Raw genomic sequence first — 72,089 nt, forward strand, 5'->3', positions numbered from 1 at the left:
GGCCGTTCGTAAACACATAATTAGGCTCGATTATTAAATGATACAAACTCATATAAAACTCAACCGACTCGAATAATGTTCGTTAACAAACTCATGTGAAGCTCAACTCGTATATATTTATACATTTATATATATATATATATATAATAACCAAACATTATATATGTATTATTAATTATGTATATAGAATTATAGTGACTTATAGTTATAGACTTTCTAGTTTCTTCTACATATACTATAATTTTAATTTATAATATTAATATATCATAATGATATATTTATCTTATTCTTATCAAATATTGAATTGTCATATAAAAAGTTATGCTTATAGGCTATAGGCTATAGGTTATAGTTATAACTTATTAACTTATAACTTATGATTCTATCATTCTATGACTGACAATTGAAGATTTTACAATATTGTTATTAATCTATTATAATATCATTATTAAAGACTTATCACTTATGATTCTTAGATTCTATTATTATATATTCTATGAAGTTACATCGAACTTATGATTCTATCATTCTATGAAGTATTATTGAAGATTTTACAATATTGTTATTAATCTATCATAATAATATTATTAAAGACTTATCACTTATGATTCTTAGAATCTATTATTATATATTATATGAAGTTACATCGTACTTATGATTCTATCATTCTATAAAGTACTAATAATAACTTATCAGTTATCACTAGTTATTAATCTTATTACTTTATATATGATTAATCAATAATCACTAAACTCTAGTAATATTGTATTCATAAGATTATATAAACTATAGTAATATACATGTTTAGTGTTAATATCTATTATTATTAATTAATAAGCTCATACTACTAGAATACTAGACTAGTGTGTATTGAGTATTGTGTAGTGACTCTAGTGACTAGTAGTAGTTTAGTATTAGTTGTTACATAATACATATGTATAATGTATTATAAGTCATAGCTACAAGCATAAATAATTTTATTTTTATTTTATAACTACAAGCATAAATAATAGTATTATTATATTATACTAATTAATATAACTATAATATTATATTTTTTGATATGTAACTATAATATTATATAATGAGTACTAAATTATAATGTTTGATAAAATATAATGTTAGACAATTTTATATAATTAAAGACTATAAATAAATATAGTTTTTTTTTTACAACACTACTTGCTAGTTTTAAAAATTATAGTACGTAGCAATTAACATGTATTATAATTTATAGACTATAGTATTTTTTTAAATAGAATAATATTTAAATTAGTATAGACTTATAGTATTTAATTTTGTACTTAAGCTAAATTGGTCTTGTGACTGTGAGGGCTTGAGGCTGCTGGATCAACCTAAATATATTATAGAAACCGTTGATTCCATTACCCTAGGGTTACAAACTTAAGTCTTTAGACTCTTTGCGCCGTTTCACTCTTAACTCTCAAATCTTGACTCTCAGACTCACACTTCAACTCACTCCTTCCCGAATCCCTTCTCTCATTGCATGGAATGATGGAATCAAAGGTTCAATCCTTGATTCTTGAATGCTTGCAGCCAGGGGTAAGGATTCTCGAGGGGCCTCGAGCGATACCGGCTGGCGGCTGTAACTATGAGAAACCCAGCAGTATCAGATGCAGCCGGCGGCCGTATTTTCGGGGAGCCATGGCTGTAATCTCAGTCGTTGAGATCGTAGCCGGTCCTTGACAAATGGGTCATTAAATGTATGCATTTATGACTCACAACCAACTGAATCCCTGATTCTTTGGTTAGGGATTTTGTGGTTTGTGATTCTCAGGTTCGTCGATTCGTCCGTTTATGAGTCAATTACCTTTGTTATTTTCTTGTTTCTAAGCATTTGGTTAGGATTTTGGAACTTGGCAGATTTGATTGATCTTATCTAGTTATAATTTTATCTGATTATTTTTGAGGATTCATTATGTTCTATCCTAACTCTTTTATACATTGTAGTATTGTTAGTTGTTACATTGTAGATCTAGATCTAATCATCTCAGTACACTGTATGCCAAACATGTTGTGTGATCAATGGTGTGACATTGTTCTGCCATGCATCACCAGTCATATATGCATGCTTTTGTAGTTTTGTGACTGTCTAATGTCCATCACTTTGATTGATAAGTTTATGATTTATTTATTTTTTATTTTATAATGACAAAATATTCCCTGTTAAAGCTTTAGGCTATTTTGCTATTGTTTACAATTACAAATATATGTTTCGAGCTTTATATTTCATATATGAGAATTGTGAAAAAAAAAAAAAACATTCTGAAGAGCTTGCCTACAGATATGTGCTTGAAGCAAAATTTATAGCCCATTGTGAGTTTAACTTATTCCCCTCCTACCTGGTGCTATGTTATATTTATTTACTATAGATTTTTAATTTTTCATTTGCTTCTCTAAGTTGTCTCAGTTTATTTGTGTATATTGTTGACTGGAGTGTGGAGATTTGGTTTTGGCTGTATGTTCTTGCTCCTAGTATTTAAATATGTTTTTTTTAAATGTTTTGGTTGATTAATCTTCTAGTTCTTGCTTAATGTTTTATGTTCTTCCTCGAAGTATTTAATTATGCTTTATTGTTCATGTTTGGTTATTGTCTTAAGTATTGAAAGATGTTTTATTTAACATGTCTTGGTTGATTAATTTTATCCAATTTTTTCTATGTTTATATTCTTGTTTCAAGTATTTAAATATGCTTTCTTGAACTTGTTTTGGTTGATTATAAATTATAATATCTGGTTCTTGCTTCAGTTATTTAATTATGCTTTATTTAACATATCTTGGTTGATTAATCTTATCAAATATGTTCTATATTTATGTTCTTGCTTTAAGTAGATGTTCTATTTAACACGTTTTGGTTGATTATAAATCATCATTTCTTTTAAATCTTTATATTCTTGATGAAAGTATGAAATATTGCTTTTATTAACCTGCTTTGGTTGATAAATACGGTGCTTTCTTTAGCATGTTTTGGTTGATAAATCTTATCCAAACTGTTCTATTTTTATGTTCTTGCTTCAAGTATGAAATTGTGTTATGTTTAATATGTTTTGGTTTATAAACTTATCCAATCTTTTTTACGTTTATGTTTGTGCTTCAAGTATGAAATAGTGGTGTGTTTAACATGTTTTGGTTTATAATTTTATCCAATATGTTCTATGTTTATTTTATGTTGTTGAGGTGCCTTGCTTCTGGATGAACATCGAGCCACCAAGGCAAGACTGTATACTGAAACTGTTGCAAATTGTTTAACTTTAACATCTTCTACTTAACTACTATCAACAGTATTAGCCTTGCCTTGTGGAGGCACGCCTCACATTAAGCCATCAAGGCAAGGCTACATGAAAAAACTGTTGGAGTCTAGCTTTTTTGACTTTGACATCTTTTAGTATTCTTACTTTTGGAGGCACCTTGAGCCATTAAGACAATGTTGTTTTTATTTTTGTTAATTAGTATAACTTGTATGGTCAATGTTTATATACTTATTTTATGTTTTTAATTTTATGTTTGAAAAATCTTAAACCCTAGTAAATGGATGATCCTTTGAATGAATTTGATCCGGTGAAGGAGTATGAAAATGAAAACTCTATTGGGATTAGTTTAGTAGAGCCCATAGCTGATGATGATGGAGACACTGCAAATACCAAAGCCCCTAATATTGTTTCTACTAAGGGTCCAACAGAAGTTCAAATAGTAGAATATGATAGAAAGAAGAAAGATGACTTTTGTTGTATGGAATGGTTTTGTCGAAATTGAACGAGATGGGGCTAAACAGCCTCAATGTAATTGGTGTACAACTTTTTTTAAAGCATCTTGATCAAGTTCTACGACTAAACTACACTACATAGGCATTTGCTAACTTGTTTGCCACAGAAAGTCTTAGCAGTTGAGTCTAAGGAGGCAGATGGTGACTTCAATATCTCAAACTTTACCTATGATCGTAGTAAGGTCCGAGAGCTTGCATCTCATATGATATTTTACCATGAATATCCATTTTTTTTAATGGAGCATGTGGTATTTAATAAGTTAATAAGTGCAAACACTCCATATTGAAAAAAAAAAATGTCTCGGGCTGCTGCAAAGACGGAATGCATGAGAATTTATGAGATTGAAATGATAAAGTTAAAGGTTTTGCTTAAACTTGTTAACAAAGCTCATATCAGAACTGACATATGGACTTCTAGTAAAAAAATTTCATAAATGGTAGTGACATGTCATTTTATAGATATTGATTAGCATCTTCAGAGGCGTGTGTTGAATTTTTGTAATGTGCCACCTCCACATGTTGACCTTCTTATTGTTAACGCTTTAGAAAAATGTTTACAAGATTGGAAAATTGAGAATAAAATTATTTCAATTACTGTTGAGATGTAAGTTTTAATAATGTTGCCATTAGGATCTTGAAAGATGATTTTAGATTGAAGAAAACATTGTCTGTTGAAGGAAAGTTGTTTCATGTACGCTGTTGTGCGCATATAACTAATTTACTTGTACAGTATGGACTTGGGTAGATTAGGCAAATTGTTGATTTGTGAGAGATGATATAAAATATCTGGTAGCATCAGAGAGTAGGTTAAAACGGTTTAGTGAAATTGCAAAACAGTTGCAATTACCCTCAAAGAAACTGATTTAGATGTTCCTACAAGATGGAACAACACATATTTAATATTGGATGCTGCAGTTCAGTTCAAAGAAGCTTTTCCTAGATATGGTGATATAGATAGTAGTTTTGAATGAGTCTTAATTGTTAAAGGGTGGGGCAAGTTGAACATATTTTTCAACTAATAGCTATTTTCAATGAAGCACAATATTGTATCTGGAAGTGATTACCTAATAACAAACTTATTTCCTTATGAAGTATAGAGAATGAAGGACATCTTAGGTAAGAAGAGTAGAGATGGGAATGAGTACCTGAAATCAATGATAAGAAAAATGAGTACTAAGTTTGAGAAATATTGGGGGAGTGTAATTTATTGTTGGCAATTTCTGCAGTGTTAGACTCTAGATTCAAGATGGTCCTGATCCCATTTTTTTTTCTTTAATTTATCCAGAGCTGAAAGCTATTAAGAATATTGAGCATGTCTCTCAAGTGTTGCATGAGTTATATGATGAGTATGTTTAGGAATACAATTCGACTCTTGAGGTATAAAGAGAGCAGGAAAACACTCGAACTCTTGCTTCCAGTTGTTCCGTAAGTGTCAAGAGAAGTATACAAAGTGGCCAAGAGTAGATATATATATATATATATATATGTGTGTGTGTGTGTGTGTTTGTGTGTGTGTGTGTGTGTGTGTGTGTGTGAAGATGGCACAAATGCAAGTTTTGATGCCTTGGAATGGTGGAAATCAAATAGTCTCAAATTTCAAACTTTTTTCCAAATTGGCCCGAGATATATTGGCTACACCAATTACCACAGTTAGCTCAGAATCAACATTCAGCGCAAGAGGCAGAGTCATTGACCCTCATCGAGCTTCATTATCAACTGAAACTGTACAGATATTGGTATGTGGGTCTGATTGGGTTAGAGCATTATATGAGTTTAAAAGATCATCAACTAATTCTGTAAGTGTTACATTTATTTGATTTTTAAGTTGCTATTTTACTATTTTATACACCAATTATTTACTGAAATATTAACTAAGATTTTTTTTTGTCAATAGAAGGATGTTCCATCAGAAACTTAGATTCTCTTGCCATAGCCAAAGAGACCCAGTTTGTATTATTTCCATAGTTTACTTTTAAATATTTGGACATTTTGGTTGTTCTATTTTATTTTGTTTGGGATGATATGGGTTATGACAGTTTAGGTAATTTTTAAGTTCTAACTCCTCACTATCCAGATTTCCTAAATTTTGTAAATCGTAAATATTAAATTTTGCATTGCTACCAAACATCCATTGACAATATTACTAAGTTAAAAGTACTTGAGTAATGATACAAGAGATTAAAAATGAGATTAATATGTTTTTAGTGTATCAGTGTATGCAGGTTGTTGTTATGGTGATTTTGTTCAAGTTTGGGAACTTACTGACTTCTGTCATGGTGATTTTAGATTTTGTAGAAGTTTGGTAACTTGTTGTCAATGTGATTTTGTTGAAATTTGGTAACTGCAGTTGTCTGACTGATTTTGTTGAAGTTTGGTAGCTTGTTGACTTGTTGTGAGCTTGTGTCATACTGATTTTGTTTTAGTTTGATAACTTGCTGAGTTGATAACTTCTTGTGTCATATTGATTTTGTTTTGGTTTGGTAACTTTGCTGATTTTTTTTTGATTTTGACCAAAATTGGTAACTTGTGTTATGTTAATTTCTGTAAGAGAATTTGATTTGGTAACTTGTCTATGTTTATTATTTTATCTGCATGCTAAGTTGCTATTTTATCTTATCTAGTTTGTAACTTGCCTATTGTTATACCTGATGGTTTATTTTATTTTACTAAGTTAAAAGTACTTGAGTAATCATGTAAAGGATTAAAAAAAAAACTTAATTTTTTTAGTGTATTAGTGTATGCCTACTGCTGCCTACTGGTTTATCTTCTTCTGTCATGCTAGGTTGCTATGTTTATCTTATCTAGTTTGGTAACTTGCTAATTTTGTTTTGATTTTGGCCAAAATTGGTAACTTGTGTCATGTTATATTTATCTTATCTGGTTTGGTAACTTGTCTATGTAAGAGAATCTTGTTTGGTTTGGTAATTTTTGTATAAGAGAATCTGGTTTGAAACTTGCGGCTTGCCTACTACCATACATGATTCTCTGATGGTTTATTTTATTTCTTAGATTGCTTGTGAAATTGTGCTCGAGATATAACATTGATGGTTGAGGCAAATTAAGTTTTGCATTCCTGTCAAACATCCCTTGATAGTATTACTAAGTTAAAATTACTTGAGTAATCATGCAATGGATTAAAAATAAGCTTAATTGTTTTAGTGTATTAGTGTATGCAAAACAAGTTGGTGTCAAGGTTTCTGGCTCCATTCATGAAGACTAAGAACTTTATTGAGTTTACTCCATATTTTTTGTTTTGAAGTTTAATGTACTTAGTTCCATGATTTTTTGTTGTAAAGTATTTTTTGATTAACTTGTTCCATTAGGATGTCAATGTCATTTAATATACCTTAGCCTTACTGTAGAGTCTTGAAGGCTTCATGATGTAATTTTTTATTTAATTTGTTATTTGACCTTTTCTATTATTTAAATTTTTTATTATTTATTTTTCTAAAACAAAGATATTTTCAATCTCGAGTTGAGCTTAAGCTCAGCTTGTTAACAAACCAACGAGCTAAGCTCGAGTTTGCTTTATCTATAAACGAGCCAAGCTCGATCTAAAACTTAGGCCTGGCTAATAAACGAGCTAAGCCTAAGCTTGCTTATCTTGTGAACGAGCCGAGCTCGCACATCCCATGCTTGCTCGAGCTTGGCTTGTTTACAACCCTAGCTATGAATGAAGATATTCAAAAGTAGTTTACAAAATGAAAATGGAGGAAGTATTGAAGCAAATGGCCCCCTTGAAGTCCCTAAGTTTTGATGGGTATGAGGCTTGTTTCTACCAAGCCTATTGGAATATTGTAAGAGAGGAGGTTTGTAAAACTTTAATAAGTTTCCTAAATGGGCTAGGAGGGGGTTAGAAAATGGCATAAACTATGCTTATATTGTCCTTATCCCAAAAGTGAAGAATCCATATGCAACTAATGAGTTTAGACCCATCAGCTTATGCAATGTAATGTATAAGCTGGCTCCAAAGGTCCTAGCTAATAGATTGAAGAGACTGCTCCCATAAATTACCTCCAACAACCAAAGTGCCTTCATACTTGGAAGGCTAATAACTGATAATGTGATGATAGCTTATGAGACTTTGCACACGATGAAGACAAGACAAAGGGGGAGGGTTGGAAGCATGACATTGAAGCTGGATATGGTTAAAGCATATGATAGAATTGAGTGGACTTACTTGGAGAATATGATTAGAAGGTTGGGCTTTGTTGATAGGTGGATAAATTTAATAATGCAGTGTGTCACTTCAGTAACATATTCAATTTTGGCTAATGGGCAACCTGGGGTTGTTATTAAGCCAACTAGAGGGATAAGACAAGGGGACCCCATCTCCCCTTACCTATTTATCTTGTGTGTAGAAGTAATTAGTTCTTTGATTAATTTTGTTGAGAGAAGTAATGAGATAAGGGGCGTGACAGTATCAAAGAGTGGAACAAGGGTCAACCATCTGCTTTCTAAGTCTTTCATTCCCACGTACTGAGTTCCCTTCCAGGCCATTACATCCTTTTCTCTACATGGATAATCATCCCACATTTGAAGCACAGTTTTGATAGCTTTTCATATTTCAACAGGATCCATATTTTGTTTCCCATTATATTTGACGTTCTTCCTCTAGCCACCATTTTCTGCAAGTCTATCTCAAATTTTACCCTCAGAAATTTACCCCATCCAATTGCATTCTCACTCACATCCACTTCTCTAACCACCCCTACTGTTGCTCCTATCTGGAAGCCAATATCGCGTGTCATACATGCTAGAGGAAGGTTATTCAATTGAACCCAAGACTCATCTCTGTCAAATTTCATCATCGAAAGAGATGTAAAACTTTCGAAAGGTTTAAGAACTAGAAGGTGATTATCAAATAATCATGGCATACCTTCTAGAACTCTACCCTTATCCCTCTGGTTTTCAAAAGTTATCACAAATAAATTCGGATTGATCTCATGAAAAGCAAAGGATCCTCCCACTCGCCAGATCTTTGCCATTGTTGATTGAATTATATCCTTACTAATCTTCCTTTTAGAATGCAGTTTCCCTACCAGACTTCTTCCCCCCTCTTCCAAAACTTTCCCCATGTGCTCTGTTCCCAATTCGATAACATCATTCTCTTCTTCTATAAGCCTCAGTTTATCTCATCTTTCCCTTAAATCCTCCATTACTTCCGCCCTAGGTCTGCAAGCAGACTCATGGAATCTATCTTCTTCCTTACTCAACGAGCAATCTGAGACTCACACTCCACATGCGCTTTCTCCTCAGAGAAGCCTAGAGGAGAATCTTTCTATGTCCATTTAGATTTCTTTGGTGATTACACTTGGAAGTTTGGATGGCCGTTTTGTTTTGAATTTCTCTTCGAGGCTGTGTAGTTCATGGTTTTGGATAATTCCATTAGATCTAGGTATACAAAACATGTATTCTACCTATTTGTGGATATGCTCCAAAGGACTTGGATAATTTTTGTTCAAGTGACCCACATGTAGCTCTTCACAATAAGACCCCTTTTACTACATCCACATATTAAATGCTTTTGACCCACTTTAAAATTTATTGGCTATAGGAACTTTGTACAGTAAGGAAAAAGTGTGGCATGTTCTTTGCATTAATGGAAGAAGCTGTAGTTTATAGTAAGAATGCACATATGTGGTATCTCTTTCTTACTTTGGTTATTGTGGTTGTCATGTTGTGTATAACAATGGGCTTAAGGGTAGAAACATTAGACATTTTGGCTTTGGTAGCTTCATGGGTAATATGATAATTAAATAACATCAAAATCATGAGCATAAAGGGTACTTAATGGCGAGGAAAATAAATTTTATTGATGGTAGGATTACGAACTTTGTACAAGTTCTCATTATTGTTAGTTTGTGCACAACAAGGAAATTGTTATAGAAACATAGATGCTATAAGTATTATGGAATTCACTAAAGGTGGATGGATGGTAATATGACCCAGAATTTAAATTCTAAAACTCGTGATTATGGTGAAGTTGGGAGTACTATATATATTGTTAAATTTGTATTAAAACTCATAAGATCTATGACGTGTTCATTTCATTTCTTACAGATCCTACCAAGGAGAGTAATGTTGGATATAATCATGGGTTGTGCACGTGTCACGTACTCTTTTTGAAAAAGAGTAGGGTATATAATTAAAAAATTAATTTTTTCATGTTGATCCCATGTTTACTCATTTTTTTAAAAGGAGTGTGCGGCGCTTACGTACTCTATAATTATAAATATTATTTCTCAACTACATCTTGTAATTATGTAGTGCACTTATTTTTTGTATCAAAGTGTGTTTTCCAGTTATATACTTATGTTATTTAAAATGTTATCAATTATTAAGCCAAAGTAGATTGGGCTAAAGGTTATGGCCCACTAACATCCGTTTAGGAAGTTTCCATTTGTTTTTGTTATGGATACTTAATCAGTTAATTGATGGGAAATATAAAGAAGGAAGTTGATTGGTTTTGTGTTTTTGAGAAATTCTATTCACCATCCCTACACCACACAACACGCATGTTTTTTTAATTTTTTTTTTTATTTTTTCCTTACCAAATGTGTGATGTATGAATGATGAGTAGGAGAATTTATTTAGTTTAGCAAGAATAAAAAAATAAATAAAAAAACATGTGTAGTGTGTGGTGTATGAATGATGAGTAGAAAGTCTCTGTGTTTTTAAAGGAGTGGCTTCTTGGACAATCAATTATTTTGTGAACTTAGTATAATTATTCATGTAAGAATTGTGTGTTGATTAGTTGGGTACCTTACAATACCACTTGATGTTAAAGTTGCCAATTGAGAATATAGTTGGCAAAGTCAAGAGCGATTACCTTGCCTCTATGCTACAATTTAGCGTTAAAATATGCAAGGGAAATGCTTACAATTGAGATTTAGATGTGAGATTAGTGAATGGAGAGCTAATGGTGGATATCTCAAGGGTCTTGTATTATCAAACTATAACATTTAAAGAAATATTATCAAAGGTGAGTAGTCAATATACTGGCTCATTATGCCATTTTATTCATGATAAGAGTGTATATTTAATAGTTCCTCATCTTTCTAAAGTGCCACTATAACTATGCTCATATTGACTCTCGAGCAAGACACGAAGATCACACTTGGACAAGCTCTTGAGCAAGGCATTAAGACCTTGCTCGGACTGGTCCTAAGCAAGGCACTAAACCCTAGCTCAGGCTAATCTCTGACAAGGAACTAAAACCTTATTTTGACCGATCCCAAGCAAGGCACTAAGAACTTTCTTGAATTGACTATTGAGCAAGGCATTAAGATCTTGCTCGAATTGATGACCGATCAAGGCCCTAAGACCTTGCTTGGACTGATATCCATCCAACATACTAAGACCTAGCTCAGACTAAGCGTGAATAAGGCATTAAAAACTTGCTCGGATTGATCCAAGAGAAGACATTAAGACCTTGCTCATACTGAATCCTAACATTATGTGACTTGATAACCGATCAAGGCACTAATATCTTGCTCGAATTGAATCCCGACCAAGGCTTAATATCTTTCTTGGATTGAGCCGCAATAAGACACTAAGACCTTGCTCTCATTGAATTTTGAGCAAGGCACTGAGACCTTGTTTGAACTAAACCTCTACATGGCACTAGACATTGCGTGCCTTGATAATCAAGTAACCTTGCTCGAACCGATACTGAGCAAGGCACTATGATCTAGCTCAGGTTGATCCTAAAAAAGGTACTGAAACCTTGCTCGGATTGACTCATGAAAAAGGCACTAAGATCTTGCTCAAATTGACTCTCAAGCAGGGCATTAGGTCACTCCCACTTTCTTGCATAAAGTACTTCTAGAGGACACTAGAAAGAGCCATAGATGGATCCCTAAAAATAACATGAAGCTTAAAAGATCCTGAAATCCCTTCTCTTGGAGATGTTTGTTGCAAGGTACTAGATGAAGGATTAATAGGAGTCACAAGAAAAGTACAGTTGAGTGGTGGCGGGTTACCATAACTTACTTAGCAATAAAGAATTCTATTGGCTTAAGTGAGGAAGGTGCAACTTGCTCACCTAGGGAGTTCCCATTGGCTCAGTAATGGGGTTTCTATCTACCTGGCATAAGGGACTCCAACTTACACGACAAAGGAAATTTCCACTTAATTGGCAAAGGGCACATCTACTCCCTTGGTGGGAAGGGTCCCAGCTTGTCTAAAAGGAGAAGCATCAATTTGGTTAGAATGAAGACTGCTCTTTCAATAGAACAATCTTGGTTGTATTCACTCAAAATCCAATTGCCCAAGAGAAAGCTTTGAAAGAGAACTAGCTTTTAATATTCAAAGCCTACAAATAGCCAAAGAGATGTTGTTAGCTTGCTCAAGATATGAGATGATCAGTACGACAAGTAAGATTCCAAACTCAAGCTTAGTTTTAATACAAAGGAAGTTATCCACTCTCTCTTTAGGGCATGTTTAGGGGGTGAGATGAGAATTTTGTGTTTTGTTTTAGTGTTTAAAATATTATGTTTTAATATTATTATTATTTTGGGATTTGAAAAATGTGTATTGAGATTTAAAAAAGTTGAATTGTTTATTATATTTTGTATGGAGATTTGAAAAATGTGTAATGATGAGATGAGATAAGATGAGAATTTTGTGTTTTGTCTTGTGCCCCAAACCTGCCCTAGTCTCTCCCTATAAAACAACTAGAACCAGCTAAAGAAGCTGCCAAAAGAACGTCTAACCTTGCTCTAATGGGTAGATTGGTGGCAGCTAGGCCTATTAACTGCTTGGCTATGCAAGCTAGCACCAAAGTTGTATGGAACTTCGTCCCTACTTTCCTTATTGAGGACCTGGAGATCATTCTACTCCTTTTCACCTTTCTATCAATTTACGGGAAAAACTGCATTCTGAACCATATGCCATGGAACTTTAAAGGATAGTTGATGATCTTAAAATCATGGCTGCCTGGTTTTACACTTTAAGAAACCAAGCTCAACCACATTGTATTCTACGTCCAAACAAATGGTCTCCCCTTAGAGCTAATGACTTCATATAATGCTAAAAAAATGATAGGGTGATTGGAGATTTAATTGAAGTATAACAAGACTCTATTTTTGGTATAGCATGGAGAAGATTCATCCGAATATGTCTGGGCATCCATATCTTACAACCTCTGAAATTGGGCTTCCTCCTATCTAGACCACCCAAGGAGCATACCCGTATATCATTCAAATATGAGAGGTTATCTGACTACTGCTATGCATGTGGTAGACTTTGTCACTCCCAACTACTTTGTATCTACCTCAAGTTCATTCATTCTACTCTCCCATACGGCCCTTGGCTACCTGCAGACAACCTTGGCCCCAAGAGGTATGATCGAGGTCCCTCTAGCTCTCCATCGCATTGAAAATACAAGTGGCAAGATCTACTTCTTAAGACTCCAACAATCAGGACCACACCTCCAAAGGAAAGGAAAGGAAAAGGTTGAGTTTTGCAAAAATTTTGAACCCAATCAACTTGCCACGATCAACCCAAAGCCTGCATCTTCAGACAACCATGGCAATTTCCTCCAAGGTACTACTCCACAAAACATTGTTCATGTTACAATTCCAACTCACTCTTTCAATTTGAACTATATCACTGAGCCTTCTACTAAGTTCAATTCTCCATGTGGCAAGGACTTAATGATTCGGAACCATTACCCTACAGTCATTAATGCCCATCTACCTTCTAAAGTCCAACACTTCAACTCCTACAATCAATTTGTTACCTCAAGCCTTTCATTCTCAATAAATATCTACTTATCTAAAATGAAACACTTCAACTTACACAACTCTCTCAATTAAACTTGACTCACCATGCCATCTAGATGCCAAGAAGGTACAAAAGCCATAATAGAACCCTTACAGTCTCATCAGAAATCATTGATATTGCACTCTCTCAAGATCACTCTCCCAACAAGAAGTATTTTTGTCCCCTTACAACCTGAAACCATCCAAGCCAAACAAAGCTAACATTGTTTCAAGTGGTACCTCAAAAGTAGGGCCCATCTACAAATCCGTTGTTATCACCATAATAGACATCTCAAAACCACCAAACCTAACTCAACTCTTTCCAAGCCCACCAATTTTCTTGCCCTTGAAATCAAGTGTTCAGACTCCTACTAAAACCGATGAGCTTTCTATTTCAACCCATCCACTCATGGACTCATGGAAATCTTCCACCTAAACGAAAACCGTTCAAACCTCCCAAATCACCTTTTTCAAGGACGTACAACAACGCTCCCAAAAGACAACTTTTTCCCACCAACCCAAAAGACTTGGAACCCTAGAAAAACCTAGCCTCATCTCCTCCAAATGTGCAATTTACAAGCGTGAGAACGATTTCCTCTACAAATATCTCCACTAAAAACCTGATCAATCAAGAACCACCTGAGGAAGACACACTTAATTCTACTTGACTTCCACTCGGTAAACCTTAGCAAGACAAGAAAATGTTGTCTAAATTCCTATTTTGTGCCATATGCGAGGACCGAGCAATCCAACCCATAAGAAGCATCAAAAGAAGTAGAAGAGGGGAGTTGCATTCCACCTCCACCAACCAAATGAGGATTATAATATGGAATTTTTTAGGCCTTGCTCAACCCTAGGCCCTTAGAAGCTTAGGGAAAATCTCAAGAATCATTATCCTAATTTATGGCATCAAAAAGAAAATTTATGGTAAGACTTGGAAACAATTCATAGAGCTTATCCTGGTGCATGGCTCTGCATTGGGGACTTTAATTCCATCCTAAATCAATAAATTTTGAGATCGCCCTGTAACCTCTTGTTTAGTAGGTGGATTAGGCACCCTTATATATAAACATGGCTTAGTTGACATTGGTTTCATTGGTCCCTCATACACGTGGACAAACAAAAGGTAAGGTCACGCTCTTATTAAGAAACAACTGGATCATGGTGGAGCCAACTAGTAATGGAGACTCCTTTTTCTGGATGCCAATCTCCACCACCTCTCATTCTTAGCTTCAGACTACAATCGATTGTTGTTAATGGTAACCCAGCATTTGAACTCTATCAAAAGTTTAAGGTAACTAAAGAGGCCTTGAAATAATGGAATAGAGCTCACTTTGATAAAATTCAAGACAATATCCAGAAACTAGAATGAGCTCTATGACACATTCAAAGTCTTAACCCCTCCTCACATAACCCAACTAGACAAGATGCAATGGTGTAGACATTAATTTGGGAATTACTCGGTTAAATCCACCTACAATCTTGAATCCTCATCCTCTTGCACATCCCTTCCAAACTACCCAAGTTCTTCATGGAAACAACTTTAAAAACTAAAGATCCATGACCACCACATATTACTTCTTTGGAAAATTTTATGGCACCTTTTGTCAACTCGCTTCCAGTTGAATAGTGTAATCCCCTCACCTCATCTTGAGGGCATGATCTGTCCCATTTGTAACAAAGAAAAGGAAATTTTGGCTTATTGATTTTTGATTTTTCCCTTTACATGCATCATCTGGTATCAAAGTAGTTGGCATTGAACATCTCAGAATTTCCATATTCCATTATAGATTGGGTACAAATTATTATAAACCCATAATCTCAGTTAGGTCTATTAGGGGATGAAACTAATCATTTTCAGCTCCTTATCGTCCTCATTATAAACATCATATGGCAACTTCACAACATATCATCCTTGACCAAATCAAGCCTAAAATTTGAAAAATTAGTATTCTCCTTGTAAAGTTCTATAGATAATATCTATAGGCATGGTGAAAGAAACTTCGTCATCTGTATCCTGATAAATGGACTCCTCCCCCATCAACTTCTATAGTTTAAGCTTTGATGCACCTGTTAGGGACACTTTCATGATTATAATAGTTGTTTGCCACAATTCAGATGGGAAAATTCTAGAAGCTTGGACATCAAAACTTGAATCAACCAATCCAGGCATAGGTGAAACTAATAGAAGGAGATGCTCTTTTGGTCAAAACAACCATCGTACATGTTGGCGCACAATAGATTGGCAAATTTTACCGATCATTGAGAATGTTCATCTTGGATTGAAACCCTTCGATCATTGAAAAGTTTGAAAAATTAATCGATCGCAAAATTAATACACGCATGCAATTGCGCAATGAGCTACGACCAATCTTATTATTGGTTGTATACCCTTAGCTACTCTTCGTCAATGTATTCTCTTGATAAATAGAGACAAGGATCCACATTCTTACTATGTAATATGAACCTTTTATTCTATTAATATTATGCTTGCTTGGTTAGAAAAAAAAGATTCCAAACTCAAGAAACTGCCATTATATGAGGGCAATTGTTGGGAAAGTTTAAACTTAAAAGAAAACAAATGATGATAATGATAATGAAGATGAAAGAGATATGTCTTAGCAAGTGCAACATTTCGTGTATTGAAATTCCCTTGCTCTCCCCTTGAGAGTAATTTAAAGGAATTAGATTGATAAAAAATAACATTACATAACTTTAACGATAAAATCTAAAATGGTGATAATTGTAACATATGTTTAAATTGGGTCAAGTTACCAATTGATAGTTTGGATATCATCTTTTAAAAATAGGTAATGATATATTGACAATTTTTTTTACAATTATTTTACAACTCATTTTCAAGAAACCAATACAATCATGCCACTCTATTAAAAATAAATTTCAATATTACAAAATTGCACTTAATTTTATGTAGAGTTGTAAAGTAGTTATGAGTGAATCATTTTTTATTAATAATTAGGGGTAATTACAATTTGCCCTCTCGAACTTTTATTTAATTCACAATGTACTCCCGAAATTAATAATTATATCAAAGTAGACCCCGCTTATTTTCAAAACTTACCAATGTGCCCATTCTATCTACCAGCAACGTTAAATCAGATTTAATAAATCTAATGAAAACTGCCTTCACGTGCTGCACATGTGCATAATATTCACTACAAATATATAATTTTCATATAATTTATTTATCATTGACTATATAAAATAGAAAATAATATAGGCTATCTATTAATGATAATAAATTAGATGAAAATTACATCTTTATAGTGAATGTTATGTACATGAGTAGTATGTGGAGGGGGTTTCCGTTAGATTTGACGTTGTTGGTGGATGGAAGGGGCACATTGGTGAGTTTTTAAAGTAAGGTGATCCACTTTGATGCAATTATTAGTTTCAGAGACATCTTGTGAATTGAGTAAAAGTTCGAAGAAGTAAAGTATAATTAACCCTAAAAATAACTTGTAGTTTAATTGTTTGAGGTGGTAAAATTCAAAACTAATTTTCAATAATGAATCCTCGTAACAAGGACTCTAAACTGTTTATATTTTAATTAACCTAATCAAGTTGGGATTGAAATAATTGTTAATGTTTTGGACAATGGTGCAATGACTAGTAATATTATTTATTATATTCTCATTATTTTATGATGTTATATATTAAATAATTAAATAATTATTTCTTATTGTTTATTTGTCTACCAATCATTTGATAGCACATCAATAAATATTGAGAGTATGATAAATAAAAATAAAATAATAAATAACATTTTTTCTTAAAAAAAAAAAAAAAAGAGAGAGATAAAAGGAGTGAAGTTTGATGCGATCCAATTCTTCGAACTTCGTTGAGAATGTCTCTTTAGTAGGTAGGTCCCATCTATATTTCTTATTTCTGTCTTTTTTTTTTAGTCTTTCTAAAAGTTACCTTACCCTAAACCAATGCAAGGAATCCAATCTTAAGTATTTTATATTTGGATTCTGCCCGACATAACTCGAACATGAATTATGATGAAGTATGTAGTAAAAAAAATATTATTTATTATCTATTTTCTAATCATTTTATGATGTAATATTATTTGAATAAATATAAATAAAAATTATTATTGAAAGTATCTATTTTACACACATGATGTGATATCATATAGACTACATATCTTCTCAAGTGAGTGTTGGAAATCAATTAGAAGCAGCCACGCAGTGAATACAAAATGTGCACTGTTATAATGACTTCTCTCTAGCATTATTCAATATTATTTCATGATATAACATTGTTTCATGTTATAATATCTTTAAAAATTATTATGTTGATTCTTTTTGTTTTGAAATTATTAGTAGTGATTAAGATTTAGAGATGAGTTAAAATAATTTATGAATATTAGAATAAAAATTAAATTATTTATTATATTTTGTGTAGAAATTTAAAAAATTATTTTAAAATTTAAAAAAGTTAAATTATTTATTATATTTTATGTAATAATTTAAAAAAATTATAATGATAAAATAAAATGAATTAAAATAAAAGATAAGTTTGATTTCAAACAAGATCTAATACTTATTTATCAATTGATCAAAAAAAAAAAAAAAAGGAAAACATATGAGACACGTGGTGAAAAGAGGCTGCCACACACGTCCTTGTGGCAGTTGAGCATTGACCGCCACCGGACCTTAGCTACACCCTTCGTCAGCGACGGTCCTGTGATCGTCGTTTTACTCAAAAAAGCTAAGCTTACAAATCAACCCCACTTTTTATTAGTAGCGCGTGATCCACAACTAATCCTCACTACCATACATCTCAGAAGTCACGCACTTCAGATGCGCGTGTGACAGAAGACACGTGAACAGAGAACAAAAAACAAATATAAACAAGTAAAATACGGAAAATGTACAAAAAAGAAGAAAAGAAAAGCTAGGGTTTCTATGGACTTCTTTGTTAGGCTTGAGAATTATATGGCAGTAGAAGATTTCGATCCGTCACTGTGCGTCTGCCATTCGATGGCGTGAATTTCGTACAACTAGAATCCTCAGAAAGTGCTAACTTATATAAGGTCTTTGACACAGTAGGCCAGGGTTTCGAATCCGGGAGCAGGGGTTTTTTTTAACTCTAGGCTCTGTGATCGAACCCGAATTGAAACATATCATAAAAATATATTGGACATCGGAGCTGGGAAAAGAAGTTGGGGAAAATTTTGATTCTTCTGTAAACTATGCGGGGATTGCACAAATCGAAAAGGGTTTCTTGGGCTTCAGATGTAAATCTTTGTCAGGTAAAAATTGCATTTTAGATAACCGAGTTGAAAACCCGATTACCTAATCTTTGTGTGATTCAATTTCAAATCGATTACATTCAACACTCCTTTGTTTGACTCTAATGTGTGTGAATTTTATTGGAATCTTTTGATCTCACTCCTTTAATGTTTCTGTTAAAGGAACTTGTTCTTCATTCTTTGCGATGTTTGGTTCACTGTCAATGTTCTCTGAAGGAATCTTTTCTTGTGTTCTTGGTAACTTTTAATTGGCATCTGAAGAAAAAAATTTTAACGTTCCTTTCATCTAAATGAGATGTTACATAACTCTATTATCAATTGTGCATTTGAGTGCAAAGCACTCTCAAATGTCAAAACTGAAAAAAAAAAAAAAAAAAAAAAAAACAGAGAAGGAAACTTTGTGAAACCATGCAGCAGCTGGCAGTAAATCTGTGTTAAATGATATGAAACATATATTTTAACACCAAATGCTGAAAAGAAATTACATTACTTTCCATTTTTATGTGACCTATGGAAAAACTTTCTTATTCAACAAAATTTAATGTTCTATTTTGAGTAAACTACTTGAAAGTTGAAAGCAATACATCGGTACAGGGGGTAGAGCTGAAAAGATCTGACATGACTTATATCTGGAAGGAGATGGAGAAAGCTGGTTGTTGAATCAACGAAATAAGAAACTTGTTTTCTGGAATAAATGCCTTGAATTTTTCAGATAACAACTAGCAAGCAACTTGTTAAGTAAAAGAATTTTGTATGTGAAACTTGGATAAAAGTGTCTTACAATATACAGGGTTATGCTGTGAAGCTATGCCCACATCCTATATGGAAAGAAGATAATTGTCAATTTATATCTATATTAACACTAAGGATACATCGTTCGATAGTAGGTGTTGGAAAATTTTTCATACATATTGAAACTGCAATGAGCATGCTGAATGAAGAAGTAACCATATAGGATGAAATTAAAGTGAAATAGAATAAGAAGTAGATGCAAGTCAGAAGTGCGTCAGGATCAAGTTAGAACTAGAGGAGTTACATTATGACAGGTTATGGCAAAAAAAAGTGGAAAAGAATGTGGGATAAGGGGGGCGATGTGATAGTCTCTTATTCCACAGTGAATAGTACTTTAGATAGAGCTTAATGGCAGAAGATATATTGTGAAAACGACCCCCAGTGTTGTGGAAGAAAGGCCTTGTTGCAGTAATTGAAGCATATGAACTTTATGGTTCCTTCCAGGGTCAATTATTAGGGCTTTAAAAAAAAAAAAAAAAAAAAAGAACTGCCATGGAAAGGTGGTTTGTTTGCATTAAAAGATTAAGCACGATTCAGAGTTAGTGAACTAAGGAAGGGAGGTTATAGTGTAAATTCCTTTTGATATTCATTTGATTGCAGTGTACTCTTTATAATAAAAGATAGAGAAGAAGAAAGAGAAACTTTAAAGAATCATTACAAGTGGACTTCAAAACAAGAATTATAAAGAGCCCGTAGAATAGAATAGTCTCGCATCTGCACGCGCTTCCTTAACCTAACATAGCTTACCGAAAAGAATTTATTTTTAAATCATTCATGTGAAGGGTTCTGTGCTATATTGAAATTATATCTTAACCAGTCAGACTTTGAATTAGAGCTTAGTATAAGAGATGAAATACACATCATATTGCAACATTGTGGAAAGTGTTAGTACAGAAAAAAAGGTTTAGAAGAATGTATCATACTGCTTGATTTGCAGATCTTAGAGGTTCTAAGTTCCATTTAACTGTAAGCTGGTCTCCTTTAATAATTGTTATTCCCTTAAGTGAACCAAGGATCTGTATTTCTGCATGCTTTCCTTAAGGTGTTAGTTACCTTTATATTTTTTGTATGTTTGTTGCTGTACCATCCTTATGGCCTACTTTATAAATGTCTAGACTCGTGTTAAGGATGCTTTTTATTTGGGGGGTGGTTTCATTTGGCCTTTGACACGAGTGATCTTCTTCTGTATATCTTACAGAGCCATCTCCTGTTGTCAACTTCTTTTCTCGGTGACATGCATCAAAGTAGTGGGGCTACTGCTGCTATAACTATTTGTTTCCTTTCTTCCTCCTCTTTTTTTCTTTGTTTTTTGGGGCGAGACGAGGGATGCAACGATCAGATCCCACATTGGGAAAATGAATAACCAAGTTACAAAGGTAGTCATGGGTGCCAAGTCTCACTTTCATTTCTAACTAGGTGAAGCTGCGGTTTATAAGTGATTTTAGGTAAGCTTCAAAGTTACTAATCCTTTTTGCTTTATAGCACACATGTGGCTAGTGCTTTCTCCAGATTGTTATATGGTATTAGAGATAGGTTGTAAGGCCAGACAAGCCATACTAGAGCACAGTATGATGAGGAATTTAGGAAATAAAGTGAGGCATTTGTAGTACCCTAGTTCCACATTGGGAAAAAGAATAAATTACTTACTAGGTGAAATTGGGCTTTACAAGATGAGAAGCTTTGAATTGACTATTTTTTTTGGGTGTGGGGTTGCAGCACAAATGTGGCTAATGCTTTCCCTGGGTCACTTGGATAGTTGTATTCACAGATGGTTAATTTAATTGTCTCATGGCGAGACTTACTTCTATGGGCAGCCTCCATGCTGATGCGCTAGCATGGAGTGATGGAACTTAGCAGTGCTTTTTTATTTTTCCTTCTAAAAGGTTCTTTTTCTTTCTTTTTGCAAGGAAGTCTTGGTCGAGAATTCAGCTGCTTCCAACATGGGAGGTTCAATTCACTATGATAAGCTCCATAGACATGACCTAGGGACTGCAAAAGAACCGGACTGAAAGGCAACATAAAGTCCTGGTTGGCTAGCCATTTAGATGAATGTCACTTTCCAGAGTGCCTGTCACACAAAGCATCTTTAATCTTTTTGATCAGACAAAGCATCTTTAATCTTGACTGGATATGAGGAATTGTCCACAATACTATTTGGTTCTTAGGTTTCCCGGTGCCACAAGACTGAAACTTAAGTGAGGAAAGTTTAGATGCTGTAAAATACCTCCTCCAGAAACTATGAAGGATATAATAGATTTTTTTTTCCAAGCAATTGTTCAGAGTTTGAGAGTAGAAAGATTGCCTGCAGTTCCCAGTAGGGCTTGGGGTCAGGCTGATTCGTAAAATCTAGTCAAGCGGCAGTCTCGAATTGTACCTCATGGCCACGCAGAGTTCATCTGAACCTTATGTTTTCTGTTTTTCTTTTAACCCTTCAAGGCCTGTTCTTTTGTATACTTATTGTGTACATGAGGATCGCCTATTTCATTTGATTTAATAAAATTGTCTTTCTTATAAAAAAATAAAAAATAAAAAAATTAGTCCAAAACAAATAGCTCATAGCTGCTAATTCCATAGCAATTGCAATATTATATTAGCTTTTGTGAAAAAATGGCTCATTCTAAATTGTATTTACATTTTTGGTGAAATGTAACGGAATTGAGATATGTACTTATTAAAAAAAAAGGTAATGGAATTGAGATATGCAATAGTCCTGGGAGTGATCTTTATTTATTTATTTATAGTTAGACAGGGTCAAATGGACATAGAACTCATATTACGCATAACTGTGTCTGGTAGACAGACTTGCTTTGAATTTTTTTCCCTCCTTTGCTTAGTCCTTATTTTTTTGTTTTGCTCGTACAAATTGATTTGACTTTGCAATTCTCGTCAGATATAAATTGAAAAAAGGTTAGAGAAAATGTTGGTTTTGAATTTTCTGTATTGAAGTATTTGTTTAACTACAGTTTCCTTGCGTGCCAAAGTTTGAGTTTATTGTGTGAAATTTAAGGAAGATCAAGCATCTTATGATACTTTCTTATATGTGATGGTACTCTGTTTTGAACAGGTTAGGCTGTTCCTATTGGAGGAATCGCCTGCACAAGTTGGGTTGGGGGGTCAAGATCACCTCCAAGCAAAGACATCATTGGCATTGCATTCAACTGGATCAGGGTCTGATGATAATCTGCCCCCTGGCTTTGAAGGAGCTCATCCTTCTAACCAGTTGCAGATTAAGCTGTCACAAATTGATCTAATTAAATGGAGATCTCCTCCTAGGGTAAGTCAGGCTTTGAGGAGTTTATATTTTGAACATTTTCCTTGTACTTCTAGACTGAATCCGCTGAATATTCATTATGCAAGCTTCATTTGAGCTCATAGCTTTGTTTTTCTAAAGTTTCTTATGTTATTTTTAATTTCTACAGATTGTGCCGGATTTGTCTTGGCAAGTGGTTGCTGGGGAAGAAAGTGAAGAGAGTGAGGTTCAAAGTCAGAGGGAGGTGAGAGTACTTGAAGCTGTTTATCCACGTGCCTCTGCCATTCCTCCGAAGTATGAAACTTCTCCTTCCTCGGAAGGCTTTTACTCTTGGGTTTTACTCTTCCTTGGACTAACAAGTTTTTCTTGCTCTATACAGCCCTTCTGTTTCAGTGGATGCAGGAGACTCAAGTTACGACGATGAGCCAATCCTTATGATACCCCTTACTCCCATTGAAGATGAAGATGCGGCGGTTGAGACATCACCTGATTGCATTGCACCGGTGCATGTTTCTATAAGCAAACAGCCACTACCTTTGGCTCCTAGAATTCCATCTCTGTCCCTAACCAGTTTACCCACTGTTGGGAACCTTCCAGTTCAGAAGCCACCTGCTGCAATGGTGGTTGGTGCTGAACCTGATGTTGTAGCATCTGCATCTGCTGCCTTTAATGCAATCGTGAAGACCAATGAGCAGGAAAACATGATTGACCATGAATTGCTCGTTAAAATTCTAAGCAACCCAAAAATAATTGAGAAGTTGGTTACAGACTATGGAGCGGGCACCAACACACAGGACGTACCCAAGCCAAGTTCCCCTCCAGTGGCTTCATTGGAGCAATATCCAGTTCCCGTTGATTGGACTATAACCTCAACACCCTCATCGGCTACCCCATTAGGTGGACCGTTCTACCCTCAACCAAATGGTGTTGGAGTACGACATCCAAATCCACGACTTCCTCCGCCCACAGTCCTACCAGTTTCCTCTCCACCCTCTGTTGGAGCTCCTCCTGCAAAGGACATCAACTATTACAAGAGCTTGATTCAACAACATGGAGGAGAAAGGCAAGAGGCCCTTCCACAATATGGTAACCGTCAGGGTCACCAGTCAGGAGTTAATCAGGAGTTGGTAAATAACCACAAATCAAGAGATATCAGGCCCAAAATCATGAAGCCTTGCATATACTTCAATAGCTCAAGAGGATGTCGGCATGGAGCCAACTGTTCATATCAGCATGATGCATCATTCCAGCAGCGGGGAAGTCGGTCGGTGCCGGAGGTGCAGAGTGAGAAGAGAATGAAACTGGATAGGGAGATCAGCAGTTAAGGTCTTTACTCCTGAATGTACATTTCTCCAGATGAAAAGGCTTTATTGCAGCTCTCTCTCCCAATATTTTAGTTCTCTTTTGGGCTTAGTCTGTCTTATATATCAACAAATTGTTTACATTTTTATAATTTTACTCTTTGTTGCTTGAATCATTGAGAGTTAAATTCTGGCGAGAGATTTGATGTGACAATTAACGCGGATAATTAGTCAATGCGAGAGAAACGATGTGATTTCATCCTTAAAGGTGGGGGAGGGGACAGAGGAACAAATAAGGTGAGGGGCATATTCCATTCAGCTTAAAAAATAAACAAAGAAATAAATAAAAGCTTGGAACTTTAGGTAGCTTTTTATTGGCATGCCAACTTGCCCAAGCCAATTAATCTGCACTATGCAATCGAATGATAGTGATGGATAATTTACACCATCGTAGTATGGGAGAGATGATGACATGTCATCGTTGGAGTGCCAACGCTCAGCAGTCTGATCAAGATTAATCTACCGCTCCAATCCTTCCAACAACACCCTTTGTCCCCCCGTTTCTGGGGAGGACCCGAGCTTCAGCTTGCTTAACTTCCTTGGAGACTATTCCAAGATAGATGCTCAGCCCTTTTACCATTGCATGTTCTCCGGGTTATCTCGGCAGAGTACTTCCTAATTAAGTAGAATAGGACATCTCCCTACCTCGACTCAACATGACCGGCCAAATGTCTCTTTGACATAGTGGTTAAGGTGAGTACTTGGATTTGATACTCTCTTACAATGTTTCCTCTTTATACTAATCTTTTTATAATTTTGACCGTAGCGGCCTAGTCCTCGATCTTCAACCTTAGGATGAGGGAGATTCTCTCCGAGCAAGCCTTGCAAAGGTGGAGAGAGAAGTACAAAGCCTAGCTACCTAAAGAAGCAGTCCGTGGAAAAGAATGTTGCTCTGCTCAAAGATAAGAGGGGACGCTACTTCACGAGTAGCAGAGCTTGCAATTGCTTGGGCTTAGCTAGATAACCTCTCTTTCCAAGCTCGAATTCAAGAAAGACACTTCTGACAAGGAATTATAAGCAGCCGCTCTGGAGGAGGTTGCTCATGAATTAGGAGCAAACTTAGCCGAGGTAGAGGCGCAAATTAAATGAGGCTTTAAATCTCGATTGTCTGAGGAGGTGGCCAAGTTCAACTGCAAATGAAGGCATAAAAACAGGGTAGTGAACTTGAAATAGCAACTTGAGCATGTGCCATGTGGTGACGTCCGCAACTATTCTTGGGAGTTTGAGACCTACCCACCACTGTCTAGAACTGCCCCAAATCTACAAAAATGCCTGATGTAGAGGCCCGACTGATGATGTTCCCTGTGTGTCACTTGCTTCAGACGCAGAGAGCCAGCCCAGAGGTTATACGGGATATAAACTGGCCAATATTCCGAGCTGGAGGAGGAAGATGACGGTATGGCCAATGATGTTATTTCCTCGTAAACTCAATATTTTGTAGCCACAATAGCAATCAAACCCTGTATAGTTCAATGTTCTAATAAAAAATCATCATTTCAACTGTCTTCGATCATTTTTCTTTCTCTATTTACAATAGTTAAATGACCTGTACATTGTATTCTGATCGACTTTGGCATCTGCCCTGCTCGTTAGATTCAGAGTAAGGACTTGCATGCCCCCCCGCTCATTAGATTTCAAGGAACGATCACTATTATGTAATCAATAATGAAACTGAAAGTGAGGTTTCGGATAAGATATTCAGACTAAACGAACAGCCTAAACTATGACTGTAAATACAAAACACACGCAAACTTGTATATTTTGGCAATTCAAGAGAGTACGTACGTACTAGTTTTAAGACCAAACCAGTCTAATTATGATGGGATATATGTTAGTCAACTGTTACAGATCAGTTCTTACTGCAAGCATAGACACACACAAAATAAATCAATCTCTAATAACACACTTAAATGAGTCTTATAACGCTGTCTTACAAAGCCGGCCATCACCGCGACATGAGAGGGTAATAACCTTAGTTTAGTGCCTGACAACATACCCGTACGTAGCTTTCATTTGATACGTACGTACACTTAACTGCAAGGAAATTAATCATAAGACAGTATATGTTAGATGAATATTTTGAAAGAGATGTGAAAAGTTAATATTGGGCTACTTCAAAGGCGCAGAGACACAATTAAACAACCAAAATTGTTGGATTGAAGGTGGAGAAAGATGGGAAGAGCGAAAGCAGTAGGATGGAATCTGATAGATTTCAGCGTAGTATTTGAGATAATAAGCCAAGATATATAATAGTACTATGTATTAAATGAGTTAAAATTACAACATGATGAACATACTCCATATATTACTCAGAATTATTTGTCTATTGGCCTGTGATATTGTAGGACATTTGCTGGCAAACAACATCCTATAGTTGATAATCACATGAACCATCACACGGCGGGATGCATGCATCGTGCATGCAGTGGCGATGATTATACTAATTTTAATCTCTCCTATATATAGTTCCAAATATTTAGCTGAATGTGATTATTTGAATGTGCAAACATTTTGAATAAAAGATCTTTTAATGAAAAACATCAAATGCTACTATATCATGAATGATCATGTCCACATGCAAAACGATAGAAATGCATGTTACGGTTGTTGATCACGATTATGACAATGGTGAAAACGTTAATGATGAATTAGATATATATATATCTTACACTAATTGAAGGGCCATCTGATCTTGGCGCGGGTACTGATCATGATTGGGTTGCAACGCATCAACTTGGAAATAGTTTCGAGAATCAAATGGTTGAGAGTGCATGAGCTCAAAGTTCCCCCCTCCTGGCATCACGTTCAGGTTTTGCTGGTTCCTCTCATTCTCGGCTATCTACACCATCCAAAAAATCTTCATACAGCTTAATTATCATTGCTACGTACGATTACCAGCATGCAAATGGCCGGGGTGCACGCGTGCATGCTAGCTCTATATGTACGGATCATATGTGTGTGTGTGCGCGCAAATATACAATATATGTATATATGTATTTGTATACATTTACATGTTATATATACGCATATATGCATATGTGAGAGAAAAAGAACCTTTGCACGAAGAAGCTGGTTGTTGTTATGCAAGTCAACTTCCTGCAATAGATGGAAATATGTAAAGATCATGTCCAAATATGAGATGCTATGGCCTGCAGCTAGCTTTCCAGAGCTTTCATGTTAATTACAGACACAAAATAAAATGAGACAACTTTATGTTAATTCATGATAAATTGTTGTTTGTCACATGAATTCATTTCTTCTCGAATGAAATATTACTCGTAGCAACCGCAATTCATCACTGATTGATTTTCTTTTTAAGAAGCAAATGCGTTGATATTAAAAATATGCATATCATATCTAGGCTTCACAAAGACAATGAGGCTGTCCATATATTACTCAGAAGTTGTTCCACCACCCTAATAATCAAAGAAGCATATTGATCAGACATATAATTAATACAACTTTCCGAAATGGTAATTAATTAAGCTTTGTGGAATGACAAAACAGGCTGATCTACAAACATCTCATAAAAATTTTAGAACATTATTAGTGCAAAAAGAGGATAAATTTAGGCATGAATATTAGCACAAGAGAAGGATTGGTTACCCTTTTTTGCATATACTCAATTTCTGCAAACAAGAGCTCATTCTGCAGGTTGATATACAAGGGAAAGGAAAGAAAACAAAAGAAAAGGTAAATTGTTAGGGTGAATTTGGGATCTAGCAATAATAATCGATGACTTGTTAATTAGATAAAAAAAGAAAAAGAAAACTTTCATGGAGATCAAGATGAAAGAGCTACCTTTTTGGATCTGATTCTTCTAATTCCACTTTCTAATTTGCTCTCCAAGCTCTTGAGATCTTTGAAAGCCATACCGCTCAAAGACTCACCCAACATTTTCCTAGAATTACATCGTCAAAGAAAAATTTATTGTAACGTATAACTCATGTAAAACTCCAAGATAATGAGAATGTCATAGAGATACTTATATATATAACCTGTTTGATTCTTGCACACTATTTATCTGTTGTCGCAGAGTAGCAGCCTCTCGCTGGTAGAACTGACATAAATATTAATGTTAATCAAGTACTGTTAGGTCTAGCAGAAATTTTCAATCTAATATATATGCTCATGAGTGGTGAGCGATATTTTATACTTTTAGCGCAAACACCATTAACATTGCAACAACCATCAAGCACTATTTCAAGTCAGTAAGAACCAGATTTGCCAACCATTATATTTGTGTCTAGCTAGAAAAATTTCATCTACGATGCAGATAGCTAAGGCTAGAACAATGATTCTCAATATATACAAGCATAAAGGATTTGTTCCGATCAACAAAGGATCGATTATCATTTATACTTTTACATCCTATTATGGTGAGAATCAATAGTAGTACGTACTGAAGATATAATATAGCAGCTACAAGCCTAAAAGACCTCAACAAAAGAAGACCTCAAAGCTTTTTTCTTTTTTTTTTTGACCTTTTAGAATTAGTTCTATATATAGGTTAACCTTTAACTAAGAATGGATATGACTTGACCTAATTTAGTCTGATGAAGCCTGTCCCAAGCTGGTCTTGTTGTACACGTTCATGTGGTGGATGGCTATATATATATATATATATATATATATATATATATATATATATGTCAAATTCAAGCCAATTTTATGTTGCTGTACGTACTTGTACGTGCAGTTTGATCGTAGTTTTCGAGGCTCGAGTCTTCATTGTGATGTATGTGCATGGCCATGCATGGTCCATATTCATGTAAAGGGTTGCTTGGGTTATATATAATATGTTTGCTTACAAGGAAAAAGAAATAGAAGAAAACATTCAGATTTGTACGTATGATCGATTTACCCAACGTCCAAGCTAGCTACAGTACTATTAAATTAAACACCATATTTTTATCAATAAATTATAGAAGATCATCATGATATGAGCTAATTTCTTAATTAAAATCATGAAACATATTATAAGGTATATACTATGAACAACATAAATGGTTTATAGGTCGTTATTCATGTTAAAAAATGAATGCTCCTTGATGAACTTAACGCGCAAGCTGCATGCAGGAAATAGAAGTATACAATGAAATTAAAGGGAAAAGCAACTTTGCGCCGGGGTTGGGGCGGGGAAAGTCTTACTACTGGTGTTGTTACAATAGATATAACATCTATTAACGTTAATAATTAATTAGATAGATCATGTTTTCATGGTTAGATTCAACTGTTTCTACTACAGATGATCAATTAGCTAGTACTAATTAACTGTAAGGGCTTGGCAAATTACTAGATTCATTCTATTTGCGATCAGATCTAATCACAAAATGTTGTTCAATATAAAGTGAATAAGATCTAAAAAATGGATATTAATGTGGATTGGATTTGAGAAGCAGCTAAATGTTACGTTAAAAGCAAATAGTACTCATCAAAATATAAGTTGGACTATTGGTGAAAGTAAAATTATAACAATAAATTAATGGCGATTGCCAAGCGTTGGAGATAATATCAAATTAAGAGTAGGGATTTATGTCTTGTATTCAATTATACTTGATTTGGTTTTCATGATTATCAAACCACTTTGATTTGATAGTATCTTGGTTTGATTTTAATAATGATTAATATATATAATATTTGTCTTATCTCGTCCCAATATAATTTTTCCTGTAAATAGGAATATTCAATTACACCTGAGAATAACAAATATGTAACTTGATCTATCTTTCTCTGGCCTCTCTCTTCTCCACCTCATTTTTTATTATATTTTATTTTCTATCTTGGTATCAAAGCACTTGACTAACGCGAGACTCGATCATGTTGACTATTTCTTTAAAGTTCTTTTACTATCTTTACCTCTCACAAAATTTTCATCACTTTCAACTATGTTTCGTCTCAAATTCATGTATTTGGAGTATCTTTATTTGTTGAAAGCCTTTTTCCTCGGGTCTTGATGATCTGTTGTGAGCATTGCTCAAGTCTCAGACCCATTTTTTTGGCATTTAGATTTTGGTCCTATAATTTACCAAGGCCAGATATATGTAGCCCATTATCGACTCAATTTTTCCATCTATTGTTAGCTCTTTGTTGGCTTTGGCCTATTATTATCCACAACTTCATATTTGATATTCCATCTAGCAGTTACTTCATCACCGTCACTTTTATTATCTCATCAATGATCAATCAACAAATATAAAGACTACAATCAAATTTCAAATTCAAGATTTCAAAATTCTTGAGTTTCAGGGAATGTTGGAGACTTTGATTTGATATAATCTTGATTTGGTTTTCATAATGATCAAATCACTTTGATATTATCTTGATTTGGTTATCATAATTATAAGATATTTTTCTTATATTATAATCTCAATACAATTCTTCCTATAAATAGGAATCTATGCCTTGAATTCAATTACACTTGATAATTAAAAAAAACATAGCCTCCAAAGTCTCTCTCTCTCTCTCTCTCTCTCTCTCTCTTTCCTTCATTTCATTTCTTATTATATTTTATTTCTATCATAAAGATCCGAAAAAGGCAAAAATAATTCACAGTTCTTGTCCATTTAAATCGTCCATGTCTCGAGCATTTTTGTATATATATAATATCCTTATCACTTGTTCAAGATCATCATGAAGTTATTTAAAAACACATGTATGCATATAAAGATCAAGCTCAATTTCTTTTGTTTATCACAATGAGAAGTAATAACTAAAAAATATCTGATTTTTTCCAGGTAACATTGTATAAAATTAAAGAAAATATATAAACGTTTACCTGAGTATTAGCTTCAGAAACAGACCCAGTATTGGAGGAATCTGCGCATGCTTTCTTGTACCTGTCAATTGTTGATTTGACACTGCAATCATAATATTGGGAAATGAACAAAATGAAATGAGAATTCCAAGTTGGCTGTGTGACGTACAACATAACACAAATATGGACAATATATATTTGAATTTATCATTATATATATATATATATAGATAGTCATTTCACGCTACAAGAAAAATGTGCATTGATTATGGGTTATTTATAATAAAAATGACTGTTTGTGATAAAAATATATTAATTTTAACAAAATATAATTATTTTAGTAAGAAGTAATTAGCAATAAATAAACAGTTTTTTTTATAGTGAATTATGACATGCCAATCATTGAGCACGCATATATTAAAAGGATTTTCGGTCTCGCTACTTGATCTTCTAGCTGGGTATAATTAGGATTAAGAGATGTTACTCAAGCTAGCCACAAGCTTGAATTTCCCGGCCATGACCAAGGTGCATGTAAAACCGATTGTGTCAAAATTTAAGCTTATACGTGGCTTGTGCTTTCCTTGCATGACCATAATTATAAGTGCTATCGAAACCAATCACAAATATCTGATCGTAAGACATGAACTGTGTCATGATCTATGATAGAGTACTGAGATAACAAAGATATTAGGGATTTGAAAGATCAGAGATTATAACATTATATTTAATATATATAAATATATATATATATATATATATATATATTGTAGGTGGTGAATGAGATTCTATATATATTGCTTAGAGAGAAAAAGTGCTTGGAATTTGCAATGATTTATAGGGATCTAACAAGTCACGTCCGAGGGTAAGTCCATTATATATATGTGAGTTGGACTTTGCTTGGACCTCTCCAACCTTTTTTTTCTGAGTTTAATAACTCAATTAATCCAAAGAATTTCTAATATATACAAGAAATAATGCAATATTACAAGTAAATGGATTAGTCCCTAAAGCACATTATAGTATCCTTAAATCTAGATCGCTTAGAGTTTTTAGTGGAAAACTAGCTAGGGCGCCCTAGAGTATGAGAGATAAACATATAAAATGGACCCCATAACATTTATTAAATATTTAATGGTGCACAAGAAATTCACTCGAGTAAGTTATAAATGTTGTAGAGTCCACTTCATATATCTATTTGTTTCACACTCTAAACTTTAAAGTTCGGCCCAGGACTCTAAGAGATCCAAATCCTACACTAACAATAACTAGTTACAATCAAAGTATATCAAATCCAAACAAAATTAAAAAAACTAATCCCTTTTTAGAAAGTATGCATCAATTTTCCTCAATTTTACTCTATCCAAAATACCCTAATTAGAAGGAACGCAAGGATCGATCAAGAGGGTTTAAATTCTTTATCTTTCTTCTTATTCTTATCATGATCACAATCCTCCCGATCTTCACTATTCCCCCTATTTGAATATTGGAGCGACCATCTGACTTTCCATGAGTGGGTTCTTCCCTTATATTCATTCGTTGCTCTCATTTACTTCTTCACTTACTCAACTACAAGTACAAGTACATTGTTGTCACCCTTACTAGAATTCTTCTTTTGCCACACTGGAATAATGCATCGAATTAGATCGATGCACCGGTTCACCACTAGAGTTTTCAAAGATATGTAATTCCGCTTCGATCCACTAATTGTACGTACTGCTTGTTCACCATTACTAAAATAATTGAACAAGAACTTAGGTAGCTCCTTAGGTTCTAAGTTCTAGCAAATGAATGTGTAATCGTGCGATAAAAGGGTTATCGCACTCGATGGAATCTCGATATAGGTTCTAGCAAATGCAGACACCTCATAGTGCATGCATGGCAGTGCAACCATCCAAGTAAGAGGGTACCAAATGATGCTTTCTAGGCATTCCATATCCTCGATCTATGGTGTCCACAACAGTATTAGATTTTATAGAATTTTACCCATGCTGGTGTACTAGAAAACATCATTCCTAGCCTTGTGCTCACTTCAATAATATCATAAGTTTACATGTTGACTAATGTTACTCGTCATCTTTTTTTTTATCATCCTCCAGAGCTACCGTATTTGATGTGGTATAAAATAATCGTAAACTATTTGTTATGTTCTATTTATGAACAAATTCGCATCAAGAAAGAAATGTTGAGAAGATGATAATAAAAATAATTATGAATAAAACTTTTTTAAAAATATATGCTTAATTAAAAATAAATATTTCCATAGAAGTATATATATATATAGCCATTAAAACAACCCTGCAACCGAGCTCCTGCATGCAGTTTAATGATGGAAAAATCAATACATATCTCCATCAGATAATTAATTTAGACACACACAACAAACTGGGAGGGTAACATGAATCAGTCAATAAAGTAGTTGAAAACCCACTACTTGAAAATGTTTTATAGTACTGAATTCTACTGATGAATAAACTTGTAAGTACAAATCAGGGACGCGACTGTTGCATTCTATTATATGGAGTAATATTAATCAATCTCCAGCCTGGTGAGCAGCATATATATATATATATATATATATATATATATGCATGCATACATCTTCAATCTGGGGCTTTGGCTCGTCCTAGCTAGTTACTATTTAATGCATGTGAAGGCACTGCATGCATGGACCACGAAAAGCTAGCTGTGTAAAAGGGAAATCAACCAAACCATAATAAAAAAATGGGAAAAGGGACTAAACTCACTACTTTCATTTTTGTGGGAAACTTGTTTCGTTTGTGTCAGGAAAAATAATGTATAAAATAGATGACAGAAATCTGAACTAAAACTACAACTGACAGTGTATCAAAACGTTACCTATATATATATATATATATATATATATATAATATATGCGTCATGATAAACGCTAGTTGTTGATAAATCCTTAGAAGTCTCCCATTTATGATGAGTTGGAAGACATGGCGCATGTATTCTTTTGTGAACAATTCATTAACATATAAACATCTTTGGCATATATTTATATAGTACTGTGTGTCTTGCTAGCAATTATATATATATATATATATACTAACTATAAAAGTAATATTAAGATCATTACCACGAAAAATACTAATAGCTTTAAGATCAATCATGTCTCATGAACGTGACCCCAAATGAATACACATATTATTCATCATGGAAGCTGCGGGAATTAAGCTGATTAAGCTTAGATCCTCAGATCATTAGGGGAAAATGACAACGTCTCTTTACGGTCAAATCAACTAATTTATCGGCTAACTGATTCAATATTTAATACGTACGAAACCCAAAAGGCAACTGGAGGATTAAAATCTCAGTTTTCCGTCAGAGTTGCTGGGTAGGAATGTGACAAGCTAGATGTGACACCCAACAACGTAGGAGTATGTATAGATAAGGATAACGGGAAAGAAAATAAAGTGTAATTAATTAAAAACGTTGCAGTGAGATTTGAGCCAACATTTTCCAGGTTCTGATACCTTAATTTCGTCGAGCAGCTGATTGGCTATCTCTGCCATGCTGGCATTACCCGCTGAAATATGACTGGCCAAGCAATATTATCAAGTACGTACGCATTACACGATGGGTAACCCCCTCAAACTACAGCGTCTTACCCACCTCGATAGTTTGCGAAAACTCTAAAGAATTGGGTTTTGAATAGGTAAAAGTTGTAATAAGATATTAAACATTTGCTCTGATCAGAGCCGTCCGTTCCCGCAGCTAGCAGCTCAGAACTCTCCCATTGGCTTGCAGTTGTCGTACGACGTTGTCTCTCCTGACTCCTTTACTCTCTCTCTCTCTCTCAACCTTTGTCTTTCTCATGAAGCTTACATAAATATATCTACGCAAGATCTTTGAGCAAATGCAAAGGCCAGCCTATATTGCCAACAGTGACATTATGATGACCCGGGATGCGCCACTCTCATTGACTCGTCACTCTCTTTCAATCTGTCCCACTCCTCTTTGCTATTTCAGCTTTGGTAAGGAATTTTACTCCATGAATGCTAATTAGGAGAGTGAGAAAGAGAGCTCTAAAAGGAAAAGAATTAATTCCCCAGTTGGGAAATAATCTGCACCAATATTAAATATAAAAACTAGGGTTTCAACGGATGAAAGTTTGAAATGAAGACAACCCATTTATGCAAGAAAAAAAAAAGGAAACGAAGATACCCCAGTATAAGAATCATGGCATAAACTCTGCTGTCAGAAGTCCAACATGTATGACGTTACCAAAGATTCTTTGAACTCCGACAAATCTTAGTCCGATCCTGAAACCCTAACTTAACCTGTCCAGTTCCTAAGTAAATATTTGAAAAGGGAAAAAAGCGGTATTATATCCTTGGTTTTGATTGGCAGTACTGGATGAATTTTTTTCGTGATTTAAGATTACCCATTAGAGTCTTTGGACAAGTTGATTACGCCATGCTGTTGCCATAAACCCTAATTCGGGTATATCTGTCTACTGTGAGAACATCTAGCTAGCACGTACGTGGTACAACTCAGATCATTAGGGATTTGTTTTTAGTGGTTAGTGGGTAAAACCTAAGTTAGGTGCGTGTTTTTGCGACTTGATTTGGTTGTAATTGGTAAGAAAGGGGAGTTTCAACGAGTTGCAAGAGATCAAACTCATTTGGGTTTGGAACCCTAAGTTTCTCCTTTTATTTTTTTTTATTAAAAAAACACTTGATAATTTTTTGAAATCGATCGTACTTTGATTTCTTGATGTCAAACTGACGTGCCATTAAGGAAGTGTCAAGGAGATGGAGGGGATTGGGCTAATGAGAACGTGCCAGCTTTTGTTGTAGGCCTTTTTAGTTTTTAACTTCAAAGATGACAAGAGAGAGGAGAATAATGGAACGGGAAAGGGAAAGGAAACAGAAAATTTAACAACGGATAGAGGAGATCGATAGAGAACAACGAACGGGATAAGAGAGCTGATCTCACAATCCCGCATACATTCCCAAATCTTTACTTGTTTCTACTAACAACTGTAACGTTCTCTATGTCTATCTATTACACCAGATCTATAACCAAGAACTAAAAAAATATGATCAAAAAGAGAAATAAGGAAAAAAACCTATAAAGCTCATGATAGAGGGGAAAAAAACAAAACAGAAGAAAGGGATAAAAGTGAATCTTAACTGCACCATTAAAATGATGATGTTCTAGTGCTTAAATTCATGACCCAAAGATCAATTGCAGAAAAAGAAAAAATCTTTACAGATAAAAACTAAGATTTCAAACTACAGAGAGAGAGAGAGAGAGAGAGAGAGAGAGGTGCTTAGAAATAAGAAGATAGAGAAGAAGTTGACCAGGTAGTTAAGATCGGTGAACAAGAACAAAGAAACAAGTCTAAAAATTTTGAAAAGTTAAAGGGCATTTACGAAGCAAGCCAGATATACCTGTTGTTAGCATACTCGTAAAGGCGACCGCGGCTAGAGAAGACGATGAGGGCAACCTCTGCATCACAGAGAACAGACAATTCATAGGCTTTTTTGAGCAAGCCGTTGCGCCTCTTACAGAAGGTGACTTGACGATTAGTAGTGTTTTCGATCCGCTTGATTTCAATCTTTCCTCTGCCCATTTTTCTCTGGGGGGACACTGACATCGATTGATCCGGGTATGCCATGGTTGTTCACTGAATCAAGCAGAAAGAAACAGGTCAATAATTCATCTCGAAAGAGAAACACAAGCACTAATATTACACAAGAACATGATTTTTTTTTTCTATTGTACTGCCCAAAGAAATGAAATGAAAAAATTGAAATCTAAGAATAGCTTTCGCAGATTTCAACATCTTGTGAGCTGCAAATTTACATTTACTTTCAAGCTGGGTATGCTAGTGGCTTGCTCAATCCAGGATTGAAGTGGAAAAGAATGATTAACCCAAATTAAAGAGGGGGAAGCACTTGAAAATGGTTTATTTTGCTGACTAACCTGGTGAGGAAGCAGGTAAATTTTCTGCCTTTGTTATTCTCTCTTCTATTGCCACAAATCTGGACAGGAAGAAATGCAGAAAATTGAAGCAAAGATGGGCGAAGAGAAGGGTACGTATTTATAAAGAAAAAGGGACCTTTTAATCCAGTTTTCTATTTTTGAATAAAAAGAAATATCTCCTACTTATTCTGCTGTATGCCTTTTTAATTGGGTGGAGGGGTCTCTTGTATTCAGGTCGTGGTAATTGGTAATAGAGGAGAGGAGACGAAGCAACTCAGAAGGCTAAAATGGGAATCAAGGCAAAGCACAATACACATACTCTCTCTCTCTCTCTCTCTCTGTGGTGCTTTTCTTTCATGTGAATGATGGGTGGCATTAGATGGGAGAGAGAGTACTGTGGAAAGGGACTTCTGAAAGGGATTCCTTATGGGGTGATTGAGACAAATACAATGGGCAAACACCAAACAGTTTACATTTCTATATAAAAGTGAGAGGAAAAATGGATGAAACGACTAAACCAGTCTCATTTGCCCATTTAAGAAAATAACGGGTCTCATTTCATCTTTCTGATTATATTTTTTACTTCTTTCATGTATTTGAGGATGCATGAGAGAATTAGCATATAATTTATATGAACAATATATATAAAAAGGTTCTCATTTTTCTCTTTTTGTTTTTTACTTTTGCATTAAGTACTACTTTATATGCGGAGGCAGTCGAAAAGATCATTAAAGTACTAAGAATATTTCTACTAATTAGGTCATTAAGTACTTAAGGCCGGGAAATATATATAATACTAATTAATTATGAGCTTTATTAATATTCATCTGATCTTCTGATCTTAACCTAAAAGCTTTTTAGCTAGCTGATCAACTTGAGATCACTTCAATCAGTTTCTAATTAGCAGCTTATTTATATATCAATTAATTATCATGAAGAATATTTAACTCATGTTTATCAAGATCTTCAGGCTCTAGTTCTTTGTCGTAGCTAGCTAGCTAGGTTAATTCATGAAACCCTGCTTTCTGTTGGAGTTTTATTTTAATTTTTCTAAGCAAGCATATATATCATTTAGATACATATAACGAGATATATGAGCAGAGGGTGAGGTTCCCAACAAACACTCCATTACAACGACCACAACACAAAAGTGAAAACAAAAACGGGTTTTGGAACCAAGATCTTGGTCCCCACCCATACCTTGCCAAGAGGGCACTATCTTAAATGAAAGTTTTTTACAGTTCGCATAGCTGTGCGAATTGTGATTTCACCGCTGGAGGTAGTGGATGCTGAAGGTATACTGCAGTTTATTATTCTAAGATATTTTTTGAAGAGACCCGTATTTCCTTTCTCAAGATCATTGGTTAGGGAAAGTAGAAACATAGTAAAAAGACCGGCATCAAATGACTTGGACTGCGGCTGACCGAGTTTCTGGGGCGGCGCATGGAGACTACACGCCGTTGATTGTGGGATCGGGGGGGGGGGGTTAGATCTAGAAGATCTTAAGGTGGCAAGTCTACTGGTACGTTGAGTGTAGCCTTTGGACACATTTTTGCATGGTGGCGCGTGATGGCCATGCGTGGAACAAATTGCAGGTGAGTATCACACGTTGAGATTTTTGTAGCAGTTTTGCTTCGTCCTGATAGATCGGCAGTTAGGGAGTTGTGTGGTGGGACACATGCAGGCTGTCGGTCATCGGAGTGCAGTAAATTTGACTAAAATCGAGTTGATCGGTGGAAATAAAGGATTAAAAATATTAGCATAGAAACTTATACACAGACATGTACTGGAAAAGGAATGGAGAGATGGATGAAAAAAGCTCCATGCATCCTCCTCTTCGATGAAAATACTAATAAAAAAAAATTAATAACTTTCCTAGAGAGGGGCAGGAGTTTATCTTTCTAGAAAGAGAGAAGCGTGGTTTCTTTTGGAGTTACTGAATTCATAGTAGTGCTTGTTTGTGTGAGAGAGTACGTAGTAGTACTACTGGTCAATGGAATTAATGAGTTGTTGTACTGCTTACAAGTTTTAATTATTGGCTACAAAAACATGATTTGGTGCTAAGAAAATTGGATTTCGATCGTTCCACTACTCCTCCTAGCTAGAAGGGTTCAAGGTGCTGAAGATTCCACAAGCTTATAATTATTACATAGAATAATGTTTTTATGCCGTCTCATTTTATCCCCTCATTTTGAATGTTCATACCTTTAATTTGTTTTTAATTTTTTTTCTTTTACTTACTGATTGAGGAAGTAGTGAATATTATTAGTGTATTGGTATTTTTTTAAATATTTAAATATATTAAAAAATATAAAGAAAAAAAAATGTACTAATGGGCATGCCCAACAGTCAAAACTAAGTGGCACACTAGCACTACCCTATTATATATGTATACAAACAACTTCTGGATGTTGAATCCTTACAGGCTCGTATTCTGCACGCGCAGCTAGCGATGCATATTTATTTAATTAATGGGTCAAAATATAATTGAGTTCTTTTGATAATTAAGCATTAATTATTTTATTTTAGTTTTTCTTATTATAATATATATATATATATATATATATATAATATGAGTAAGGCTACATACACTCATAGAGTGTGCAAGCGTCACGCAATATTTTGAAAAAAAGTTAGATCTATTATGAATTTTTTTTTTTAGGTCCCGTATTTACTCACATTTTCAAAGAAATTGCACGGGACTTGCGCATTCCATAACTATAAATATCATTTCTCATATAATATAGATGATTTGTATGATCTTACAATTCATGCATTTCATTTGAAAAAAAGTAGGTAAATATGGAGACCTACAAAAAAAATCTCACCATTTTATACTAAAACCAACTGTTTTTCAAAAGAAGTATTATACAAGAGTTGCATGTTCTAAGATTATACGTAGCATTAGTACTCAAATATATATTCAGTCGTAAAAATCCAAATAGTAAGAATTCTCAAGATAGGGAGGTAAATTCTGATGTGTGTCGACACACCCAATCACATCAACTTTCCCTGAATGGAAAGTTGTGACAATTTATGTACACTTACATTTCATCTACCTCAGCATTCTATTATATATGCAATTGCCATGCACTAGTAATTAGTCTAGCTGCTATATAAGTACCCATACACATGATCATGTACACCCAATATATATATATATATATATATCTTTGTTTGTTGGAATTTTTTTTTCTTTCTTCGGTCTGGCCAGCTTGCTCTCTCAAGTTGAATGCAAAACCTAGATCACAATGTACCTAATACTGATCTTGGCTTCAAGCCAGGCTAAATTTGCTTACCTGATCTAAAATAGGAAGGCTATGTTTATTGTCCATCATGTCCTTGATCGTAGGTCAAATCTCTTTATGGTTTTGCAACAAGAAAATCTCCCCCGTATCTACTATGAGGACCACATTGTGGGCAACTCTCGTACCATATTCCTCTTGCATCACCACATTTAAAAATAAATGAAAAAAAAAATTCTTGTATGCATGTGAGGCTCACACCCTAATTCAACCTTTTAATTAATTACATGCATGGGTCAAACTGGCATTCATGAATCTCAACCTGATAATTTCGTGTCGGGTTAATGTTGAATTTGTGAGCTTTTACAAAAATTATCAACTCTAAATGCTGATCATCGAGTTGAATCGATCGATTCATATATGAGCCAATCTCTTAACCTAACCAATGTAATTTATAAACAAGTCAAATTCTTCAATCCTAACAAGTTAATTTCATGTCGAATCTGCGAGCCTTTTAAAAAAAAATTTCAAACCCTTGGTTGAATATGAATTCCATTGTAAAGCAATGTAAAAGTAGCAAAACAAAACAAAAAAAAGATATATGAAAAGCAGCTGCATGCATATTGGATGAAAATCATGCCTTTCTTAATGCAAACTATATTTTTACCAAACTAGGAACTCGATCAATTAGAACATAAGAAAACCACTTGAACTTTCGTATTATTGATCTTGATCAAGTACTTATATATGGGCTTTGTAAATTCAATTAATCATGTAATCAGTGCGAGAAATATTGGGTACTTATATACCACCTATATATGATCTATATATATAGAACTAAACAAGAATTCGACTACTCTCTCTCTCTCTCTCTCTCTCTCTCTATATATATATATATATATGTTTTATTGATATGTTTTGATGAAAAGATCACTAATGTGACTGGATTATTAACTTGTTTAGCTGATCAAAAGGGAAAATAATTTCTTCAGTTTTACATGATATTTTGATTTCCACAGGCCGATGCATTCATCATCATCCTAATTAATTAGATGATCTGGTCGGTCTATAAGCTCTATATATATGCAAGCTGTATCATGAATAATACAAGAGAAACGCCATTAATGTTTCGTATAAAGCGTGTTGTCAATATATAAATAAGAAAGGCCAGGATATTGCTGCATGCAGGGTACATACATACATACATACATATATATATATATATATATAAATACAGCCAAAACTGATCTTGTGAAAACTAATATTCTCTTCTCTTCCAAGGGTTGGGACTTGCAGCTAGCTGGGACCACCATATTTCTAGACACACGTACGCACACATGCACACCCAAGGAATATTTATTTGGCTAGCTGTTGGACTCCTTATTAATAATATTGCTAGCTGCTGAGATCAGATCGATGCAAGTGATGCTGCTGATCAATTAATACAAAACCTAATTAATTCACCAACTCATGTACGTATGCGCGCATTAATATTATAATATATATGTATATATATATATGTGAATCAACTGCTAAAATATATTCAATATTACATGTAAGTAATTAATCCCAAGATTGAGGTACCTAACTCGTTCCCATCTAAAGCTTCCCACGTACTGATCGTACTGGCGCCTCGATCCCCTTTATCTCAACTTCCATCTAGCTATAGTAGGGCCGCCGAAGGGGAAACCTCTCTGTGACACTTCATCAAACAATGGGTGGGTTTCGCCCATCTCGGACTCTTCTTCTCATGCATGCATGCATATATATGTGTATATATATATATCCCATATAATGTCATGAGGGGAAGAAGAGCCGTTAATTAGCTCCTACGTACGTACGTACCATATATAGCTAGCTAGCTTAATTCTTCATGATCATGTCATTTACATTAACGTTGCCGCTCTACAATTTTGCAAGTGGAAATAAATGAGTCTAGGAGTACTACTCGATCGGCAAATGACATGAACACAATTAAACTGATCACCGGCCAATTAGACATGATGCAATTATATATAAGCCCTATCATTACTATATATATGTGTGTGTATATATATATATATATATATATTGATCTCTGTTTAATTATTATTTTTCAAAGTAATTATATAAATGAGATAGTTATGATCAGAAGCGCTCTAGCTAGCTAGCTAGCTAGCTGCATGCATCTGCATCATTGACAGGCATATATGATTCAAAAGCTAACATATATATATTGAAATATATATACATGAGAATAATATAAAATCTCACGAAAAAAATACAGATCACAGCTTCTTAATTGCCCACTAAAGTATGTACGTAATTAATTTCAATTTCATGAGAATCAGTACGTATTATTGTTAAGTAATCTTGTACAAAGTTTTATAGATTATCCCGGCCCGGCCAATTGGATCGCATCTAGATTATTGCTAAGTGTATAATCCTAATTATATAAAGTCGACGTTGGAATATTTTTTCCCGAAATATAAGGAATCTCTATATTTTTGGCTTAGTCATTGTCAACAGTACTCAGCTCTGTATTGGGTTATCAACTTTGTAGATGATCAATATCAATTCGAGACTATTTATTCATAAAAAAAAATAAAAAACATTGGAAATTGATCTTCAAGCTAGCTAGGATGGTTCACATAATTTGCATCATTAATGTGATGTTACGTTGTTGGAATTCCACCTAATTCTTGGACAGAGACAGTACTATATATATATATATATATATATATATATATACTGGCATGCATGTGTGAGGATCATATATATCCCGTACGTGCCACAATTAACTCATGATCTAGGCATTCCAGGAAGATAAAAAAAAAGTGCATCATGATTAGTTTCATATATGATCACTCTCTATCAAAGAATTACAGCTTGCTGTTGTAACAAGCAATTAATTAGCATATTATATATGATATAAGATCTTAGCTAGCTAGCTAGATTACTTGCGTTATCAGCCAACTAATTTTATTTGTTGTTACCTACTTGCCTACGTACCATATATATATATATATATATGCATTAACTTGGGATCATAGGAGATCGATTCTTCACTCTCATGATCTTATTCACTAATATTGATGTGTTACACATGCATTTCCTAAATTAATTAGACTTAATTGTGAAAATTAGCAACACTTCAAAAAAAATTAAAAAAAAGGATCGCGATGGGAATGCAGAAATGAATTTTCTTAAGAGAAGCATGCTTCATGTAGCATACAAAGGACATTTAATAGGTTTTCTCTAATTACATATTTAATTAAGACTATTGCTAGCTACTAGGTCATCTGAAACTTACCGTTCATATCACCCTAGCTCTTGACGTAGCACTACCATATAGCACCATGTGGTTTATTAAAAACAAAACAAAAACACAAAAAAAATATATATATATATATATATATATATATATCTATATATTCAAACCAAAATGGCATCCAAAAATACAAAGAAGAAAATTGAAACTCTAGGTTCCCTCTATCCTTTTTATATGTGTTTTTAGTTTTTTTAATAAATCATGTAAACATAACATGGTAGAGTCACATCAAGAAAGATATTTGAGCAGTAAGTTTCAGATAGCCAAGTAGTATATTAGTTGTGGCTAAAGGTCAAAGAGATTTTTGAAAACCGAACTTAATTATTGGTGCATACGGTTGTAATCGAATCCAGTCGGACTCTGCTTAACTCAAAATATTCGAGCTTGAGAATTTTATCTTATTTTTGTTCGGGCTTAGCTCGGTGAGCTAAACTCTCAACTCGAGTTTGTTTAATAATAAATTTTAATAATTATAAAGTATAAGAATTGCAAAAAAATAAAACTTTAATGAAATTTATATAACTAACAAATAGACTACAGTTGAATTAGAAATTGTTAAAATTTATAAATAACTAACATATAAATAGTTGATTATCCATAATAACAATATATTATAAGTCTTCATAAATTACTAATATAATACATATGATATAATAGTATATATTTACATTTTATATATGATTCTTACGTACTAGTATGTAAAATTATCAAGTCCTACCGACTAACTATTTTACAATGGTGAAGAGTTTTAGGGTTTAGGATTTAGGGAAAGTAGTAATTATTTTTATTTTGTAAAATGTTGAACTGCATGTGCCCTAGCTAGCTAGCTAGCTTATACCGTGTCACCCAAGTGATTAATAATATTAGAAGGCAAAGCAGTAGAGATCAAATCAGATAAGATATTTCTTGTTACATTTGGGTTTGAAATATAAATATTCCCCAAGTTGTACTTTTGTTACTATATATAAATAGGCATTTCTTATATGGTATTAGGATATAGAATCCAGTTTCTGATTTGGGTACTAGCTAGACCTATATATATACTGTTTCCTAAACAATGGAAATAAATAAATAAATAAATAAATAAATCTTGTCTTATAATTAATAATTAGGACATGGAAAATATTAGACAGAGACTGGGAGGGAGCCAACCTAGCTAGCTGGCTACACTAGCTATCTATCTATCTGGTGCAATCAAGGAAGAAGTTGGACTTTCAGCCTCTTGTAAAAAGGAGCAATTATTATTATGCTTCTTTTGTTTTTTTGGACGGGAAGTATAATTATTATTTCATTTTCCTATTTCATGAAACATCTCTTTGTTTCATTGTAATCGCCAGTTGTAAGTTCTCCCGACTGACTACCTTCAAACTTCTCAACTTGTGGCCCACAAGACCCCTACCCCACCTACAATCTTTCGTCTTTTGCCTCTATGTTATCGTTTCTTGAGAGTGACGGGTAGACCTAGCCAGTCAATTTTGGCATAACGCCAACTGGAGCAGTAGACTCAAAGCATGACAATTTTTGAAACTTCTGCGTTCGTCGTCACACAACACCCTAAATGGACATGTATGGTTCAACCAAAGCCCATGTTCTACTATTCTCGCTCATTATATTAAAGTGTTTTCATTTCATTATTATAATTTTTTTATATTTTTATATAAATATTATAAATAATTTAATTTTTTTTTAATTTTTAAAATAATAATAATATTAAAAAATAATATTTTATTTAATATCCAAACAGCACTTAAATGGTTAAAAATATTTTTATATTGTCCATCTATCTTCAGATTTAAAATATTTGAACGAAAGTTGTTTTAGCATTGGAGAATGCAATCATTGCACACTATCTGTGTTCAGGATCAAGGATGAATAATTTTGATGGTTTGTAGCCTCCCAAACCTGTGTTTCCTGGGTCAATAGGTAATCCATGTTAATCTCAAGCATTCACCAATACACAAAAAGAAATAGAAGCTCGCATCTTCTGTGAATTTACTCAATAGAAATGAAAAACATTTATGATAACATGTATAGTGTAAATGAACAGCCTTTATATTGTTGAATCAATACATTCTCAGCCCACAAGTTCAATGGGAGAGATAGTCAACTTCAGATTCGATTTGAATTAAGTGGGATTACACAGATTAGAAAAAGATGCTCCTGCCTAAAAACTGGAAAAGAGTTTCTGCACAAATTAAGATACATGAAGAGAACACAAATCTGTCCAATCATTGGCTGCTGGCATTAGAACGAGACGAACGACTGTTTAGAGAATTCTCTCTCTTCAACATGGCTTCCAGGTTCTGAAAGCATCTCAACGGTCTAACCTGTACACATTAAAAGAGAGAGAATGAGACCTTTAGAGTTACAATTTATTTTTATGACACAGGCCTGTGAAATGAAACTAAGAACCACCATTCATAAGAATAGAGTGATCCTGAGAGATGTTAGGATGATTTCAGCAATTTGAGCAGTCAATTAAAGAATTTAAAAATCAAACACAAAAATTAATCCTTGAATAAGCTTGACTTCGTTTAGTGCAGGAATGAGACACGCAATTCAAACCCCTAGGACGAAAAAAATTCACAACTAGATAGAAATACTCCGATACATTAAGGAAACAAAAGGAGTGAGACCATATAAAGCTTTGGAGACATATTAGGTTTTTGCTTGCTATAGTTATGTAAGATATCCTAATTAAGAAACAGGGTTGCATGCAAGAATATATGCATGAAACCTCCTGCACCCACGGGGACCCTCACACGTACACAGAGAGAGAGAGACCTTCCAACGGCTTCTATGTCCAAGACTATTGTGAATGGACTCCAGCCTTCTTATTATTTGCCGAAATGTTGGTCTTTTAGCTGGCTTCTCACTCCAGCAATCCTCAATCAACCTGTAAACAGAATCATCAGCTATATTTCTATAACCTCACTCACGCTCATCCACACACAAAAACAAGGAAAACGAACGACAAAAGACTTCAACAGGGGCAAACTCAGATTGGCAGCCCAAAGTGTTGGTTTATATCAGAAAATTCTCTCAGATCTTTTTTTTTCTTATAAAAAATCACTAGTTTAGATATTATGTTTTTTTATTGTCGAAGTTTTTACATATTGTCTTTATGCCCACATCCAAGTTTTCTTTTTTGAAAAAGAAAAGACAGCAGGATCCAACAGTATTTAACTGAAAATCACTCAATTCATAACAAAATGCTGCTCCGAGTTTCTGCAATTTTCCAAGTTGGAACTTTAGGAATGAAATGAACTATATTTTTCATTGATGAAAGCAGAGGACACAAGGTTTATCAAAAAAATTAAAAGAGAAACTTTATGCAAGTTATGTCAGAGGGGAAGAAAATATTTATGTCATTATAATCACAAAAAAGAAAGTTGAAATACGTTAAAAAGCAATGAAATAAAGAGGACTCACTCTTTAAGTCCATGTGCGTAGAGCTTTGCTGAAGCTCTAAAAGGTGGGCGCTCTTTTGCAGCATATACTTTGGGAACATCATTTTCTAGCTTTGCCGAAAATGGTGGGCAGCCTTCAATCATCTAAATTACAGTACATTGCAAATATCACAAATGAAGCCAGTTATGACCAACCACAATTATCATCCAAAGAGAATAAAAGTTTATGATAAATGCCTTACTTGGTATTATTAAAACTCACAAAAAAATAATACAGAAAGAAATAGTATGTGACGTGACCAAACCAACTTGTAAAGGGAGGAAAGCCAGTTTTAGACACAATACTAGAGAATGGAGATGACTACCGATACTTCAAAGAAACGAACTCAAAATTGTACATTCCTTCTAGATCTGGGTATTAATAATCTTCCATTATCATCGAACATAAGTTTGCTTAACACTCACAGAGACAGCCATGAGGGGCAACAGTTTCTATTCAACTGCAGAATCATGGAGCAGTTGCAAATTTGATACGAATAGAAATATATCGCACAAAAATTTCGTTAAAATATATATTTAATATAAAACAAAGGAAGTCACTTACTCAATTCTGTGATTAATTCTTCTTTTCAGTCATGCATTCTGCATTCTTTAATTTTGCATATACAGGGTACGAGGTGACTTTCCTTCTATCATCATATAGGGTATATAATGAAGTAGAATGCATTACATGCATGTGTCACATCTGCCAATGGGTTGGCTCATTATTCAGAAATAACCATAAATCAGGGAGCATAAAGTCAGAGATGAGTTAGCCTATACATGCACCTATATTGCGTATGAGAATTTGAAATGGTCCTCTTCAAAGATTGACAAATACCAAACATGAAACAGGATTTACAAGTAGAAGCAAGTCCTCATATGAAATAGCCAATCTTAAAGATGTGAGTTTTAGAGGTACAGAAGGAGATTACCTCTTGTAGAATTAAAGCGAATGAGAACACATCAACTTTAGTATCATATTCTTCAGCTATGAAAACTTCTGGAGCCACATATCGGCCTGTCAGTTACAAATAACACATCTCAATGACCAACTAAAACTCATCATGTGTGATTCTGTGAACCTAACAGAAATATTATATTTTCAGAAATGACATCATAGGTATGCAAGGTCCAAAAAACATGGAGATGTGTGAATATTCTGGCCAAAAAGATCACTCACAAGAAGTTTCTTGACAAGTAAGAGGCTTATCTTCTTTCACTGTCTGCAACTTGCTAACTCCAAAGTCCGCAACTTTCAGGTGCCCAGAATCATCCCGCAATATATTTCTGAAATATGATTAGTAAGCAACATAAAAAAATTGGCTGAGTTTAAGGCAATTATGGCTCACAGCGGATTTCGATGGAGATATAATGCTAATCTTGAAGAGAGATACACATGAAATTCAGATACAAGAGTTTGAGTTGAAGAAGAAACTCACGAAGGCTCAAGATCACGGTGAATTATTGGTTCTGGCTTATTCTCATGCAAATAATTCATTCCCCTGAAAATTTTCCAAAGACAATGTAATGAAGGAAAGCATCCAAAAAATTCTATATCTCTTTCTCGCATAAAAAATGAAGAAATTAGCAGAAAACAAATTTATCGACATGTATCAACCAAGATACTAATTTTTCTTTTCCTGAAGAAATGTTATTGATAGCCATTCCCATCTTCAAACAACGTGAAAGGTTTGAACTTATATTAGTGTGATTTTCTTTCTGTTAAAAAGCAATTTCTTTAACAAGTTGGCAATACCTACCAAGTTTGAATCTTGGGCTATAACTAATTTTAAGTGCCTCTCTCAACACATGAAATTGATGAGAAGCCATTCCATATTAGGAAAATAAACTTAATTCATTCCCTTCTTTCCAAAACAATTCCTGGGAAAAAAAAACCTTAATCTATCAGCATATTCCTTTCCTCCATAGTTCTCTAAGAATTGAGATAAATACACATTGCACCCTCCAACTATATGAGGTTTGCACTCTGCACCCAAAACTAAAAATACTGACGCATTGCACTCTCAAACTTCGAGAACTGACACTTTGCATCCTCCATTAAGATTTGATTGTCAAGATTATGACACACATCACATCTTAATGGTCAAAATAAAATGAGTGTGTAAAGTGCAAGATTTTTATATTTTGATAGTGCAATGTGTCATTTGGAGTTGTTTGGATTCAGAGATGAGTTGAGATGGTTTGTAAATAGTAGAGATGGGTTGAGATGGTTTGTGTGGAAATTTGAGAAAGTTGTAATGATGAGATGAGATGAGTTGAGGTGGGTTTTGAATGCAGACGAGGCCGGGTGCAAAGTGTAAGCGTCTGATAGTTTGACTGTACGGTGTACTTTTGCCCTAACAATTTCTCTTTCATTTAGTTTTTTTGTCATCCTATTATACATCATTTACAATCAATGTCTATTTCCTACATTTTGTTTTGATAAGTAAGAAACTTTATTGATCAAATGAAACTGGCGAAGCCCATGTACACATGAAGTATACAAAAGAGACAACTAATTACATTCTAGAAAGCTGAAAAGAAAACAAAAACTCATGAACATTTCATACATATTACAGGTACAATTTTGAAGCATGTATCTGTTTCGCGCTTCTCTCAGCCCAACAAAAGTAAGCCCTTATTTAATATCCCACCCTAGCAAAAATTTAGAACTTCAACAACTGATATTGATAACTAACTAATCATGAGATTTATTTAGTGGCAAAGTAAATAAAGATAAATTATCATTTACTTCACACAACATTCAAAAGTTCGCATATTTAATAAGTTTATGCATATAAATGTATAACAAATTAAAATGGCTACCGTAATCATGACTAACTCACGACTAGCAAAACCATCACCATTGTCATACGTTGATGAGCATGAGAAAAAAGAGACCTTGCGATATCAAGTGCAAATCTCACAGCTGTTGAGGGCTTTAGAGCACCTTTTTTTCTTAGGAATGCACAAAGATCTCCCTGCACAACAAATGGTAAAATAATGGTAAATGATTCCATATCATCATTTTTTCACTTTTATTAGCCATGCCACCAATATGTTTATCTGCTTTAAGTTTAAATCAACTCACACACAGAGAAACTAGAATAGGCTGGCACCCCAACAAGATTGATAGAGCATTAGTCCTCATTTATCCGATGGTGGATTTTGCAAGAATTTCTGCTATTCAATGGTTTGATATTCTCTTATACAAGAGAGAATAAAGTGAAAAGTATAGACCCGAATTTTCTTTGAGGCAGAAAATGAATGCTGTCTTTTAGCACATGTCTCTTTCTTTAACTGTTACTAGACAAATAAAAATAACAATTTTTTTCTGACCTATTCAAGTAAAATTATGGAAATTACACCACTCACCCCACAAACCATCACTTTTACAATATGAAGCCCAAACTATAAAAAGTTTTAATTTACACCCTAACCTATCAAAAAGTTACAAAGGGCACTCTCAGTTAATATTGGAATTGATGAAAATAAAACACAGCACAATCTTGACAGTGAAATATCAACTGAGGGGGTACATGCAAATCTTTTGTAGTTTAGGATGCCAATTGCAAATTTTTATACACATTGCCAAAGGGATGATAATTCAAGGGTGAAGAATGTGTAATTTTGGTGGCCTATATGTTGTTTAAGTTTATTTTGATATAGCACCACTTTATTGTAGTTTGGTCTATATATCCATTCTAAATAAACAGAAGTTAAAGGCTATTAGGAAAGCAAGACTAACAAGGCACGCTGGGCAGCAGTCAGCATAACACAAATCAATTATACGCTAAACAGACCAAGGGATAGAAAAACCTTGGGCAGATATTCTGTCACAATCATCATTGGACTAGTTTGAGTCACAGCACCCAGGAATTGGACTACATTTGGATGCCGAATCTTTTGAAGTAATGCAAGCTCATCCCTGAATGCCCTTCTGTGAAAAACCAACCGATTTAAAGGCCATCAAAATAGAAGAATAAATGAATAGCAAAATCCTTTTGAAATCCCAGAGCAACCCACACTTTATCCTCGTCAGTAATAACTTCCTCCCCAAGCTTTTTTACAGCGACTTGTATCCCACGCCACGATGCTATATGGAAGGTTCCCTGAAAAAAACATTCTACCATTTTATTAAATTCAACACAGAAGGAAGGCAATCACAAAGACAAAATGAGACCTGGAAGCATGTTTCATCAAACAAAGCATATGCCTGACTATCGACCTGCGATAAGACTCATGCAGATTGAGAACGATAATGAATCCAAAGTAGCATTTCAACCAGGAATATGCTAAACAATGACCAACTTTAATTTTCATCCAGATCTCTGAGAAAACAAAAGATTCACCAAAATATCATGCACTTATTATTATAAGTCGATAACTGTCTTGATGATCAGAAAGGGTGCTACCCAAGTACTGGAGTATACGAAAAGATACAACCATCCAGAATAAGGGAACTAGGTCAAGAAAATCCTGGAATCTAAAACATGAAGAGCATAAATTTGCAGCCATCCAAAATATCCAACACGTATTGCGGTAGAAGTACTGAGATTTAAAAAGGTTTCACATCTAGCAATACTTTCAACACATGCGGCGCAGGAAGCATATTGTTGATTATTTCAGATACCAATATATATAAATATATAGATATATCGAGACAATTTTACCTTAGTTATTTCCACACTGTTCGTAAAATCAAGCTCATTAGTATTGATTTCGTACTCCGGGACTTCACGGGCATGTCTAACGTGCATTGGGGCCATCTGAACGGCAGGAAAAAATCACAAACAGCAATAAAAGCAAAAGATAATTTACAGACTACTTAAATTACTATGCAAAATGTCATAATTTCCCAAACGAAAGGTAATGCTAATAACGCAAAGATACATGAACAAACATACCAGAGGCTTCGCACCACATTTCTCCAAAAGCTTTATCACGTCGTGGTTCTTGTAATATATAGCATCAGCAAGAGGCTTTTTTTTTTTCAAAAACAAACCGCATTAGATTTGAATTTAGCTACAAAAAAAAAAGATATAGAAAGAGAAGAAATGGTGTTACCGTGCTCCCCCAGCGGTCTTTTGGGTCAATCTCTGCGCCACGGTCGAGCAAGAGCGCGGCGACGTCGGTGAAGCCCTGGCAGGCCGAGACATGGAGAGCCCTCCGATCGTCGATGTCCTTGAAATTGACGTCAACGCCGGAGTCGAGGAGCTCACGGATCCCTTCCAGATCGCCTCCATTGGCCAGGTACATCAACCGGACCCCCGGGTCTATGCCCTCCGCAACTTCGTCGTTCTCGGTAACTGACCCCTCGTCGTCCGTGTGCCGGTCCGGGGCCAGCGACGACTGCTTTCCCAGTGTAAACCTCACCGTTGGTTTGGACGGTTCCATTCCTAGATTTACGGAACTAACAAGTCAGGAATCCCTTTGCTGCGATGCTCAGGTATTGAAACAGAGTTTAGAGAGGTTTCCGAAGGATTTGGCAAAAGGTAGGTGTTGTAAACTTGTAACGTTGACGAGTTTCAAATAGTGAGGGACTTGGGGCCATTTGCCAGGTTGTGTATCTGCATTTCACGCGCTCAGAAGCGCGTCTTCTGAAATTTCGGCGTAAGGGCGCAGGATAAGAAGTTAGTTTGAAAATTGACCTCCGCCCGATAGGAATAGGTTAACGGCGCCACCGACAGCAGATGGCTCGCGCGATGTATTGGCTCTGTAAATAACAAATCCAGAGGAAAATAGTGTTTATACAACAATTAAAATTGAAAACGTAGATACACTTTTTTAGTAACTACCAATCTCCGTTGCTTGTTGCTGACGGTTTTAAGTGGTGGGACCCAGGTGCGTTGGAATAACATCAGCGTAGCACTAGCACGTGAAGCATGTGACATGATAATAACGACGTCGTAGACACATTCAGCTTTTTAAAAAGGTTGGGTGCTTGCTATTTGCGAAAATGCCAGGGAATCCTCTATCGTTAAAAATTATCGCTAACATATATAATTGTTTTCTTTAATAGTTAATATATATATATATATATATGTTTGTTTTTAAGAAATTAATAAATTATTTCTCAAAAGAACAAAAATGGTCATAATATTAGAAAGTAGGAACCAAAGTTGGTTATCTTTCCTTTTCCGACTAAGGAGCTGTAACCAACTGTATATTCCTAGAATTTCTAATCTAATTGGGGAGAGCTTATTCATTTCAGACACTTCCTTTTTTATGTATTTTTTTTTTGATAGGCTAAACAATATTAAATATTAAATAGTAAAATTATAAGATGGTACAGGAAAGCACATCGTTTGCTGACTTGGTAAGATAACAACCGAAGAGAGGAATAGTCATAATCATCGGAAAGAATAGAGGGTTCCTCCGGCCTGTCAAACACGGCATATATACATTCACACCCACCTCGTGGTGTCGAGGAATGACTCAACTTTTGGAACCATAAAGAAATACAAATATGTATCTGTCATCACCGTCTATCTACAGAAGACCACAACTAACATTTCCAGATACTTTTTTTCTTTTTCTTTTTCTTATTCAGTAAGCTCCTTTTCTTCTTTACGGAATGTGTGAGATCTCAAATCAAAATTTAAACAATTAGGTCTATTTTCTTTTGCATTGGACGATCTAATTCAGCCAGGAAAAAAAATTCGAAAAGATTTCAATTTGGACCCAAATACAAGTTATAAAAAGAAGATACTATTGTCTTTTTGTAAAGAAATAATGTTGTTGTTGGGAAAATAAATACAACGAGAAAGAATTATTATATTCTCAAGCCTTTGTTTAAAGTAAGCAGTATGCAGTGTAAAAACAAACTTTAAAAGCGAGAGCCGTGAATTTAGTGAGAATTATCAACCCAGATTTGACAATTTCTATTTGAAACAGTAAACAAGAAACAGAGAAGGAATGGTTCATATTTGAATAATGCCCAAGTCAACATTCTTGTTCATTAAGATACTCCAACATGCACATCCCCTCTCAAGTTGATGGTATAATAATAACAATAACCACACCGATAAAAATTAGAGAGTTTTGGATGGAATTTTGACTTGGATATCCCCTTTGGGTTCTCAGCGTCCACCTAATCATAATTATCCTTTAGAAGAGTGGCTGCCATCCTTTGACAAGTGAACACAGATTTTATATCATTTTACACCTCGTGATGGTTGTTAAAGTCATCAACATCATCTACAAGGATGAGCTTTTTAGCCGAGATCTTGGCCACAAGCTCCAACTTCTAAGGGAGGATGACAATTTGTCAATTAGTAAGAAAATATCTGATCTAGATTTGACATTTTTTTTAACCCTTTCTTATCTTTGATGGGTCGGATAAACAACCACAGGGGAACCATGTCATAGGCCCATGCTCGAATTGAAGTGGGTAAAAATCTCATCTTGTAACCTTTGCCCACTGGCTCACGCAAACCCTAAGAAACATAGTTTCTATGTCAATGTTACCTGTACGTTGCAAGCTGCCCCAATACAGAAGGCACTCAAGAGTTATTGCCTACTTGACCATATGGGAAGAGGCATAAGAACACCAGTGCAATGTCAATAGGGGCAATTGTCATTATTACAAACTAAAATCACGAAGAGGCAGAGGGACCCCATTACACTTATTACAAACACAAGACATAAAGCTAATTTGGGCTAAGGCTGTATTCGGCAATTTTCTCCCAGGATTTGAGAGTTTTGTCTTCGGTGTCTGTTTTGTATAATGCAAGGCGACTGACTGGGAAGCTCAGGCTGCTAATGCTTTCATCAAGAATGCTGGCTTTTTCTTGAGCTCTGCTCTTCTCATCATCGGTCAGATCCCCATAGAGGAGGCTCAAATGTGGCATGTAAGCTGCAAAATGTGATCAATGAATTCATTATTACAGGCAGAGAGTCACAGCCCCAAAACCATTTCCTAAAGTTCCTAGAAAAAGGCATACAAACAGGACCGTATGTTTTTCTATCTGAAAAACTGAAACCTCACTTCTGCAACGCCAAATCAACAAACAGCACAAGTTAGAGAGGAAAACAATTTTTTTTTTTTTATCAAATATGGTCTCCTAGAAATCCTAGGAAAATCCAAGGACTAGGTTTCTGGGGAAGACAGACACAATGTGTGGTCCTTGTAACATTTAATTTGAAGTCATGGATTTCCTTATTCTAAGAATTCTAGGGGATCCATTTACCACACGAAATTCAATGTGGTTGAAGCACTAATGAAAATTAACCACTTATCTCCTTATTTGACAGAACATGTAGTTCCTTCAGAACAAACAAGCAGCAAACTATCAATTACTTGGAAAAGAAAGGTGTCAAGCTTGGGCTTAGGCCAGGAATACACTCCCGCCAATACATAGGTAATCCCATGATTTGAAGAACTGACATGTGGGAAATAAATGGAAACAATATGAGAAGGGGCTCCCTAGGTCTCAAATGATGGAAGGGGCTAGTCAAACCTAACGTGACCCCAAAGCTAACAGAATGGAGAAGGGTTCCTGAAACACATGGTAGCATGTTTACGGTGACCTAAGTAAGGATTATAATAGCCTACAATGACCGAGAACTAGGACACACTCTTTTCACCCCCGGAAGCTTAAATCCTTCCCCTCTTTAAAATAAAAAATAAAAAATCCTTGAGTGACTTGAGCACCAGGGCCATCATCCGCCAGACATCGCCTACAATCTCCCATTATTTCTATTATTTGTAGACTCTTTGCGGTTGATTGTCAGGATGCAGTTAACTATACTAACAGTCTGTATAAAGGTACTAATTTAGGGATCATGATCAGGACTAGCATTTCACTTTCTTCTATTACATAGATTATAATAAATCATATGGATTAGGATTATTTGATTTCTCTAGCTAGTTTCATGTAGAATTATTGACCTCCTAATTATCTAAACCTTAACTATTATTTCTACATTACAAATTTTTCTTCAAAGTAAAGCTTCGTCAGATAGACTGAATCAGACAAAGATTAATATTTTGAGACTCCAATGTAGAATTACTACCAAAGCCACATCCTAATCTATGGTCACGGTCATGAATCTTCTACACATCAATGTAACCAAAAGTGGGGACCGACGATTTCTAATCCATACGTTTCCACAATTATTAGACTGGCCTTATATTAGCCATGGAAACGTTTGCATTTTCTTTTTAAGAAACATAGACTTGAACACATAACTTACGAGTCGAGCTCTTGTATCCAAAATGGCCAGAGCAGTGCGCGCTAGTTTCCACCACCTGAAACAAAACACAATATTTCATTGTTAGGATTATTAACTCAATTAAGACCTAATAAGAATTATGAAAAAAAAAAAAAAAAACTGATCCAAATCAATTTCTCATAAAGAAGTGAAATTTGTTCTACCAACAAATTGGAATGAAGAAATTACCTGAGTCGTTGGATGAATGAGGACGTATACACACTGATAGAAGAAGGTCCCCGTGGCTACACGATCAACGGTGGCAGTGTAGGCCTTGAGGCCATCGCACGCTGACCTGAACCTGCTAAACGCATCGTCCGGCGTCAAACTGATGGCTCCGACGACGGTGATGTGGGGCTCGAACTGTGGTCCACCGAATTCGGACCGGAGGTCCTCCATCAGCTTCTTGAGCCTGGCTGCAACGTCGTCCGGCGGCACCGCCCACACCGAGTAGACATGCTTCTCCTCCACTTGGGCGGTTTCGGGGTCCGTAGCACTCTCCGGGATTGCCATGAGATAGAGTCCGAGAGTCAGAGGACGATGAGTACTGGGAGTGGGTTTTGGAGGAAATTTGCGTGGGAGGATGATGGTGCGGGACAGCAGGGAGAGATGAGTAGAGTGGAGTGATGGTGGGATGGGATTGGGCGATGTTGGAAGGGAAAGCATGCAAAGGAGTGGTGTCTGGCATCTTATGTGGGAGGGCACATGGAATGGAACATGCGTATATGCCGATGCTGGTGAAGAGGGTGGTAATATGTGATACGATTATTAATTTAATATGAATAATAATAGTAAATTAGGATTTAATTTTAATGGATTAGGATTAAAACGGATTGACTTATTAAGATACGATTGATTAATGGGTTGATAACGGTTCAACACATTTTGACCCTTTATAACTCATTAAGAAAGTTAAAATTATAATTATGTTCTTATACCTAAAAATAAAATTGTTGGGATTTTAATTTCGATATTTTTATTATTTAGATTGTAATTTTAGACTTGTAGGTAGTTTTATATTTTTTATAAATATTGTGATTTCAATATTTATATAAAAATTATGCTAAACTTAATTAGGTCAAACAAGTTAATTTTGGGTCTGTTCAACCCATTTATATAAACGGATTGAAACGGGTTGAGTTAACCTATTTCGTAGTATTCACTAACGGGTCAAAACGGATCGTGTCGTGTTAATCCGTTATGTTAATGGGTTGTGTTAGAGTTTGAGATTTTGACACGATAAGCTTAACGAATCGTGTTTGGATTGACCTATATAATATAATATAATATATATGCATTGACATGACACGGACACGACCCGTTAATATGATCTGACACTCCTAGCTAGTGATAATCTTCATTTTGGGGAATCATTTCATTTGTAGGCTCGGTTCAAGGACATTGACAAATTCTTTTACTAGTTTTATGTTTTACACGCTTAACACAACGTTGATATGCAAGCCTTTTATATTAAATATGTTAAATATAAGAGAATAGCTATACATCAGCCTGTAACAGCAGCACATCTCACATGATGTTTTTTTTTTTAAAATAAACTCAGGACATTAAGTGTGCTGCGGATACAGGCTGATGTAAATAATTTTTCTAAATATAATTGATGTTTTGAATTTTTTAAAGTTTTAATAAATTCTATAATAAGTGGTGTGTTAAGACTTATATGTATCAAAATTCAACATTTAAATCTTATCAAATGATTCATAAAAAAACTCTCATTACTGATTTGGCAGCCTCCTCCACTTGGTAAATGTAAATTGAATTTTGAAGTTCTGTTTTTTATTCCTCACAAAAATCTGGTGTGTGTGCTATTCTAAGGAATGACAAAGGTGATATGCTTATAGCTATGTGACGTAAAGAGGAGTAAAGAGGAGGGACTTTATGCAGTTGAAGAGATTGAGGCTTTAGCTCCAAATGATAATATCATTGGGAGTTTCATATTTGATTCTTGAAGGTGATTCACTAATTATCGTGGAAGCTATTTGTTCTGACCAAGAGACTTTTCATGTTATGGCCCTTTGGTACAAGAGATCAAATCTTTACTATCTTATTTCTGTTTCTTTGAGATTTATCATGTTGATCGATAAGGCAACGAGGCAGCATATCTTTTGGCACGTCATGCACATATGGTTAATGATACTTTACAATGGTGGTAGGATCCTCCGAGTTTTCTTGTTAATTGATTATTTTTGGATAATGCGGAAGTTTTTTGTGTTTAATATTTTCTTTTTTGTGAAGTTTGGTTTTCTTGATGTATTGCAGCCGAGCAATGGTTGTCATTAAGAACAACCTGATTGATCACAGATTGTTGCTTTGGTTTTGGTTTATAACTCGGTGGAAATCCATGCAGCTTATAACATTTTTCAACAACATGACTAGTGATTCTATAATATTTGCACATTGGTCTTTCTTTCTTGGAGAAGGATTTAATAGATCCGGATCCATCAGTCTTAGAAACAAACACACGTGAATCAACAACTAGAAGAGGAACAACAGAAATTTCTTCTTGTTGTTATTCTTGTAAAACAAGAGAGAATACTTTGTTAAGAGGGGGCAGGGGCTCCATAAGCAAGATATGAGCATGGGCAGAAGAAAAAGACTCATTCAAGCCCATTAAAAATGTAAAATGTGCTCATGTTGAACACAAGAGTTCAACGTATGTACAACTCCACAAGAACAAGCGGGAACAGGCTTGTAATTCGCTAACTCATCCCAAAGAGCCTTTAGGCGAGTAAAATAGGTACTCACTGACAGCTGCCCTTGAGGTAGAGTAGAAATAAATTTATGTAATTGAAATATACGAGGACCGTTCTTCTGAGAGAAATGTTGTTTAAGATCTAACCAAATCTCACGTGCAATAGTGATATACAAAATACCAACAGAGATATTAGAGGAAATAGAGTTTAAAAGCCAAGAGATCACCGTATTGTTTCTGCAAAGCCATGGAGAGAGAAGGGGATTGTTTGAATCCGAAGGCTTGAGGATAGAACCATCGACAAAACCTAATTTGTTCTTCGCCAAACAGCCGTGGTCATGGAGCAAGACCAGATATGGTAGTTATTGCTGATGAGAGACTGAGTAACAAGAAGAACATTAGGATTGTCACTAGGATGAAGAAAGAATAGACTCATAGAATCTGCAGGGACAGATTTAGGTGTTAGCGCCATGAAAAAATATGTCTAATACCATAACAAGATGAAACCCGAGGGGAGGAAGGTTCTTAAGAGTTGAGAGAAATTGAAAAAATGATATTATTGATTTGAATAAAACTGTACAATGTCAAAAAGTAAAAGTAAAGTAAAATACAAAGTATTTATATTATGTACAAAATAATCAATTAAATGTACACATAACACGTGTATAAAATATACATAATAGTATTTGTACTAGATTCTATTACATCAATCACACTTTGTTTGCTCTAAAAAAAAATCCCCCATTCACTGTGTCCAACATGGTTAAATACTTGATGGGCATAAATACTTGTCTTTTTTTAATCACCAGTTATCAAATAATTAATAGATATATAATTTTTCTGGTATTAAATTTTATCTATCAATTATGATTTAGTAATGCTATATATTGCATTCACACTCCATTTTCATCCCATTATTTAAGATATAGTATTTTTTTTTATAACTCTTGGATAATTTTTTTTATTTATTTTAAGAAAAATTAAAAAGTTGATATGCTATCTCATTATATTTAATTTTATAGAAATGATGTTCCTTAGAGAAATGATGCTCATCTTAAATCTTATCATTCTTAATGAGTTTCTATCATATTTAGTTTATAGAAAATCATTAGGTGCTTTCGAGATTACTGATAACATGACACTATTCCCTATGCATGTCATATAATTAAAGTTGTTTATATAAGCTCTAATTTTAATTGACATAACATCATATGATAGGAAGAAAACGTCACGTGTCTATACTTTAGGAATACTTTAATAATTACTTCTTAATTAAGCCTATCAAGAAGATTAAAAAATTTAAAAAATCTAATTAAAGAAAGCTTAATTTATTTTATATGATAATGTAATATTCTTGTTCATCTTAATTTTATTTATAACTTTATTTGGCTTGCTAACCTATTTAACTCAGGTAAATATGGATTTTTTTAAGGTAAATATTCTTCCTATTATTTTAAAAAGGTTTTGCACTCTAAATCATAAAATAAAACCCAAAAGAGGAGAACAAAAGAAGACATATGTGCTTCATTTGACATTTTTATATAAAAAGGTAATCAAAATTTTCTAACATATTGATATTGAATTTATATCAACCAAAAAAAATGAGTCGGATCGGAAAATAATTTTTCAAAATGTCTTTCAGTTCGGATAATTGGCCAATTTAGCCAATTCGGAAGTCCATTTTCCTGAACCTAGAATTTTTGAGTCCGATCGGCCCGGGTGACTAGTCTTGATTTTATTTTTATGCTTTCAAAACCGTCTACATCGATCTACTCCAAGAATGATAATTCCTATGCCTTATGAAATCACCATTTCGCTAGTGATAGGACTTGGAGAATCATCGAAAGAGGAGGAAGCCATGATAACAAACAGACGTTCTGTTTATATGCACGTATAAACAAGGCGGGGAATTTTGATGAATCATTTACGCCTAGCTTCGTTTACATACATGTAAAAACAGGGCAGGAAACCAACTAATCAAGTGTATGTATCCGTACTATTTTTTCTTTTTGTTGAAAAGAAACATGTTTCTATATTCATCAAGAAATATCCATTACAATTTTATCCTGTATAATAAAACTATAATGACTCTCTGGGCCATCTTCAATCCAAACTTTTTCTTCATTTACATCTAATCTGCAACCTTATTGCCTTCTCTATAAGTGTGTATAATTGTCCAAAGAGGTTTGTTCTTCAACATTCCTCTGATGTCTTCTATAGTCTGACAGCCTTGACAACTCCCATGGCATCCCCTTCAAATTCTGCTCTGCCTATATTTAGTGCCACACACAGTTTTAAAGCTCTCTAAAGAGCTGTTGCTTCTGCTTGAGCTGGAGACATGATCTTATTCTTTGACAGACACAAAGAAACCAAGACATCCCCTCTATAATCTTTGATTATAACCCCTACTCCCATATTTTTATTCCTTTTATCATAGGCAGCATCCCAGTTCACCTTTACAGCACCCTCCCGAGGCATTTTCCACCTCAACACGTCTCTACTGCCTTGGTTATTGACTGAACTTCCATTACCCTGAGCTTCCTTAAATTCTGTTAGAACAGAAGCTGCTTGTTTGAAAATAGCAGCAGGACTAAGAAACTGCTCTTCAAAGACAAATCTATTCCTTCTCAACCATATGTTTCTCAGCACTGTAACAACTAACTCAATATCCTCATCACTTAATCTTTCCACCATCTTCTTCCATAAACATCCAAAATCAACCTCCTCAAAAAACCATTTCTGTACTGGACTACCTGTCTCTGCCCAAACATCCACTACTGCTGAGCAGCTCCCTAGTACATGACATATAGTTTCTTCCTCTCTTTCACAAATGAGGCAATAAGGCTTGTCAACCACTTTTCTTCTAAATAGGTTCCCCCTAGTTGGCGAGCAATTATTAAGAGCTTTCCAAATAAATATCTTGGTCACCCCAGGGACATTTAATCTCCAGATGGTGCTCCACCCTTCCTTTCCTTCCACTGCAAAGGATGGTTCCCCTTTCACCAACTTCTTTCTATTCATTTCCAGATGATATACTGATTTAACATTGAATACACCACTTCTTGAAGGCACCCAGATTTTTTTATCAGGCTTACTTGATTGGCTAATAGACATACCACAGATCAGACCAACTTCCTCTTCACTAAATGTCTCCCTTACTAGCTCCTCCTTCCACATTCGTTTATCCCCATCAATTAATTGGTCCACTCTAGCCTCAACTGAAAAATTCTTAACTGGAGATTGAATTTTGAAAGAGGATGGTTTGGGTATCTGCTATCCCCCCAAATTTTAATATTTTTTCAATTTCCCACCCTCCAAGCAAGCCCCTCCTTCAACAGATCTAAGGAGCTCCGCATACTTCTCCAAATCCTTGATGGTCCCTTGCCCATGTTTGCTTCTAAAACATTTGACTGCTTAAAGTATTTTTCATAGAGAACCTTTGTAGTAATGGAGTTTGGGTTAGTCAACACCCTCCAACATTGCTTCGCTAGAAGATCTATATTAAAGCTATCTAACTCTCTAAAGCCTAAGCCTCCACTACTCTTTGAGGCCCCCATATTCTCCCAACTCATCCATCTAATATTTTTATCATTCTCTTTGTGCCCAAACCAAAACTTTGCCATTACTGTTGCAAGTTCCTTACACAGTCTTTTTGGGAGAGAAAACACACTCATATAGTAGGTAGGGATGAACTGAATCACAGCTTTCAACAAAACCTCTTTCCTAGCACATGATAAAAAAAGGTTTTTCCAATTGTTGATCCTTAACCACATTTTGTCTTTGATCCCTCGAAAGGTAATATTCCTGGACCTTCCTACCATAGTAGGTAAGCCCAGGTACTTTTCATAGCTATTCTACACCCTAGCACCCAGGTCTTGCATAATCCTTTCCCAGTCTCTATTCCTTCCATTCGAGTTAAACATAATGGTGGTTTTTTGTTTATTTAGACACTGGCCTGATACTTGTTCATACAACTTCAAAACACTGCTTATCCTCTGCCATTCATCCCAACATGCCCTCCCAAAAATGATATAATCACCAGCAAAAAGAAGATGGGTAAGCTTTACAACTCTTCTTGCCACTGTCACACCCCTTATCTCCCCTTTTTTCTCTCCTCATTTATTAAGTTGCTTAATCCCTCAGGGCATAAAAGAAAAAGGTAGGGAGCAAGGGGATCTCCTTGCCTTAATCATCTCCATGGATGGATCACTTTTCCTAGCTTTCCATTTATCATCACAACATATGTAATAGAGTTATGCATGCCATAATCAACTTAATCCATCTAGCACCAAAGCCAAGTTTCACCATGACTGCTTCTAAATAGGACCACTCAACTCTATCATAAGCTTTATAGATATCTAGCTTCAGGGCCATGGATCCCACTCTACCTTTCAGCCTTGTTTTCATGGAATGTAAAGCGTCATATGCTGCCACAATATTATCTGTTATCAATCTCCACTTCATTTATGTGATACCACTTCATTTAGAACCTCCACCTGCTAGAGCTTTGAAATTAAATGTGGATGGTGCTATGTTTAGTGATCCACATAGTGCATGTGTTGGAGTGGTGCTTCGAGATGAGAGGGGTGACATTGTTATGACATCAAGTATGCTGGAACCTGCAGTAGCTGAGCTTGAATCCATAGAATTACTTGATATTTCGGGGCATGCAATTATGTGCAACGATGGGGATCAACAGACTCATGGTGGAAAGTGATTGTTTACTCATGGTGAGGGAACTGCAAGCTAAAGAGGATTCAGATGCTATGTATGGTATTCGACTATGTGAAGTCAAAAAGAGTCTGATGTTATTTGAAGATTGCTCTATTCAACATGTAAGCCAATTGGGTAATGAGGTTGCTCCTAGGCTTGTTAGGTTTGCTTGTAATGTTGAAAGCTTAATGATGTAGTGTGACTGTATTCCAAACTTTATTTCGCAAGCTGTATGGCTTAATAAATCTCTGTAATCACTTTTTTAATATGAATGATAGTTTGTTTTGTTATAAAAAATGGGAACCTTTTTTAATCTGTCTGCCAGGATTTTTGCAATAAGCTTGTACAAAACATTACACAAGCTTATAGGTCTAAAATCCCCAACCTTTTTTGGATTTGTCAACTTAGGAATGAAGGCCACATATGTGAAATTCAAAGAGTCTTCTATCGTCCCCCCATTCAGAAAGCATAAAGTTGCCTCATTGATATCCCCACCAATGATGCCCCAAAAGTTTTGTTAGAACCATGCACTATAGCCATCAGGTCCAGGTGATTTATATGGGCCCATTTGTTTCAAAGCTACCTCCACTTCTTCTCTACTGAAATTCTTCTCCATCTCTGCATTCATGCTGCTTGTGATCTTTGCCTCAAGAGAATTCACACACTTCTCAATAATTTCTTTAGATGGGATTTCAAACTTGTACACCTCATAAAAATTCTTCCTGAAAGCCTCAACTATCTCCTCTTCCTCCACCCTCACATTTGACTAAGCATCCACCACAGAGAGAATTTGATTCTTCCTTTTCCTTTGATTTGCACATGTATGAAAGAATTTTGTGTTTCTATCACCCAAACTGTACCAATTCCTTTTTGCCCTCTGCTTCCATCTGATATCTTCCTGCTTTAGCAGCTTTCCAACTTCCATTTTGAGGAGTTTTAATTAAGCAGTCACATGGGGCCCCTCCACTTCTTGTAGCTCTTTAATCTTTATTGACAGCTTCTCAATGTTGACACTTCTCTCTCTGTCGTTTTTGAAAAACCCACACAAAAATTCTCCATTATATCTTCTCAAAATTTTCTGCACTTGCTTTAGGGGTTCCTGTGTCAAATGCTTCTCTGCCCATACTTTCTTAACCATCTTGTCACACTCCTATTCCTTTAACCAACTTGCCTCAAACTTAAACATATACTATCTTCTTTTTTGCCCTCTTCTGTCCCTCTTGACAGCCATCAAAACAGGTTTGTGATCTGAACTTCTGGCCACAAGTCCTTCCAAACAAAAATTTCAACACCACACAATAGTTTAATTTTGTGATTTGAATTTGTGGATAGAGGGAAGAATTTGTCCTTCATGGGACAAAAAATAGCAGCTGGTTTTATTTTCTACACCACACAATAGTTTAATTTTGTCCATGTCTTGGTTTAGCTGATTTGGAACACCAATAGAATTGCAACTCTAGTCATTTTTCTCTCATCTCCCCTCACTCCGATCCTCTCCCATCTTGGCTTCAACGAGCTCACCATCATTGCACCCTCTCTTTTTGACTTCATCGTCTACACAGCCTGATCCGGTCCCTACACTCTCTTCTCTCCCTTTAATTCTTACATCTCTTGCTCCTTCTCCATCCTATCCAAGAGCACATTGTTCCTAGCCTCTTCACCATTGACTATCTTCGAAAGCTTTGCTTTCAGTACAAGGATTGAGATGTTGAGCCCAAGCTAATGCATCATCATCACATTCGAAAGGTCCAAGAACGGTCCCTACACAATGTTTGTTTCTATAAGTTTTGTTTGGTTGTTGAGAAAAATTGAGAGAACTAGTGCATTACATGGTTTCTTGCTTAGCTGCTTAGAAATTGGGAAAAAATTATATGTTCGTATTAGCTCTTTTTTTTTTTCTTAGCAGTATCAGGTAAAGTTTAGTGTTGGTGAAAAGCCCAACTGTTTCTAGACTTTTGTTTGGTTGATGAGAAAAATTGAGAAAATGTGTACTCCACAATTTCTCTTGCAGTCGGAGGACTAGACTGGGGGAGAAGATTTTTCTAGGCATTTTGCATTAAAAAAAAAAAAGTCATACTAGCAAATCTGTAAGGGTGAGCTGTGTTGCAGTTGCCGTACAGACTTGCTCAAATTAGGTGCAGCTATGTTAGCCCAATTATTAGTCAAGATCCATTGTGAGTATTGTTTAAACTGTTTGTGAATACAAAACCATCATAATTTGTTATTATTAAGCGACATAAGAGCATTGACAATGCCAAGTCTAAATTTTGGCTAGAATTTCAAGTTATAGCTATAGCATTAACCTTCTTTGGCTAGGTGAATCCACATTGGACTATTTTTCGACTTTAATAATGCTCCCAAGTGTAGGATTTTTGCGAAGTATAACTCGGTGAGTCCGAGATCGAATCCAAAGGAAAGGGTGTAGAATTGCAATCCAAAGTAAGAAAATCAAATAGAACAAGAAAACTTAATAGGAAAGATTATCAAGGGTTGATTGAGTTGTTGGAAAAAAATGTCAAAACTATGGAGAAAAATATCAATATATTAAAATACTAAGACTTCGGGATTCACACACAACGTATCTGATGATAGTTTCAATAATCTATTTTATAACTAAACTAAACTTCATACGAAGGATAATCTTAGTCGGATGATTTAGCAATTAAAGTACATGTTACTTTTCAAAGATAGTTTCATAAGTTAGATTGAATACTTTTTTCATAAATTTTTCTAGACTTGGGTATGTATACTTTTTTCTCTAGAGACATTGCAGTTGCTCCTTGAACTTCCATTTCAATGTGTCTTTCCCAAAATCTTTTGTATGCCTTTTCCAACGAAACAAATCTATAGTATTCATTCTTGAAACACGTGGGACAAGGGTTTTAGAAAGAGAGGCTAAAATAAAAGGCTCAAAGGGGTTACTAGCGATATTGCACAAGAAAAAGAATTAAAGGCTCAAAGTAAAGAAAGATCGCCTAAACTCATCTCTTGAGGACTATAATAGTTCTTCAATATCCATGGCTTCAAGATTTTCAAAATCATATCTATCTTTCAACCAGAATTATACTCGTGTGGCTAAATTGAAAATGGAACATGATTGAGCATGAAAAACAGTGGAATTCTTAAGTAGAAGTATCATAATGAACTTAAAGTTCAATACTCGTGCTAAAGCAACCAAAACAAAAAAAAAAAATTGAAAAAAAAAACAAAAAAAATGAACTGAAAGAAAAAAAAATGCAAAAATTTAAATCATCTTAAGACTCTCCCCCCAACCTAAAAATTTCATTGTCCTCAATGTAATTAAAGTAAAATAATAAAGAATAGAGATAAAGAAGAGTACCTTGAGGTGATGATCACAAACTAAAACTTTTATACCTGCAGAAAGGGTTAAAAGAAAAAAAGAAAAAGGAAAAACAAGACAACCTAAGCTAAGACACCTACACTAAAACTAATCAATACACATGTGCCAGCCCATGACAACAAGAGTTGGGATCAACTCATTATTCTCATTCTTGACTACAGTTATTCCAGATTTTTTAAGCACAACTTGTCTAGGACTTACCCATTTACTATCGACAATGGGGTATATGATACTCATATCTAACAATTTTAGCACTTCAGTCCTGACTACCTCTTTCATTGTAAGGTTTAACCTATGTTGCATCTCCCTAGATGGTTTAGCATCGTCCTCTAAATGGATTTTGTGAGTGCAAACTAGAGGACTGATACCCTTTATGTCAGCAATGCTCCACCCTATAGCACTCTTGTGCTTTTCTAAGATATTCAATAATTTACTCTCTTGCATATGGTTAAGGTTAGAAGATATTACTATAGGGAAAGTCTCCTTGGGTCCTAGATAAGCATACTTGAGCTCCATAGGTAATGACTTCAACTCTAATTTTGGTGCTTGTTCACATGAAGGTATCAAGTGATTCTTGCATGGTTGCAACTCCTCAAATTTTGGTTTCTAGTTGTTCATCTTTAAATCCTGTGAAGAGTTTAAGAGAGAATAAATATATGAATTTTTTGAATTTTCACCACAATCAAAATCATAAGAACTTAGTATACAAGCCTCAAATGGATCTAAACAACAAGTTTTTCTAAACTGTCCTTAAACAAGTGTTTCAATGAAATTCAATTCATGAACATCCTCGTCATCTCTAAGTTGCTTACAAGTGTTGAAAATATTAAGCTCTAAATTCATATTGCCAAAAAATAATTTTAAAAGCCCATTCCTACAATTGATCAATGCATTAGAAATAGAAAGGAAGAGACGCCCTAAAATCACATGTATTTGGAAATTTCTATTGAGAGTGGGGTCCATGTCAAAGACAATAAATTCAACAGGATAATAAAATTTATCCACTTGGACCAACACATCTTCAACAACACCTCTAGAAATTTTCATAGATCGATCAGCAAGTTGTAAGGTTATGGAAGTGCGTTTCAATTCATCAAGACTTAACTGTTCATATATAGAATATGACAAAAGATTTACACTAGATCCAAGATCAAGCAAAGCTTGTTCTATTTTAGAATTACCAATCATGCATGAAATAGTAGGAGATCCTGGATTTTTGTGTTTAAGAGGTGTTTTGTTTTGAATGATTGCACTCACTTGTTCAGTCAAAATATATTCTTCTGTACATTAAGCTTGCACTTAACAGTACATAAATCTTTTAAAAACTTGGCATATGAAGGAATTTGCTTTATGGCATTCAAAAGTGGAATGTTTACTTTAACTTGCTTGAACACTTCAAAAATTTCAGCATTGTGATTCACTTTTTGAAGAGGAGCCAATCTTTGGGGAAAAAGGGGTAGGGATAGGACAAACAACCTCATCACTCTTGGGCTCATTAGGTTCATCACTACTTTTTAATTTTGAAAACTTTTCTCATTCTTTTGGTGGGACGATCTTGCCAATGACCTTCCCACTTCGAAGAGTATTGGCAGACTTAACATGCTCAAAATTTTCACCATTGGCACTAAATTCACTTACACTAAACTGACATTGTGGATTGGGTTGTGCTTGAGCAAGAAATTTTCCTTTTTCATGATTACTCAAAGTAGTGGTCAACTTAGTAAGTATGTTCCTAATGTCGTTGATGACTTGGGAATTTTGATTATTGATGGTTGCTTGTGTTTGCATAAATTGTTGCAAACTTGTGGAAACTTGGTGTAATGCATCCTCAAGATTTTTCTTTGGTGGTGGAGCATTGTAAAGCATAAAATTGGGAAGACCTTGAGTAGGAGCTGTAGCCACATTATCATTCCTCCATCCAAGATTGCAAGTCTTTGAATAGGGGGAGGAATATGACTTTTTGACTATGTTTATTGCATTTGCTTGATCATGCAACATCTCTTTAAAAGCTGGAAGTAAAGGACATTCATTTGTTAGGTGTCCCATGGTCTCACAAATACTACAAACCTCATTAGCTTTAGGCACAATAGTGACTTCATTAGCTTTCCTAAATTCCATTGCTTCAAGTTTCCTAGTCAAACTTGTTACTCTAGCTCTAAGGTCATCATCCTCCTTAAGTTGGTATCTACCACTTCTAGAGGGGTTGGTGGAAAGTTTGGAAGTATTTGAAGTATCAATGGTATCCCAAGATTGGGCATTCTCAGCTAAGAGACCAAAATATTCAAAAGCCTCTTCGAGGTCTTTGTTTAAAAATCTCCATTGTACATCTTCTCTACGAATTGGCGCATTTTGAGACTTAAACTGTCATATAAAAAACTGATTAAAAGCCAAGTTTCATAACTATGATGTGGACAAGAATTAAGCAAATGTTTAAATATTTCCCAACATTGGTAAAATGTCTCTCTCTTTTTGTGAAAAAATCATCATTTGTCTCTTGAGAGTATTAGTCCTATGAATTGGAAAAAATTTCTTTGGAAACTTAGTTTGTATCTCTTGCCAAGTAGCAATTGACCTAGGTCTTAAATTGTTAAGCCTAGTCTTTGCCTTCTCTTTAAGAGAGAAAGAAAACAACTTAAACCTAATGGTCTCATCACTACAAATTTGGTAATGGAAGGTAGCACATATCTCCTCAAGCTCCTTAATGTGTAGATAAGGATTATCAGATTCTAAGCCATGGAATCTAGGAAGTAATGGAATCATACCGGGCTTAAAATTAAAATCATGTGCACTAGGAGGAAAGACAATGCATGATGGAACACTACTCTTAGTGGGCTGCAAATAATCTCTAATAGTCCTAATGGGACGAGGATCTTCATCTTTTGGAATGTTGATATTGTTCCCCTCATCATGGACACTCTCATAGATCAACATGGTATCAAGTGTGTGAGAATGATTGGATGAATCAGACAAATTGTATAACAAATTATGGTATTCAATCCTAATCAAACGATTATCTCTATCACGAACCCAAGAGCTCATGTACTAATACAACAAACAAGTTAAAAATCAATCTAAAACTAAACAAGAGAAATAAATGTAAATAGAGAAAGAAAAGAAAAAGAGTTGGAGAGATATTACCAAAATTGTGAAGAAATTCACAACTCAACAAACCTCTCTACAAAAAGTGGATTGCTTCAACCACGCCGCCTTCCCCAGCAACGATGCAAAAAACTTGCTACGACTTTAATAATGCTCCCAAGTGTAAGATTGTCGCGAAGTAATAACTCAGTGAGTCCGAGATCGAATCCACAGGGAAGGGTATAGAATTACAATCCAAAGCAAGAAAAGCAAATAGAACAAGAAAAATTAATAGGAAAGATTATCAAGGGTTGATTGAAATAATGGAAAAATGGTCAAAACTATGGAAAAAAATATTAATATATTAAAACACTAAGACTTCGAGACTCACACACAACGCATCTGATGATAGTTTCAACAATCTATTTTATAACTCAACTAAACTTCATATGAAGGATAATCTTAGTTGGATGATTTAGCAATTAAAGCACATATTACTTTTGAAATATATTTTCATAAATTAGATTGCTTTTAGGGAAAATAGATCTAGAGAATTTATGCGCAGAGAATTATAAGCATTCAAAGTGCCCGAAGTCTACGATAAATCAAAGAATTATATAGAATAAATCTCTTTCCTAGAATGGTAAATCAATCTGAAAACATCAAAACTTAAACATAAAAACCATAAATAGATTATTAAGAACATACCAAAAGATGGTTGGGTTTTGCCCTACACCTAAAAGCAATGTGTTTAGCAATCCATAAGTAAAAGAAAATAAAACAATAAACTAGGATTTTTCCTGGCCTCCCTCCCCTCAATTTTGTGTGAATGATATGCTTATATAGGGTAGGAAATAAATCCTAACGTTTTTGTGATTCCTGCATAAAAAATGCCTAACTTTTAGGACTTATATTGACAGCCTCGTATGCACTTCAGGAGAAAGTTATATATTTATGCATTAAGACTCATTTTAAGCACAAACTTAAGAAAATAACATTATTCTAAAGCAACGTATAATATGCATGAATTAACCTAAACTAAATGTGATAAAGCTATCTACTAATGAGATAAATGCACAAAACTAAACTATTATTAGACTAGCCATCTTAAATTCAAAATAATAATATAATATTATATATTTTAATAATATTTTACAAAATCTTCTTTGTGTAATATTTTGCAAATACACTCTATATATTAATTAATAATTTAATTTTTACTTAAAATAAGGTAGAAAATACAATTATATATTAATTAATAATTTCATTTTAATTTCATAATTTAATTATTATTAATGAAATAGAATAAGGTAAAAAATAACAGACTATTTATCAAAATTGAAATGGATCGATAATATAGACTAGGGAGCTTAATTTACTGTAGCTTATATGTTGAGCTTTAATGGTTTGGCTAGTCCAATATAGATGATTTTATTCATGCCTAGCCAAAGTATGAAAATGCATTGACATTTGGCTAATCTAATGCCAATGCTCTAACTTATTTAAAAATAAAAATAAAAATAAAACGAGTTAGAGAAAAAGTGGGAATAATTACCTTGTAAATTAAATGTCGTCTGTGCATGGGAGAGTGAGAGAGAGAAAGGGGGGGGGGTTCTGTGCAGGGTTTTTTTTTCGATTTTTTCGCTTTTCTAATTTACATGTGCAGCTCAATTGTTGTCCTAGATTTATTGTGATTATTGTTTAAAACCTTACTCATTTTTTGCCTTTTGCTTTTGGTCTTATAGTTGACCAAGACCATCTTTAGCCTATTGTTGGCTTTTCAACTTATTGTTAGCCCTTTGTTGGTTGGACTTGTACCATTGTCAACGTATTGTGGACTACAATTCCAGATTTGATATTCCGGTTGCTGGTCACTTCATCATCACCACCACTTTTATCGTCTCATAGGCAATCAATCAACATATATGAAGGTTACCGTTACATTTAAATTTCAAATTCAACATTTCAAAGTTCTACAACTTAAGTTGAGGGGGTGTTAGAGATTATAACACATCGATGTCTAGCATGTGATTGGTTCTTGTGGGAGCTCGGCTCCC

The 72,089-nt window shown here is 34.7% G+C and overlaps 4 protein-coding genes across 7 annotated transcripts; 1 reads left to right on the forward strand and 3 right to left on the reverse strand.

Moving 5' to 3' along the window:
- Positions 1-18,454: 18,454 nt before the first annotated feature.
- LOC108998053 (zinc finger CCCH domain-containing protein 6-like) lies at positions 18,455-24,374 on the forward strand. The gene is made up of 4 exons (XM_018974482.2): positions 18,455-18,832; positions 22,689-22,898; positions 23,044-23,168; positions 23,254-24,374. The coding sequence occupies exons 1-4, from the start codon at positions 18,773-18,775 to the stop codon at positions 24,197-24,199; spliced, it is 1,341 nt and encodes a 446-aa protein (XP_018830027.1). The 5' UTR covers positions 18,455-18,772; the 3' UTR covers positions 24,200-24,374.
- A 1,589-nt stretch (positions 24,375-25,963) lies between these two features.
- LOC108998054 (floral homeotic protein AGAMOUS) lies at positions 25,964-37,266 on the reverse strand. 3 transcript variants are annotated; one of them, XM_018974483.2, is made up of 9 exons: positions 36,948-37,166; positions 36,413-36,648; positions 31,014-31,095; positions 28,234-28,295; positions 28,037-28,136; positions 27,842-27,883; positions 27,290-27,331; positions 26,905-27,074; positions 25,964-26,269 (listed from the first exon to the last, which is right to left on the reverse strand). In XM_018974483.2, the coding sequence occupies exons 2-9, from the start codon at positions 36,637-36,639 to the stop codon at positions 26,266-26,268; spliced, it is 729 nt and encodes a 242-aa protein (XP_018830028.1). In that variant the 5' UTR covers positions 36,640-36,648; positions 36,948-37,166; the 3' UTR covers positions 25,964-26,265. The 3 variants fall into 3 exon arrangements, 2 of the variants coding, with proteins under 2 accessions (XP_018830028.1, XP_018830030.1); XR_004801087.1 differs by having other exon boundaries at positions 26,905-27,331; positions 36,948-37,266; XM_018974485.2 differs by lacking the exon at positions 25,964-26,269 and having other exon boundaries at positions 26,901-27,074; positions 36,948-37,205.
- An 8,238-nt stretch (positions 37,267-45,504) lies between these two features.
- On the reverse strand, positions 45,505-52,487 carry LOC108998052 (integrin-linked protein kinase 1-like). Of its 2 annotated transcripts, none has more exons than XM_018974479.2 (12): positions 52,022-52,487; positions 51,862-51,936; positions 51,628-51,723; positions 50,981-51,066; positions 50,774-50,894; positions 49,856-49,935; positions 48,394-48,456; positions 48,135-48,241; positions 47,887-47,972; positions 46,935-47,056; positions 46,287-46,398; positions 45,505-45,829 (listed from the first exon to the last, which is right to left on the reverse strand). In XM_018974479.2, the coding sequence occupies exons 1-12, from the start codon at positions 52,349-52,351 to the stop codon at positions 45,731-45,733; spliced, it is 1,377 nt and encodes a 458-aa protein (XP_018830024.1). In that variant the 5' UTR covers positions 52,352-52,487; the 3' UTR covers positions 45,505-45,730. The 2 variants fall into 2 exon arrangements, with proteins under 2 accessions (XP_018830024.1, XP_018830025.1); XM_018974480.2 differs by having other exon boundaries at positions 46,271-46,398.
- A 1,853-nt stretch (positions 52,488-54,340) lies between these two features.
- LOC108998077 (cyclic phosphodiesterase-like) lies at positions 54,341-56,909 on the reverse strand. Its single transcript, XM_018974530.2, has 3 exons — positions 56,360-56,909; positions 56,153-56,207; positions 54,341-54,812 (listed from the first exon to the last, which is right to left on the reverse strand). The coding sequence occupies exons 1-3, from the start codon at positions 56,834-56,836 to the stop codon at positions 54,607-54,609; spliced, it is 738 nt and encodes a 245-aa protein (XP_018830075.1). The 5' UTR covers positions 56,837-56,909; the 3' UTR covers positions 54,341-54,606.
- Positions 56,910-72,089: the final 15,180 nt, after the last annotated feature.

This window comes from Juglans regia, chromosome 3, assembly GCF_001411555.2.
Source record: "Juglans regia cultivar Chandler chromosome 3, Walnut 2.0, whole genome shotgun sequence".
NCBI lineage: Eukaryota > Viridiplantae > Streptophyta > Magnoliopsida > Fagales > Juglandaceae > Juglans > Juglans regia.

Excerpts from the sequence above, each read along its gene's own strand:
- LOC108998052 (XM_018974479.2), bottom strand. The coding sequence starts at position 52,351 with ATGGAACCGTCCAAACCAACGGTGAGGTTTACACTGGGAAAGCAGTCG. Across the intron at positions 51,724-51,861 it reads AATGTGGTGCGAAGCCTCTG|ATGGCCCCAATGCACGTTAG; the intron begins GTATGTTTGTTC and ends CCTGCCGTTCAG. Across the intron at positions 50,895-50,980 it reads ATTACTGACGAGGATAAAGT|AAGGGCATTCAGGGATGAGC; the intron begins GTGGGTTGCTCT and ends GGTTTTTCACAG.
- LOC108998053 (XM_018974482.2), top strand. The coding sequence starts at position 18,773 with ATGCGGGGATTGCACAAATCGAAAAGGGTTTCTTGGGCTTCAGATGTA. Across the intron at positions 18,833-22,688 it reads CAGATGTAAATCTTTGTCAG|GTTAGGCTGTTCCTATTGGA; the intron begins GTAAAAATTGCA and ends TGTTTTGAACAG. Across the intron at positions 22,899-23,043 it reads AATGGAGATCTCCTCCTAGG|ATTGTGCCGGATTTGTCTTG; the intron begins GTAAGTCAGGCT and ends TAATTTCTACAG.
- LOC108998054 (XM_018974483.2), bottom strand. The coding sequence starts at position 36,639 with ATGGCATACCCGGATCAATCGATGTCAGTGTCCCCCCAGAGAAAAATG. Across the intron at positions 31,096-36,412 it reads TACGAGTATGCTAACAACAG|TGTCAAATCAACAATTGACA; the intron begins GTATATCTGGCT and ends TTATGATTGCAG. Across the intron at positions 28,296-31,013 it reads TTTCTGAAGCTAATACTCAG|TTCTACCAGCGAGAGGCTGC; the intron begins GTAAACGTTTAT and ends TATTTATGTCAG.
- LOC108998077 (XM_018974530.2), bottom strand. The coding sequence starts at position 56,836 with ATGCTTTCCCTTCCAACATCGCCCAATCCCATCCCACCATCACTCCAC. Across the intron at positions 56,208-56,359 it reads TCATTCATCCAACGACTCAG|GTGGTGGAAACTAGCGCGCA; the intron begins GTAATTTCTTCA and ends GTTTTGTTTCAG. Across the intron at positions 54,813-56,152 it reads TGGATACAAGAGCTCGACTC|CTTACATGCCACATTTGAGC; the intron begins GTAAGTTATGTG and ends CACATTTTGCAG.